Source organism: Kogia breviceps, chromosome 11, assembly GCF_026419965.1.
Source record: "Kogia breviceps isolate mKogBre1 chromosome 11, mKogBre1 haplotype 1, whole genome shotgun sequence".
Taxonomy (NCBI): domain Eukaryota; kingdom Metazoa; phylum Chordata; class Mammalia; order Artiodactyla; family Physeteridae; genus Kogia; species Kogia breviceps.
The window spans coordinates 94,792,279-94,864,367 of NC_081320.1; the positions used below are offsets into that span (position 1 = coordinate 94,792,279).

General features: G+C 42.2%; 1 long non-coding RNA gene across 2 annotated transcripts; it reads right to left on the minus strand.

Annotated features, from left to right (window-relative positions):
• Positions 1-2,227: 2,227 nt before the first annotated feature.
• On the minus strand, positions 2,228-40,777 carry LOC136792184 (uncharacterized). Of its 2 annotated transcripts, none has more exons than XR_010835637.1 (3): positions 40,705-40,777; positions 26,319-26,427; positions 2,228-2,875 (listed from the first exon to the last, which is right to left on the minus strand). It is a non-coding gene; the product is annotated as an uncharacterized lncRNA (long non-coding RNA). The 2 variants fall into 2 exon arrangements; XR_010835636.1 differs by lacking the exon at positions 40,705-40,777 and adding an exon at positions 26,589-26,674.
• Between the last annotated feature and the right edge of the window lie 31,312 nt (positions 40,778-72,089).

A 72,089-nucleotide genomic window follows, 5' to 3' on the forward strand; every position in this document is an offset into this window, starting at 1 on the left:
TGGACTATAAAATCTTGTCACATTTAAAAGAACAAAAATTATTCAGAGAATATTTTTTAGCCAGAGTACAATTAAGGTAGCAATCACTAGGAAGTAATTTGAAAACTCACATATGTTGAGAAATTAAGAAGTATACTGTGAGAACCAATGGGTCAAAGAAGAAACCATAATGCATATTAAAACATTTTGAATAACATGATAATAAAACTATGGCATAGCAAATTAGTGAGATAAAACTAAAGCTAAGTTTAGCAATTTATAGGCTTGAATAAACATATTAGAAAAGAACAAAAGCTGAAAAATAAGTATTTTCTAAACATCTATCTCAGGATGTTAGGAAAAGTATAGCAAATTAAGCCCAAAGAAAGCAAACAATAAAGATATGAGGAGAAGTTTCATGATAAATAAAATAGATATACAATAGAGAATAATAAAGCCAAAACACTAATAAATGGAGAAACCCCAGAAAAAACTGACCAAGGAAACAGGAGACAAAATATCAGGATTAGGAAGAAAAAGTGGGCTATATTACAGATACTACAGAATTTTAAATAGCATATCTGAAGGTAATTGAAAAATTTCAACAATTTAGAAGAATAAACAAACACCTAAACAAATTTCTAATTCTTGCATAGGAAGAAAACATAATTATGAAGAGCTCATAAATTTTAAAGAGATGAAATATACAAAATTAAAAACCTCACAAAGAAAACTCCAAACCCAGATGACTCATCAGCAAATTATAAAATAAATTTTAATAAATAATACTAATCTTAGGCACACACGCACACAGACACACACACACAGTTTATTGTGCAAAGATAAATATATAATCACTTCTTAAAGTTTTTCTTTATTTTTAAATTTATTAAATTTACAACACTTTCTTTCCTCCTTCCCCCCCCCTTCCTTTCTTCCTTGCTTCCTCTGTATAGTGCTATAAGTTTTGCTTATATATAGAATCCTGTGGCCATCACCACAATCAAGATGCAGAAGTTTCATAACCAAAAAAAAAAAAAATTTTCCTCGTGCTTCCTCTTCGTAATCAACCCCTCTTTCACTCCAGCCCTTGGCAATTGATAATCTGTTCTCTGACCGATGGTTGTTGCCTTTTCCAGAACGTCACTTAAGTACCTGAAATCAGCCAGTGTGTGTTCTCTGGGTCTGGCTTTTTCGTTTAGCATCCTGCAATTGGAATTCATTCATGTTGTTGCACGTATTTGTAGTTGGACCCTTTTAATTGCTGAGTCGTAGAGCACTGAACGTGTGTACAACAGTTTTTATCAATTGAGGGCCATTTTGATGGTTTCCAATATTTTAGCAATTATGAATAAAGAAGTGCTTTTAAATGTTAGCTTACAGCTGTTTTGTGAACTTAAATTTTTGTTTCTCTTGTATAAATATTTAAAAGTGGGATTGCTGCTGTGTCATGTGACAAGTGCACATTTATATAAGAAATAAACTGTCTTCCAAAGTGGCTGGACCATTTTGCATTCTCACCAACAGTGTGTGAGAATTTTTGCCAGACTTGGTATTGTTGGTTCTTTTGCTTTTAGATATTCAAATAGGTGTGTAGGGCTTCCTTGGTGGCGCAGTGGTTGGGAGTCTGCCTGCTGATGCAGGGGACACGGGTTCGTGCCCCGGTCCGGGAAGATCCCACATGCCACGGAGCACCTGGGCCCATGAGCCATGGCTGCTGAGCTTGCGTGTCTGGAGCCTGTGCTCCGCAATGGGAGAGGCCATGGCAGTGAGAGGCCCGCGTACCGCAAAAAAAAAACTAACAAAAAACCACACAAATAGGTGTGTAGTGTTATCTCATTGTAATTTTAATTTTTTTCCCAGTGACTAGTGATGTTGAATTTGTTTTCCATTTGTATATTTTCTTTGGCAAAGTGTGTACTCAAATTTTTTGCTCGTTTGTAAAGTTGGGTTTATTTTTTAATGTTGAATTTTGAGAGTGCTTTACATATTCTGAATACAAGTCCTTTGCCAGACTTGTGATTTGTGAATAAGTTCTTCTATTATGGCTTGTTAAAAAAACAAAAAAAACAAAAAAACCCACTAATCTTAGGCAAATTTTTCTACAGAACAATAAAAAGGAAAATTTCCCAGGGGTTCTTACCGTCAAACAGCATTTGTTCCAAGACTGCATTTAAAAATGAATCAATGTAATTTATTACATTAACAGAAAAAAAATGAGAAAATTAATAGGACCATGTCAATAGATAAAAATAATCCTATTTATTAAAATTTGAAATTCATTCCTGAATATCCAAACATATGTTTTGTTAGAGAGAAACTTTGTTAATCTGAGATAACGTTTGAAACCAAAAAGTAGAATGTTTTTAAAAATTACATTGAAGTTGATGTCGGTGCCAACACCAGGCCACATGGGGGCTCCGGAGCGTGGCATGGAGGGGCCGGCCTAGCTGGGGCCCGTGGCCCTATGTCTTCTGGCTGCGATGCTGGTCCTGTGCGCGCTGCAGGGCCGCAGCCGCCAGGTGGTGGGCGCCCGAGGGGCCGGGAGGTGAGCCGGGGCCCCCAGGCGGATGTGGGCATCGTGTCCGCAGCCAGCGTCCCCGTCCCCGAGGCCGCGCTCGGACCATGATCACTCAGCGAAGCTGCGCCAGGACAGCACAGCCGACCTCTTCTTGCGCTCTGAGGACCTGTGCGCGCTGCAGGACTCGGTGCCTCCTCCCGCCGTGTGCGCTTCCCTGTGGGAGGGCCTGCTGGACTTAACACCGACCGCCTCCGCGGGGTGCACTGGGCGCCGCTCCTGAGCACCCTCTGTCCCCGATCTGTATCCAGAGCTTCTTCCAGCCACAGCTTGTAGAGACAGGTTGTGACAGAAATAAACTTTACAGAAGTCGTGTTCCTGCGATAAGAAATAAAGATGTGACCTTCCAGTTGTGTAAAGCTCATAAATGCTGTGTGTGTCAGGTGCGCTAAGGAACGTGGAGCTAAATGGGCTAGTTCTGAGAGAGAGAGACTTAACTATGTTAACAAAGGTCCATCAGAATTTCCTGTGACTGTGACAGTAGAGAGTCCTTCCTCCTCAGAAATCGAAGAGGTCGATGATTCCTCAGGAAGTGTTCAGGAAGAGCCAGAGAAAATCAGTTTGAAACAAGAAGCATTGTCAGTACAAAGTTATCACTTTAAAGCTATAGAGAAGATTATTTTTCAGACGGAAGCCTGATTGCAACACGGCACAGCTTGTGTGAGGGTTCTGTTTTCCCCTCCCATCTGCATTGTATCCCCTTGAATGGTTCCTTAAGCTTAGACCAAGGTGAATGGCGGACATTTGAACTCAAAGAAATAAAAATGAAAACATGTCGTTAGTAATATATTTTCCTTTCCTTAGAACCTTAGTATATTAGATTTAGGGAGAACCTTAGTGATCATAAGATAAAGAAATTGAGTTCTGAATGAATATAGTCAGCTGATTCAGGGCTCTTGTTTTACAGATGAGAAAATTGACAGTTCCAGTTGAACTCTTTTTTTTTAATAAGAGGAGAATATGGCCTCATTTTAAATAAAAGTAAAGTTGAAAAAAAAAATTACATTGAAAAATGTAAAGAGTTCCCTCTGTAATCAGGAATGAGACAAGGTTTCCCATGATCACAAGTTGTATTCAGTATTATAATAAAGACTCCGCCAGTACAATTAGACAGAAAAAAAGGAAAAGTATAAGGTTGGGGTTGAGGAGGGACCATAACTGCATATGATATGTGTAGAAAATCTATAAGAACGCACAGAAAAATTACTAGAAATAATGAATACGTTTAGTATCATCAAGTTCATAGGGAAGTTGATTATTTTCCTCACTATATCAGTTTTATAACCTCATTTTCCTGCTTAAATGTGGTTCTAGGTATTTTACATTAACTTGTTCCACATGTATGTTATAGGCTGAATATTTGTGTCTTCCCCAAATTCTTATGTTGAAACTCTGCCCCTCCATGTGATAGTATTGGGAGGTGGGCCATTTTGGAGGTAGTTAGGGTTAGATGAGGTCATGAGGGTGGGGCCCCACGATGGGGTTAGTGTCCTTATAAGAACAGGAAGAGATGAGAGATCTCTCATTCTGCCATGTGAGGACACAGCTAGAATGTCTGCAAGCCAGGAAGCAGGCCAGCACCTTGATCTTAGACTTCTCAACTTCCAGAACTATGAGAAATAAAAGTATGTGGTTTAAGCCACCCAGTCTGTGTTACAGCAGCCCAAGCTAACTCACGCAGTGAGTTATTGTTATTATGATGACATATTATTATGATCATATGTTATTATGATCTTTGAATAATTTTCTCCTGACGAATGACAGAGGGCCTGTTTCTTATTCCATATTTACTATTCATTTCACCTCCTAGTTGGTTCCCATAGTTCCTGACTCTACTTTATGTGTTTGGTCCATTTTGTATCAAAAAATTGTTTCTGATATTTTCGATCAATCCCTCCCCAAGAAAAATGGCCTTTATTAAAACAGCCTGCAAACCCACAGTTACTAGGGGAGGTGGATGGATAAGCATCTGTTTGGCTTCCTCATTTTTCCCTATGATCACGACTACAATTAATGCAGGAAAACTCTCTCCAGCTAAAGCAAAGGTAATGCAGCAGAAGGAAACCACAGGGGTGTGGGCATTCTACATGGTTCCATTCCTATACCTCTACAACTTACCGGCTAAGAAAATTGGGTGAGCAGCTTAATTTTCTGACACAATTATCTTATCTATAAATTGGGATTTTAAATAAATACACCTCAGGGTTATCCTAAAAATAAAATGAGATATCATGTGTCAAGTCCTAGCATAGTGTTTTGACATTTCCTCTTAGTAAATATAGAATATAAAACAGTAAAGAAAACAGAGTATAAAACCTTCCAATGCTTTAAGATTGAAGAACTTCCAGTTCAGAAGTTGACAGTATACATTTTCTCCAGAACCTTTACACTTAGCTATCTGTGGTCCATTTTTTTTTTTTTTTTTTTTTTAAATCTTCCTCAGCCTTAAGGCATGTGATATTTCATTTAAAAAGGCGAGGGCTTCCCCGGTGGCTCAGTGGTTGAGAGTCCGCCTGCCGATGCAAGGAACACGGGTTCGTGCCCCGGTCCGGGAAGATCCCATGTGCCGCGGAGCGGCTGGGCCCGTGAGCCGTGGCCGCTGAGCCTGCGTGTCCGGAGCCTGTGCTCCGCAACGGGAGAGGCCGCAACAGTGAGAGGCCCGCGTACCGCACAAAAAAAAAAAAAAAAAAGGCGAGATCTTTCCCTTCCACCATTAGCCATGACTTACCAAGTACCCACTGTGTAAGTGGAAGAGCTCTAGGTAAAAAATACTAATAGTCTTAATAACACATACCTTAAGTACAGCACCTTGGATTTCAGTAAGCTTTCATATACATCATGTTATTTGACCTTCACAATATTACTAGGGTATAAGTAGAGCAGAACTCTAGTTAGAAATCATCCCCTATTTTACATATGAGAAAACTGAAGACCAGCAAAGATAAAAAGTCTGTTAGTTCGTAACAGACCATACTATACGCCCCCTACTCTTGGAGATCTCTGGGAAAGTTTTTAGAAAGGGATACAGAGATTATCATATTAAGTGCATTAAGTAAGCCAGAGAAAGACAATTATCATATACTATTACTTACATGTGGGATCTAAAAAAATGATCCAAATGAACTTATTTACAAAACAAAAATAGACTTGCAAACATAGAAAACAAACTTATGAGTACCAAAGGGGATAGCGGGGCTGGAGGAAAGATAAATTAGGAGTTTGGGATTAACATATACACACTATTATATATAAAATAGATAAACAACAAGCAGCTAATGTACAGCACAGGGAACTAACTATATTCAATACCTTGTAGTAGCCTATAATGGAAAAGAATCTGAAAAAGAGTTTATATATATATATATTTATATATATATATATATCTGAATCACTTTGCTGTACACCTGAAACTAACAAAGCATTGTAAATTAACTATACTTCAATTTTAAAAAATAGCTTAAAAAGGGGGCGCCTAGAATATGAATCCAGCCACTGGTGCCATGGTGAGGATGTGAGTTGTGTTGGGAAACGTTCTGACTTAGAAGTCAGGAGAGATTATCATTAAGCCCAAATACCTGCCTTGCTATTTATTATCTGGAGGGGGCCTTGGAAAATGGCCCCACCGCTCTGAGTCTCAGTTTCCTTGTCTGCACAATAAACATAATATGTTTCCTGTGATTATCTAAGCATTCACTGAAAAGTAGTTAAAGCTTTTAGCACAAGTAGCTGGCAAACAGTAGACGTTTACTAAAACTGATTTTGCCTTCTCCACCCTCTGCACATTCAGTGCTTCCAAAGGGCATTAAGAACATTTAACATTTACTCTGAAATAATCCCTTTTTTCTTATATGACCTCAGGGAACAATATTGTCTAAAACTGGGTAAAAAAAGGATGTGTTGAGGAATCAGATCTTCTTTTCAAGTAATTCTGCACTGTTCTGGCAAATTTTAAAGAGGTTTCTTATTTTCACTGATGCCCAGCATGGAGAAATACACCAAACACTCATGCTATGTTTAAAGCCATCGAATTAGATGACTCAGAAGGAACTTAAGGAGCTCACTGGGTCAGGGTTCTGGAATGGACCTGCATAAATTATCTCTGGACCAGTGTCAGAGCTCATCAGGGAGCATTTGTACGATAGGAACAAGAATAAGACAGGGTCAACACTGTACGTTACACAATCTAGATGGTCATAGAGCAGAGGGGACATGAGAGATCACAGTCCAAACCCCTCAAAGTTTAAATAATGAAAACAATGTCGAGGGAGTGGGAGACTTAGCTAAGGTCTAACAGACTGTGTACTCAAGAGTGCAGAGACAGTAGCGTTCCATGAACACTTTGTCAATCTGCCACCCCTTCCACATCTCCAAAAACAACACACCACCCTTCTCTCTCTCAGCTCTCACTTTCTATCAGAGCTTTCCTCTCACCTGCAAGCATGCACTAATATCTCTTCTCCTTGTTCCATACCAAAGCCAAACCAAACCAGAAAGCAACCTTCTCCAAGAGTGCACAGGAGACAGCTTCCCTGCCTTTCTTTCTCTTTACTAACAAACCTCTTGAAAAGGTCAATTGCATTTGTTGATTCTACAGCCTCATTTCCCATTCATTTTTTAGCACACTGAAATGAGATTTCTAGTCCTGCCAGTCTTCACCATTCACCAAGGACCTTCTAAAGACTGCTTTCGTTCCTCATCTTTTCTATTTATGCCTCCCTGAAACCCTTGTTCCTGGTTTCTGAATGCCCTGGCTCTTCCCTCCCCACCCCTCCTGAGACTGTCTCTGAGTCTTATTGGATGGGAACCATTCCTCCATTCCCTAAGTGATGGTATTCTTCTGCTGGTGACCCATCCAAGTCCTGGTCTCTGCAGGACTAGTTGGGTCTGTTAATCTCACCTATAACTTTAGTCATTACCTCAGTAGAATGATTCCCAGATGTATAATTTTACCTAAGATTCCATTTTTCACTCTAGACCCAAACTTTCTCCTACCTATAGGCCCTTCCTGGATTTTTTTTACTAATTTCAACAAATCTAAAATATAGATTCATTCACTTTTTGTTTCTTGTGAAAAATATTCCTATACTGTCTTCTTACCCAGATGCAATCCTTGAAGTCATATTTTTTAAAAATTCATCTTTCTCCTTTGCCCTGAAATCTAATTGGTAGAATTGTCAGTTAAAGCAACACCATTTTCAATTGTATAAAAAATACAGCATACTTAGGGATTAACCTGGCCAAAGATATATAAGACATGTAGACTGAAAACAACAAAACATTGTTGAGAAAAATTAAAGAACACATAAATAAATGGAGTTATATACCTACTCATATATCAGTTGACTATATATTGTTAAGATGCAAATTCTCCACAAATACAATCCCAATCACAATCTTAAAAGCTTGTTTGTGAAAATTGACATCTGATTCTTAAATTCATATAGAAATGCAAATATCCTGGAAAAGCCAAACAACTTTGAAGAAGATCGAAGTTGAAATATCGACACTATCTGGTTTCCATACTTAAAGGTAGAGTCTTAAAAGCAGTGTGATATAGAGATGGACAGAGAGATCAATAGAACAGAGTAGAGACTTTAGAAATAGACCCTCATATATATTGACAGGTTTTGAAAAACATGCAAAGACAATTCAGTAAATAAAGGACAGCCTTTACAACAAATGGTATTGGAAAATTAGATATCCATATTTTAAAAAATGAACTTCTTCGCTCTATAACTTGAACCATATACAAAAGTTCATTCAAAATATTGAATAGACTTAAAATATAAAACTATAAATCATTTTGAATAATATTTACATAGGAATCAATTTTGTGACCTTGAGTTAGGCAGAAATTTCTTAGATGAAAGACAACATACATCTTTACCACATGATCCAGCAATTCCCTCATATGTATTTACCAAGAGAAATGAAGTTTGCCCCTAAGGAGAACACCCCACTCTTCCTATTTGGCTTATTCAGCCCCTCTGGGAAATCACTGGCAAAACCCAAGCCTCCATGGGTCCAGGGAGATCAGATGTGGGTACTTGAGTTCCTACTCCAACCTCAGTGAGCTCAGTGGCCCTTTCCCTCAGGAAACTAGACACTCAGTCTCATTAGACAATGGAGAGTGGGTAGAAGATGGCCTTGAAAACCACAAGATAGACCTTAGCCATCACTAGGGCTGATGTACCCACAGAAAGTCAAGAACCAGGGGTAACAGACTTAAGTGGATATAGGCTGGCTCATACACTGCATCTCACAACCTCCATAATTTTTCCTCTTGCTCATGTTCTATATCAGGTCAAGCACTGACTTCTATTTAAGAGCTAGGGCTTTGGAGACAAACATGACTGAGTTCACATCTCAGCTCTGATGCTTTTTACCTGTACACACTCAGATAAGAAACTTATATCTCAAATTCCTTATCTGATAAAGGAGGATCATTTCTTCTGTAGGGAGTTCTTCTAAAGGTCAAATGAAAGTACTATGAAAAGTGTTTAGCACAGTTCCAAGCACATAGAAATTATTTTCTAAAGAGTAACTGTCACTGTTGCTATTCATCAAAATTGTCTCCATCTAACTGCCATTTTCCCTGTTTATGTCACCATCAACCCTCACCTTTTAATGGGATTTCCTACTGGTAGGTTTTTCTCCCCCGTGTAGTCTTCCCAGTGCATCCTGCTCTATACATTGTTGGACACCGTGTAGTTGCACTACAAGAAGGTACAGACAAGAAAAATGGGGATATAACCTCTATATACTCAGCTGCACTGCCCAAGAAACACATAAACTTTTAACCAGATATGTATCAATAGGTGTGATAAGATTAGAAAAAAAAAGTATTTCAATTATTGTGGCACCAGGCAGAATCAATCAACCCCTGCAATGTTTTCAAGTATTTCCCTTGTCGACTACCACAGGTCAGACAAGATGCTACTTAACATCAGACCCATCCTTACAGCCCCCTGATGTAGATACTACCACCCTATTTTACAGATGATAAAATTAAGCTTCATGGAATTTCAGAAATTTTCCCAAGGTCATAGGACTAAATGACAAGATCAAGATTAAAAACATATACTTGTCAAAGATCTGTCCTTTTCCCCCACTGTACTAGATAATCTCCCTGCCCACTTAAATGTGGTATATTTATATACATTTTTCACCCACAGAATCCCTTGTGAGGCCCTGCTGTCATCCCCAGATAAAGAAATCTTATCCTACAAGAGCAAACAGAGCTGTGACAGGTGTGAGTTCAAGGTAAATCCAATCTAGGGAACCTCGGAGATTACAGATGTGGTCTAATTCTACCTAACGTCCCCTTCTACCCCATAAGAAAACTGTGCAGAGATTCTCAAACTTCTGAATTTCCCCTTTGACATTTTAAATATTCCAGCTGCTCTCCTAACAACCATGTCTCATGAGCACCCAACCATAACCTAGGAAAGTGGGACCAGATGCCCTGCCAAGTGGTTACAGTTTAATAGTAAATAAATGAGTCCCTGGTACTTTTCTTATAGCTGGCTGGGGAGTCCACTCCCACCTGCTGGGTCCACTAACAGCTGAGTAAATACATTGCCAGAAGCTGCAACCAGAGAATTACCATTCCGCACCCACAGCCCAGGATATACTAGGACTGCTGTTGTTTATCCATTAACAGGCGGGAAATTACCAAAGCCCTAACTATTAAATCCCCTACTATGTTGTCTGTAAAAAAGACTGTTCTGTTTATTGAACTGGAGAATCAGAGGCAGGACTATTCATTTAGATACAATTAAATTAAAATCTTTAAGTTATACTCAAAGCCTGTATAAATGCTGCAGCCTCGTAACTAAGCCCGGGTCTTGGACAGCTTGTCCACTGCAGCCCACCTGACGTATCCATCACCAGCAGGTGAGGGTTTAAGCAGCAAGCCATCAGTTCTGTTATGCATTCTTCTTTTTTTTTCCCCAGATATAATCTATTTTATTTTATTCCTTTAAAAATAACAAGAACTTTATCTTTTAAGTTAATTATTATTGGAGTATAGTTGCTTTACAACGTTGTGCTAGGTTCTACTGTACAGCAAAATGAATCAACCATACATATACATATGTCCTCTCCCTTTTGGACCGCCTTCCCATTCAGGTCACCACAGTGCATTAAGTAGCGTTCCCTGCGCTATACAATATGTTCTCATTAGGTATCTATTTTATACATAGTATCAATGATGAATATGTGACAATCCCAGTCTCCCAATTCTGCCTGCCCCCTCTCCTTGGCATCCATACATTTATTCTCATCTGTGTCTCTATTTCTGCTTTGCGGAAGACCTAAACAGACATTTCTCCAAAGAAGACATACAGATGGCCAACAGACACAGGAAAATATGCTCAACATCACTAATTATTAGAGAAATGCAAATCAAACCTACAATGAGGTATCACCTCATACCAGTCAGAATGGCCGTCGTCAAAAAATCGACAAACAATAAATTCTGGAGAAGGTGTGGAGAACAGGGAACCCTCCTGCACTGTTGGTGGGAGTGTAAATTGATACAGTCACTATGGAGAACAGTACAGAGGTTCCTTAAAAAACTAAAAATGCATTTTTCTAATGAACACCTATGGACCAACTCTGTGTTAGGCCATTAGGCCCTGGGCTATTATGCTCAGTGGGAGTATTTGGGTGGAATGCATTGTCCCTGTCCTCATGGTATATCAGGGAAAGCCAATATCTGAAGAAACAGTTTTGATTCTGGGGGACACACATAACAGTAGACATATATTCAGGCCAAAGAAGAAATATCTCTAGCGGGATTAAACAAGGGGTTGCAAACAAGTAATGTGCGAGTACAGTTTCAAGGATGAATTTGAGTGTGTGAGTTGGGGAAGGGTAGATGTCCGATGAGAAATGTCATTCCATGTAGAGAAAGCAGCGTGTAGCAAGGAATGAAGGAGTAAAAGAGCAATAGCATGTTGTAGAAAGTCAAAGGAGTTGGGATTAGCACAAAAATGAGTCTGGGCATAGGCATGGGTGAAAACGTGGCCTCTCCTTCCAGAAATGCCACTTGCTTATCTCAGGGCTAAGTTCAGCCCTTGGCATGGTGTCCACGGGACACAGATGTGAGCATAGCCTAGTCTGTCCTGTCCCCAAGAAAGAGACATTCCCTTTCTACTCTGCACGATCCTTTGTTGTACTTCTATTAAACACCTTCCCTATTCCTGTGTTTTTCACCTAATGCTGTTAACACTGCCATGTCTTCTGTAGATCAGGGGTGAATTTTTCCCTCTATGGTTCTCTAAGGCACGGTTTTCTCTACCACAGCACCTATCTGAATCTGGTCCTTAACTAGAGTGGGAGCTTTTGGAGTATAGAGACCATTCATTCTACATCTACGGAGCTTCCATTCAGGCCAGACTCTCTGGTATGTACTGGCGTCACAGGTAATAAGTGACAGCTAAGTACCAGGAGCTGAGTGGGCAATAGAGACAGCTGCCCAGCCTAGCCCTTCCAGCCGTCAGAGGAAGCATCAGCTTTACTGGTTTTTCTCTTCATCCCAGTACCAATCGTAGGAACTTGGACAACGGTGGTTGCATTGTCGTGGCAATGTTGTGTCTTGGAATGAGTAGTGAACTCTAGAATACTGAGTTCATGTCCATTTCTTTCATAATAATAGCTGGACAAGTCTTGATCCTTTATGTTCCCATCAAAGAAATAAAAATGAAAACTATCCCATATTTGCAAAGCGCTTCCTATTTCTCAATGTGCTTTTCGTGTGCATTGGCTCATCCCTCTTTATAACAAATCCATGTACAGTTGCAGATACTGAGCTTGGGTGGTGAAAGGGCACAGCATGAACATGAAGCTGGGATTTTCTCTGAAATGCAAGTCCCTTTCTCAGGTTCTAAGGCCCCACAAAGCTCTAAAACTCTGCATTCTGTGGCTTGGGACTTCTTATCTTCAGTGAAGTGTTGTCAACCCATCCTCATTACGTGTTGTTCATTCAAACCACATCCGAAAGAACAATGGCCTTGACAGATGTCATTTTTGCTTCGTTCTCAACAGAAATAATGATGATTCTTCCTGCTAACAGCGGGTCCTCTCCCCGACCTCAGTCCACACTTCTGTCCCCAGAAAGCAGAGGTCAGGCAGACGCCTGTTCCCAGGCAGTAGCAGATTTCTCTTTGTTGCCTGGGACTCTTCCACAGCTTTGGAGATACAATAGTATTCTGTCGTATTTGGTGATTACATCTACCCTGTAACAAAACCTTTCCTTTATCATTTTCTCAAAGGTCAAAATCTTGCTCACTTCGTTTTTCTTAATAGCCACATGTCCCTTTGGGTTTGATATGTGTGCTGTGCTGTGTCATACACTGGCAAGGGTGGTGAACTTGGAATCAGAGGATGCCGGTCTGGGTCCTGAACTGATGCCTTGTGACTTGGGACAATCTACTTAGCTTCCTTGAGTCTCGACCATCTGTAAAGTGGGAATAATAATAACATCTGACCTCCCTGCTACTGTGATGATCAAATGCTATTAAAATAGTGCACACTCTTATTATTACTATAGTCTTCTGCACAGCTGAACTATTGAAGCATTGTGCTAATACACCTAGCACAGAATTAAGTTGCCGTGCAATGAACTCAAGCCCATTCTGCAGTGATGAGATATGATTCAGCCTTTCTAGAGCATGGAGGCCTTAGCACAAGATGACTGTGCTAAGACAAATGCAGCCCCAACTTGTGCAGATTTCAGGAAGGAAGGAAAGAAATAAACATTTATGAGTCTCACTGTTTTCCAGATGTGCACTAGACATGTGGCATTTAATTTATTCCGAGCACCAAATGCTAGAGGCGGCATAATTATGCCCGTTTAATAAGTGGTGAAACCTAATGGCAGAGAGGATAAGGATTGGATCCCAGGTCAGTTGGTTAATATTTCATATTTCATTTATATCCATATATGTGTATGCGTGTCTATGATATCTGGCCTTGTGTAAGTATCAAGACTGAAATCTAATCCAAGGCTAGGGACTCAGAACCCAGTGAGGTGAGAGAGCATATAGTTTGCAGTCAAACAGCAATGGTTTTGGAAGCTGACGTGTGTTTGGATCTCATCTGACCCACTTGGTTGGCCTGAGATAATAATGGGGAACTTAGACAAAATTTCTGGATTTACTGAATCTGAGAAACGGCCACGGTCTGCTTCACAGTATCGCCGGCACACACGGCACAGGGTCAGGCACAGAATTTCCTTTCTTCCTAGGCATTAAGCATCCATTCTGAAGTCACACACAAGCTATGTCTCCAGATTAAACATTTGGCACTTATCTTTGCATCCCACTGTAAATTCCTTGAGAGCATGGGCTGTGATTTATTCATCCTGTATCTCCATAAACCCCAGCGCAGTGCTCAAGTCACAATACGTAACTGGGGTAACCTGGCCAGAACAGTGCAACACGAAAACCTGGTTTTAAGTCCAGGTTCTGCTTGGGTGATTTTATGCAAAGGCTTTTTTCTTTTCTCTCTCTCCTGAGACTTGGTTTCTTGTTCTGTCTAATGATTCCTCTATCACAGGCTCATTATGAAGGTTAACTTATAAGTAAGTTAGAGCCCATCGTCAAAGTATGAGAACTCTAAATTGAGATAATGTTGTGAATGATTGAGTAAACCTTGTTTCCACCTAAAATAAGGCGATTACTTTAAATTTCATCTAATGTGATTTCCCCCATTTCATCTCTCCTCCTATCCTTATTCTCTCTATCTTTAGTGACATGATAGTGGTCTAGCTCTGGAAAATACTCAGGGCTATGTGAAACCAGTGATTAATACATTAATTACAGAAAACTGGTAGAATTTGCAGGCCATGCTTTCGAGCTCTGATTACTTGCTGAGTGGGTTCAACTGCTTTCTGCATCGCAGTGTTATCATGTATTTTCATTCAACTTCTTATTTTCTGACACCATTGCTTTCCATAGGGCCTCCTTTCCTCAGTAAATTGTGAGGGGGAAGTCAGGTTATAAAGACAAATGAAGAAGATGTATCTGCATCTAATTGAAGCAGTCCAAATATAATCAAAAGGAGCAGAGGATTTGGAATTATCCTGTCATTTTAAACTGTTAAAACCAAATACTAATGGATTCGATGAATTCCAATGGATCTTGAGAACCTATTGCTTTTAGTAGAGGGATCATGTGTATTTGTACTGAACTCATATACAGGCTCCAGCATCTTAATAAAAGAGTAATCATGACCTATGTGTGTTATGAAGTTGTGTCGAGCTTTTGTCATTTCATACATTTAGACTTGTCATTTATGATAATCAACAATTTAAAGTGATTTATTGAAGAAGGGAAAAAGCAATGATAATTGCTTTTTCTTAGTAAGATATTTGAGGATTGTCATAATATGCGGTACTCTCAATATGATAATCAAATACTTTTATATAACTGACAAACTAATCTTAGCATTGTGTGCAGAGAAGTGGATTAAAGTCAACTCTTTCCAAATGCATAAACATTTACAAAATAGAAATTTGTTTCAGAATTCAAATAAAATACATTTCCTGAAAAATACAAGGGATGTGATCTCACAGAATTAGACAGAATCACAGCGGACCTTTTTTTTCTTGATTGAAGATTGTTCCAGAACACAGGTGGAAATTTTATAATTAGATATGATGCATAATATGTATCTTTAAAGGGGAGGAAACAATTGGAGTGACTTGGGAAGAAAAACCCAGTATTTATTCAATAGCTAGCATTTGTTTGATGCTTGTGTGTACACGGCACTATCTCGGGTGTTTTTAAATATAGTATCTCATTTATTCTTTAAAAAAAGCCCAGTACCAATATTTGACCCCTCTTTACAGCTGAAGACATTGTGGCCTGGTTTTTTACGGCTGTGTACTTAGTGTCTGAGCCAGAATTCGAACTCAGGTCTTCAACATCAGCTCCATTATTCTTTCCTATCTGACATCACAATATGCGTTTGAACAAAGGAATGACATAAAGATTTCCTCAAGAAAAGCACAAAACCTATGACTGTAAGACACATTGTTTTCACTGTAGCAGGCAAAATCTTCCCCCCTTTTCCCCTACGGTGTTTGTCAATCAAGCGGTAGCTGAGTCCAGCAAATGCAATCACACATTTTCCCTGGTTCCACCGAATGTCCTGTGCATCACTGCACTTACTAATAATGTTATACACTCTGTTTGACTTTTTAAATGCATGTCCTCATTTTTCATGTGGTCTGTTTATATAGCCTGCATAGGTTCATGAGTGATTTGAAATATGCCTTTGCCTGAATCCTTTCATAAGCACAATTTTTTCCTTTCCACACTTACTTCTCTGTACAAATCCCATGCTTCCAAGTCCAACAGCTCACCTGCTGCAGACTGAGCATGAGATAAATAAGGTCAGGAGGGGATTTAGGAATCATCTCTTCCACCACCTTTTACGGGAAAAGCTGAAATCCAAACCCATTTGGCATTGACTCAGAGTGAGACTTCCTGAAGCAGTGAAAGGAAAAGGAAAACTATTTAAAGTCACATCTTCTAAAATAGAGCTTAACCCCAGTGACCCTACCTATGTGATAAGCCAGAAACCTAGCATCAAGGGCCATAGAACTTTTTGGAGAAAAAGTCAAGGTATGTCCCTGGCTTACCCGTTTTTTGACGGACTTTGATTTCTTTTTGTCCACATTCATATCAGGTGGTCAAAGAAATCCCACTCGCCGAAATACTTTGTGTCTGTTATAAGCCTCACTTTGCAGAAGGAAATCCAATCATTCATCCAATTGATTGATCAGTAAGTCAAAGGTATTTACTGACAAGTTACGACCATTTGTCAGATACTTCTTATGTACTTGATATTAACTAGGTGATTCTACGTATTTAGTTTTACTTAATCTTAAAAAGTAAAAAAAAAAACCAAGCCATATAAAAATACATGAGAAAAGCTCTCTGGCAGAGGTAGATACATGGACAAAAATAAAAAGCAGTATTCTTGTAGTTCAGATTTGTCACTCCACTTTTGTGCTTTTACAGAATTTGAAAGACAGAAGCATAAAAAATAATTATAAGTCTATGTTCATGGCTACACGATACATAAAAATCTAACTTGGGACATCAATAACATAAAGGAGGTGGGGCTGTAAAGGAGTAGAGTTTTGGATGCAACCGAAGTTAAGCTGTCATCAGTTTAAAACAGATTGTTGTAACTTTAGGAGGTTACATACAATCCCCATAGTGACTGCAAAGAAAGTGTAGAATGTAGACAAAAGGAAACGAGAAGGGAATCAAAATGTGTCACTGCAAGAAATTAACTAAACATAAAGGAATGCAGTAAGGGCAGAAATGAGAGACAAAAAGCTATAAGACACGGAAAACAAATAACAAAATGGCAAGAATAAGTCCTTCCCCGTCTGCACTTACTTACTTTAAATGTAAATGGATGCATCCAAATGGAGTATTAGTTGGCCTTAAAAAGGAAGGAAATTCTGGCACATGCTACAGCATGGATGAACCTTGAGACGTTATGCTTAGTGAAGTGATTGAGTCACAAAAGGCAAACACTGTATAATTCCTCTTATTTGAGGGACCTAGAGTAGTCAAATTCATAGAGACAGAAAGTAGAGGGGTAGTTGCCGGGGACTGGGGAGAGAGGGAAGGGGGATTTACCGTTTAATGGGCACAGAGCTTCAGTTGCGCAAGACGCAAAGAGTTCTGGAGACGGATGGTGGTGGTGGCTGCACGACGGTGTGAAGGTACTTAATGCCACTGAACTGTGCACATAAAATGGTTAGGATGGTCAATTTTATGTATATGTACTTTACCACGATTTTTAAAATAGTAACAAAAAGTAAAGACAGAAAAGCACCGTAGGTATTATGGTTCCCATTTTACAGATGTAGAAACTAAGGGCTGTAGGTGTGTGGTGGTCCCATGGCAAGGCAGGGCCGGAGCTTGGACACACCATCAAGACCTCCATAAATAAGCATCTAAATGACCTCCTAAAAATGAAAGCACACTGGAATTCCACCTACGTGAGAAAGACAGTAATTCTTTCTCAAGGTATTTTGTAGGTGAGAATTTATTATTTAGCAAAATATGAGTTTCAGGACTTGGGAGGTATATAAATATCTCAACAAATTCATTTGTGAAATGAAAGGAAATGTTTGAGCTCTTTTATGGCCTTATGCAAGTTTCCTGATCAGCGATGAATGATGGCATTAGTAAATCCTATGCTTTGTATATCTTGTCAGTGACGTTTTGTCCTGAGATATATCCAAAAAAGGGATTGCATCTAAATAACGTCTCTCTATAGCAAGATACTAGCCAGGAGACCAGTTAAGAATAAAAGTATAATGCCATAGAATCAAAAACCAGAACAACAGAAATGGAGTCTCCTGGAGTCTAAATTGGGAGCCAAGGATTATGCTAAACTCTGGAAATAAACAGACTTTGTGGAACCCACTGTTTATAATTTTTTGATCCTAAATTGATAAAATAAGGGAAACAAAGTCCTCTGTTCTCTAGTGGGAATATAAAAGAAATATCAATTCCCATTTATAGAACACTAGATAATGAATCAAGTACCTTCACAAATATTACCCTAATCCAGATAAAACAGACCCAGGAATATAAAAACACCTAAACTCGCTCTTGAGTAGTACTGGGGAAATTAGCAACTAACGTCAGGTGTTGAAGCCAGCCTGGTACTTAGAAGGAAGTTACTGAAAGCACCTTACCTCACAGGAGTAAGTCCTAGAAGAGGATGTATTAATTCCTGAGGTAGTTTTACCCCCTGTCTAAATTTTATACTGGGTTCATTGACTGATGAAAGCAGTAGCAAAAACAAGTCATGACTCTGAACATGAGAAAGTTTCTAAAGATGCTTCAGCCCATGAGAAAGAGCCAACTGTGAAGTGTCTGAAAACTCCTATGTAGTGGATACCTGTTTTTCTTGATTCCTCAAAATCTATTGCACATTTTTGGTGGTGAAACCTGATTTCTACTTGCAAAATTTTTCTTCACCACTGGATAAAATCAGAGACAGAGAGATCTGGCGCAGCCAGGAGGTAAGCCCATGCTAGATCTCGCTTCCTAGAACTTGAAGAGAGAGAGAGTACCCAAAAGATAAGACATGGAGGTTCAAGTGTTCCAGCCGTGGCACCCACAGGGGCAACCCTGTCCAGCAGGTCCTGTTCTGAGGCCTGTTCCTGCCTTTCCAGCCTGGTTTTCACTTTCCCTCCCATCCTATGAGTTCCACCCCAGCCTTCTAATAAACTCTCTGTTCGTTTATATCAGTTGGAGTAGGTTTCTGGTGCTTACAACCAAAGGGTTTTAACTGATATATGAGGGCTTTTTTTTTTTTTTTTGCTTCTCATTTATTCTTTCATTGAGTCATTGATCCATTCATACATTTGTTCATTCAATAATCATTTATTTACCAAATATTTTGTGCAGGCCCTAGAATTAAATCAGACATGATAACTGCTCTCAAGATTATAGTCCATTGGAAGGAAATAAGATTACACTCCACTGTTTCTCCATGCTTTGTTCATGTTGCTTTGTTCTTCTGGAATGGCCTCTGTGCCTCTCCATTTCCTCCTACTCATATTTGTCATTAAAGCCTCAGCTCCTCCCAGAAGTCTTTGATGCCCTACAGGCTGGATTAAGTGACCATCTCTAGACTTGACACCACCATGTATTATTGTAGGCTCCTTCACTAGAGAATAACCTTCTTGAGGGCAAGCACTCACCACTTTTACCTCTGCATCTTCAATGCCCAGCACAATGCAAGGCCCTCACTGGGAGTTCTTTCATGGTCTCTGAAGAAATGGAGTGTGATGAGTGGTGAATAGACTTACATGCAAGATGTTAGTGGGAGAATAGAGACAGGAGAGACCAAATAGACTTCCAAACAGAGGGTCTAGTAAAGCTTCAGAGAAGAGATGTCACTCAAGTCACATTTTAAAGGATAATTGCAAGTTTTCAGATAATAAAGGACTAAAGTTATTGAATGAGCAGAGGGAGACCATAAAGAAACATGAAATAATGGGAATGCATAGAAGGGGAAGGCTGAGTACTCAGGGTGTCTGGAATACAGATTTTTAGTGTCATGAGGGTAATGAATCAGAAGAAGGACTTTGTCATGTTGAAAGAATTTAGTCTTTACTCATATTCAGTGAGAGGCAGTATGACTGTATTAGTTTGCTAGAGCTGCCATAACAAAATACCACAGACTGAGTGGCTTAAGCAGTAGGTTTATTTTCTCACAGTTTGGGAGGCTGCAGGTCTAAGATCAAGGTGTCAGCGAGTTCTCTCTCTCATTTTTTTTTTAGAAGAGGGAACATGTTCTTTATTTTACCTACTTACTTTTTGGCCACACCACGCAGCATGTGAGATCTTACTTCTCCAACTAGGGATTGAACCCATGGCCCCTGCCCTGGGAGTGCAGAGTCTTAACCACTGGACCACCAGGAAAGTCCCAGGTTTGGTTTCTTGCATGGCCTCTCTCCTTGGCTTGCAGATGGCTGCCTTCTTGCTGTGTCCTCACGTGGTCTTTCTTCATGTCTGTATGCAAATTTCCTCTTTTTATAAGGACACCAGTCAGATTCGATTCAGGCCCACTTTAATGGTTTCGTTTTAACTTAATTACTTCTTTAAAGGCTTTATCTCTAAGTAGAGTCACATTCTGAAGTACTGGGGCCTAGGACTTCAACATGTGAATTTTAGGGTGACACAATTCAGCCCATAAAAAGAATGTAGTAGTCAAGAGCAGAGACTCTGCAGTTGACTTCCTAGGTTCAGATCCTTGATTTTTTATTTAGTAGCTGTACAATTTTGGACAAGTGACTTAAACACTCTTTTCCTCAGTTTTCCATCTTCAAAATAGTATTAATAATTACCTTTTGGGTTGTTATGAATAAGAATAGTGCTTGGCAAAACAATAAATTAAAGGGAAAATATTCACTGGGGAGAGACATAATCAAGGATCACTCTGAAGTCAGGGTGAGGGACGGGTTGGAAATAGAAAAACTGGAGGCAGGGAGGTCAGTAGAACATACAGAATTTTGTAACCTAGTCATTATTTCAGTGAAAGGGGAGGAAAGAGTGAAGATACATAAAGATGTTGGCATCAGCTGGGATAGGAAAATCCATAGGGAAAGCATATTTAGAGTGGAGGGAGAGGAGCTCAGAGACATTGTGAGTTTGAGCTGCTTGAGATTCACCCAAGAATCAAGTCTAGCAGATAGTGACACATACAGTTCTAAAGCTTGGGGTAAAATCTGGGCCCTTAAACAACAGGGTCAAGAGTCATAAGAGAAAAAATGGCAGCTGTATTCATAAACTATGGTGAAATTGTCCACAGGAACCAATCCATATGACTTTGAGACTAGCGCCATAATTTTCCAACAGGATCACTAGGGAACGTAAGACTAAACCCCACATCCTTGCAAAAGGTCATCCTACTGACCAGGATTAAGGTCTTAATGGCAGAGAGGTCTGCCAGGCTTCAGTTTCCAAGAATGAGTGTCAGGGAAGACAGGATGGAATAGAGGACCCTGAATTCCATCTTGTTTTCAATCTAACCTATTGAGAGGGTTTTTTTGTTTGTTTATTTATTTATTTATTTATTTATTTATTTATTTATTTATTTATTTATTTATTTATGGCTGCATTGGGTCTTCATTGCTGCGTCTGGGCTTTCTCTAGTTGAGGCAAGCAGGGGTTACTCTTCGTTGCAGTGCGCGGGCTTCCTATTGCGGTGGCTTCTCTCGTTGCGGAGCATGGGCTCTAGGCGCACTGGCTTCAGTAGTTGTGGCGCATGGGCTTAATTGCTCCATGGAATGTGGGGTCTTCCCAGACCAGGGTTTGTACCCATGTCCCTTCCATTGGCAGGCGGATGCTTAACCACTGCACCACCAGGGAAGTCTGCCTATTGTGTTCTGACTGAGTAAAATTTAGAGATCAAAAGTATCATTGATTTAGTTCATAATTGTCTCCTCAGCCCAGGATATAAAGAACGTAATCAAATGTAATCTCCTTCCTCAGAAATCACCACGTCAACTACGTATACAAATGTGACTTTGCACGTAGTCAGGTCATTCTGAGCCAATGTTCTCTTCTGAAAAATTACAATAAAATCTTAGTAGCTTTGCCCTTCCTCTGGTATCAGAGTGATGATATCTAACATGACAATGGTTTATAGTTCCCCAAAGTTTATACTGGAGGGTGTTTTTGTTGTATCATTGTTATTAGTAAGCATTGACAAAGCCATGGTCAGTGGTATTTCAGTAGAAAGGGCTCCAGTGGACCCTAACTTTGTCTGCAGTATAGCCTTTGAATATCAATGTGGGCATTTGTCAATGCCCAAAGCAGCCATCTGGTGACCACAAAGTGACTAGGCACAGAGAAAGTGACTTCATTGCAAACCATGTGAGAAATCATTTGAGGAAGACATCCTCTCACCCCAAGCACCCTGTGATGAAGGATGTTTATTTCAGTGCAGTCCAGTCATGGGACCCAGTAACTGGGCAGGAAGTGGTGGCCAGTCTTACAGATGGTTGACCAGTCTCCAAACCATCTGCCAATAAGCACCAAGGCCCTACCTCCTTAGTCAAGCAGGAAACATCCAAGGCAGCTGGAGAGGGGAGAAGTGGCCTGGTTTAGTGAAAAGACCACCAGACTGAGAATCAGGACACCTGCTCTCCCCGTCCGTGCTCCACCACAAATGAATTATCTGGATAAATGGTGAAAAGCCATTTTTCTTCTCTGGGCTTCCAGTTCCTCCTCTGCTGAAAGAGGGATTTGAACCAGATTCTTTCTCAGGGAAAGGAACTTCCCCTAAATAACATCTAACACTTCTCTGTATATTACTGATAGTTGCTGCACAACTGGCAAGGTAAGTGTGATCACGCTTCTCAGTAGATGGAGGTAAAATCTTTCAGTTTTACCTTTCCTCTCTTCTCCACCTCTGCCCCATGTCTATGGCTCCACTGAGGGCCGGCTCCATGAGTGTCCAACTTCAGACGGGTTCTGTGCTTGGTTTAACGCTCTACTGTCAGATCTCAAAATGCACAGTAATTTTTGAAGAAAGACCTCACATTCTCATTTGTCATTGGGCCGCACAAATTATGTAGCTGATGCTGCCTTGATTCTGTGATCCCTGGCAACTGAGACTCTGGGTCGTGGGTGCTCAGGAGCAAACAAAGGTGTTTTCTACAGGGTGTAGTTCTCACTCCACAGAACCCCAGTGATGTGGATAAGATGAAGGTGACAGAGGTGAGCTCATTAAATTGAGTCAAGTACTTCCAGGGGAAGATGCAGGGTCAATAGTTATAGAAAAAGGAAAGAAACACTCCTGATCTGGGAGGAGCTAGGAACTGGCTCCTTTTCTCCATGTATTCTGACATTGTGGGAGAAAATTCTCTTTGTTATTGAGTCAGGAAGTTGGGAAATGTGTATGTGTTCAGAGTGGGGTAAGGTGCTAATTTCCTTCCAACTTTTTACGTCTCTGAGCCCTCAAGCTAGGGATCGCTTGAGGAGCAGGTGGGAAAGGAAGACAAAGGTTAGACTCAAAGGATCACAATAAACCCTACGGTCCTAACTGCTACCAGAGTCCTTCCGGTGTGAATGTCGGATGAGGAGTCCAGGGTTTCCATGTGGTACCCTAACCCCATGCTGCTCTCTATCAGGGCCTCTTGCCTGCCTACCCCTGTAGCAAGTCTCCCACTAGACTTGCTCTCCACTGCTGAGAGCATCAGAGCTATAGCAGTCCACGAATACTGCCTGGGATCTCCAGAGGGCTCCATGCCTCCCAGGCTTAGTGAGGAGAGCCTGGAGTGGTGGCCTGGGAAATGCACCAAAGAAAATACGTGGGTGTCCCAAGGGAGAAGGAAATGGGCGTCCAGAGTCTTGGTTGAGAGATCTAGGCTCTGCCATGCATCTTAGCAAACTGGTCCTTTTGTCCTCATCTATAAATGATGAGGTTGGACAGCAGAGGCAATGTCGTTTAAGAGGTGAAATGTACCCCACTGTGGAGTTAAGTAGTCCTGGGTTCAAATCCTGACTTAACCACATCTGTAACTGTGAGATCCTGGGTGAGTTACTTCACTTCTCAAAGCTTTGTTTTCCTAATTAACACTTGAAAACAGACTTAATAATGTCTCTTTCACAGAGTTGCTATGTGACATGAATAGGCTAATAAGAGGATGACAGGAGGGTCCCACTCTTGCACATGTAAGCATTCAATCTTTGAAAATGATTACTACGTATAGAAGCTTTGAGACTTTCCCAGGGACCTGTGACTACGTGATGAAATGGTGTTTGTTCTGGTGTCTGAGACACGGTCAGCAGGAGCGGAGAGGGAGGACTGTAGCAGATCCCGTGCACATTTGGAGACGTGGCAATATGGTGAGCAGAGACTTCCACGGTATGTGGGGGAGAACAGAGTGCTCACGGGAAAAGGAGACCCCCAACCCCTTCAGCGCAGATCCTGTCCTTGGTCCTCATCCTCCTGTTGGCCAGGAGTGCGTGGGCGTGGATCACAGAGTTTGGAACCTCTCAGGTCCAATCTGGGCTCCATCTAGACAGGCAGCTGGAGACTGGCAGCACAGCATGCCAATCACTTTGGGGAGGAGGAGGTACCTCAGCAAAAAATGTTTTCTTCCTGCCTCCACTGACTGCTGGCTTCCAGAAGAGTCTGGTGTAGCTGAGGGCTAGCCTAGGAGCCTCGGCCAAAATCGATAAACCAAGGGAGCTGTCTGGCTAGCGGCGATTTCTCTGTCTTGCCCATCAGCCTCCTAGGGAACAGGCAGCTCTGCCTAGGCTGTGTCAGGTCAGATGGCCATGGTGACACATCATCCTAAGGGCTCCCAAAGCAGCGTCCTACCCTTCTCAACTGATCTTCTTCTAACCACCAGTCCATTCGAATCTCAGGCATCGGGAAACTGTCACTTCACCTCATTTAGACTTGCCCATCTATAATCTCAGTAGGTACAAGGAAGACTCTATGACCTGCCCCCTGCGTTCGTATCTCATCACACTTCCCTCTGTTTCCCACCTCATCTTTATATGTTGGTAACACCAAATTTCACTTAAGCTCTTTCCTCTTCCTAGGAAATAATGTTCCTCATCTTCCTGGCACCAATTGGACTGAATTCTTCATTTCCCCCCAGGCTGGGCTAGGTGCTACTTCTTCATTGCTGCCATGACTACCTGTGTGTACCTCTACCCTGGTACTTGTCAAAATACATAATCACTCTCTCCCACTAGACTTGAGACCAAAGAGGATTCCTCATAATCCTATTACTTAATGCATAGTCAGATCTCGGGGTATATATATTTAAAAGAAAAAAGTGAAACAAAACAAAACTTCTACAAGTTCAATTCAATCTACCTTGATCCGTCCTAAACCCCTTCTCCTGCCACACGTTCTCCACAAAGTAGCCATGTTCATGTTTGTACAACACAAAGCTAGTGGGGTCCCTTTCATGTTCAAAAGTTTTCAATAGCTTCACATAACCCTTAGGATAAAAATGCTATATCCTTATCATGCCCTACAAAATCCTACTGGATCTAACTTCTGCCTATTTCACTCTCAAAAACACTTGTCCATATTTTTGGTTTCTGAATCAGTTTGGTTTGCTGTATAATAAATCAGCCTAATCTAGTGGCTTAATACATAATCAGTTATTATTGTTCAAATGATTATTGTTTTAAGACACTGGTCTTCTCTGGACTTACTGATGCGTCTGTCACCAGGTAGGGGTCAGGTAGGCAGCTCTGCTGATCTTGGCTGAGCTTGCTCACACGTTAAAGAGCTGGCTTGCCATAGGCTAGTCTAGAATGGCCCCAGAGGGACACCTTGGCTCTCCTCCACGTGGGCTCTTGTTCTCTAGCAGACTCACCTTCTCTTGTTTATAGGGTGGTAGCAGGGTTCCAGAAGACTTTTCTTGAGTCTTAGGCTCATCATTGCCTTAAAAACACTCCCACCTCATTCTGTTGACCAAAGTGGGTCACAAGGCCAGTCCATATTCAAAGAGTGGAGACAGAGGTCCCACTGTTTGAGAGGAAAAGCTGTCAGGTCACACTGCAAAGGTCATAGACTCAGGAAAGGGTAAAAAACCACAGCCACTTTTGCAATCAATTTACCAGAGACCATGATTCAATAATTAGAATCAAGCATTTGTATTTTTAGTAAGTATTCAGATGATTCTGGCAAGTCACTCCAGGATCATCCTTTGAGAGCACTACTTATCCTCAAGTTACACCACCTTTCTTCTGTCACCTGAACATATCCTGCTCTTTCCAGAGACCTAGAAAGATCTCCATAAATATGTGTTGACTGAATAAACAATTGATGATATTAGAAGTCAGGAGGGTTGAGAGCAAATCGGGATCAGAGATTCAGGAAAAACAAAACCAGAAAGATAAAATCAAAGATGTTGGAGGCCCCTTTTCTACTTGAGGTCCAAGGCTAGACGTGGATGCCTGGAAGCGAGCGCAGTCAGGAGGCTCTGGAGAGAACCCAGGAGAGAACAAGACAGGCAGGATTCAGATCTCAGCTCAAACTCGCCTCATCCTCCTGTCCCTTGGGACTTCAATGATGTTGAAAGAACATATGTCAGCCCCACAGCTGACACATCTGCTTCAAAGGCAACAGAGCCATATGGCTCTGTTTGCTCCTGTGCCCCATCCTCTCCCGAGCTGATCACCATTCCACGTGGACCTCGTGCAAGTGATTAAAAAAAGGATTCTGCTCTTACCGTGCTGTCAGAGAAGAGCGATGCGTCTTGTCACAGGGAAGATCCAGCATGTTCCAGGGCCGCTAGGGGGAATCTCTAGCCCCAAGTCCCACCTGAAGCCTGGTTTCTCCTAGCAACAATAAAGAAATGCAGGAGCAAATCGCTTCCAAAATCCCTCAATCCCCAAATCACTCTGTACATCCAGAGAACAAACATCTGCCAACATCTGCCCACAGCACCTCATTCTTCCAACATTGAGACTTGAAAGACTAGGACACATTTGCTTTTTACCATTCTATTATGAAGGGAAATCTTAGTTTTCTATCACACTCACTCAGCTGGAATACTTTTCACATGTTTCTCCTTTTCAAACTCTCTCTCATCCCCCCAAATAGCCACATCAATGATGCACGTTTTCTTAAATAAGCTCCTGTCTCCTTAGGTTCTCATTAGCTGCCTGGAAAGCTGAGTCATGCAGGATTCACACATCATTATTCTGGGTCATAACTCCAGGCAGGGTGCTCCCCCCTCCTCCCCATGCTCAAGTTACCCTCTGTCAGTCACCCTGACCCCACGGGCTTTCTCATGCATCCTTGAGAAGCTGAGTTGTCAGAGGAACCAGAGTGCCACATCCAGAGGCAGGACTAGGTGATGGCTGATCTCCCCCAAGCAAAGAAATTGGACCAGATGAGAGTGATTCCCTCTTAGCTTTCAGTCAGTTACCTTCGTCTCCTGGATTTGAGAGCAGGAAACATCCATTGGTCAGGTCCCACCATCCTTATTTGAAAGAAATTATTTTGACGGCTGGTCTCACTTGGAAATGGGGATAGTAGTAGTTAGTACACTGAATTCTTGAGAGGGTCAGATGCCTAGGAAGCATCCAGCATGGAGTCTGCTCAGTAAAGCGTTGGTTGAATGTGATTCTAGGTTGAGATGGAAAACGGATGATGACAGGAAGAGTGAGGCTGTCCCGTGTATGCCCCGAAGCATGCCTGTAGCAGATACTTCCAGAAGTTAAGGAAATGCACCTGGCCTGGAAACTCCTGAAATGAAACTTTTAGTTGAATGATGAAGCAATTCAACCGTTGAGTTCACTTGTGCCTTAGGAAAAAGAGAGTAATAGAACTCAAGATGATGAGAGAATCAATGTAAGTCTAAAGGAATGAGGTGAACAGAATTACTGCAATGGACTCTGTGCATTCTGGTAACAGAGATTGTTTGCTACAGTTGTAAGAACTTAATAATTATAAATGAACACATTGGTAAAATAACCTACATAAAAACCTTGGCAAGAAATTTTGGACACGGAGTGCCCTTGACATTAAACTCAGATGTAAGAAGCATGTGTGACATATTAGAAAGACATTGGATGGGGAAACAGCAGACCTGGGTTCCAGTTCTAAATTGCTGCATTATCTTTTTATCCAGGGTTTTATTCACCTTCTTTGTAAATTGAGGGGTTGAAATGGGGGTCCGTAAAGATCTTTTCCAGTGTGACTTTCTCCGATCCTTTGTGGGTGATTCCAGTGAGTAGAAGGCTGAGGTCTCATGAGCTGGAATCACCATAGGACCACAGATACCAGGAACTTTATGTAAGGAGACACATTCCAATGCAGTTGGAGGCTCTTTCAATGGGTGAGTTTGGACTGACCAGGCAAGAGTGTTGCCATTCCCTCTACTTGGAACCCAACTTCCTTCTCCATCTGCTCCTCTGCCCTCTTACTACAACTCCTTTCTCTGATCTCCACTTAGACGTCCAACCTTTCCACTGGGAAGCTTCTCTGCCCCTCTAAGTCCGGGTCGACTGCCTTTCTCCCTTACCTGTCCCCATCATGCCCTCTACTGCCTTTTTCATCATATTTCTACTGGATCATGGCTTCTTTTCTCTCTGCATTCCCCTCTCAGCTGCAAGCACAGTAAGGTCAGAGACGTTGTCTATGTTTCCCCAGCTTCCAGCACAATGCCTAGCACACATTCTGTCCTCAGTGTGTGTGTCTGTGTGTGTGTCTGTGTCTGTGCACATGTGTTAAATGCAAACCAAGACCTTGGTTCAAGTACTGGCTCTGTCACTAACCTGGGCTCACCAACTGCCCATTTCCCCATCTTTTCTGTCCTCTCTATCCCCATTGCCAATTCTCAAGTTCAGGTTCTCATAATTGTTTACCTAGATTGTTTCTAGAAACTTCCTTTCAGCCTGTACTCCCTTCTTCCAATGCTGCCCTTTGCTTGCTTTCAGATAATTTTCATTAAAACAATGTTATCTCCAATTTAAAGAAAACCTTAGGATTGATATAAAAAGTTCCAACTCCTTAGTCTAGCTTTCAAGGCTATTTACCATCTAATCTCAAAGTACCTTTCCAGCCACTTCTCCCGTGAACTCTGACTCACCAGCATCAGACTATTTGCCATTTCCTGAGTGCCCCATCAGCTGTCACATCTCTGGGCTTTTAGTGCAAGTCATTGCTGCCTAAGAGGCCTCTCTCACTCCCTTTACTACCTCGAGAAATTCTCTAGGATCAGAGAGATCTTGTTCCTCCTCTTCTCCCGGCAATTACCACATTTTTATAAAGGTGACATTAATGTGTGCTTTCTTCATTCAGCTGTAACTTCCTTAAGAAGTGACAAAATGTCTTTTCAGCTTTGTTGTTCCTGTGGGACAGGATGGAATGCCTACATGGCACCACATAGAAATTGGTCAATGAAAGTTTGTAGGAGGAATAAATATCTACGTGTAAGGGTCTAAATTGCTAATTTTATTTTGAAGTGCTCTCTCTCTCTCTCTCTCTCTCTCTCTCACTCTGTCTCTCTCTCTCTATCTATCATCTATCTATGTATCTATCTATCTATATGTTTGTATGTATTTCTAATCAAGGATATCCAGACACATTTACAATCCCACTTTCCCATATCAGGTGAGATTTACAAACAAACTGTAGCTTAGAAGTAAGTTTCTCATGAACTTAAATTGAAAGTCTGAATAAATATTCAATACACAAAACTACTTGAATAATTGTTCTCAACTTTGGCTGCCCAGTAGGTTTCCTGGGGAATCTTTAAACCCTTGATACCCAGACTGCATTTTGATTTTCAAATTTGATTACCCCCTACCCAGTAAATCAAAATCTCTAGTGGTGGAACCTGGGTATCATTATTTTTAAAGCTCCCCAGGAAACTAGTGCAAGCAAAGTGGAAAACCAGGGCCTGAACAGAAGGCAGAAAGGAACCAGTGGAGAAACTGGCTTCTGTGACTAAAGCAGCTTGGAAAGAGCCCAGGTTGTTCAGTTGAATCATATTTCTTGGTTCCAAAAGCATTAGATGAGGTCATGGGGTGGGTTTATAGTCCAATAGGACCTGTGTCTTTTTAAGAGGAGGAAGAGACATCAAGGATGCTCACATAGGGCAAAAGGCATGTGAGGACACAGTGAGAAGATGGTTGTCTGCTAGCCAAGGAGACAGTCTTCAGAGAAACCAAACCTATCAACACCTTGACCTTAGACTTCCAACTTCCCAAACTGTGAGAACTTCATTTCCGCTGTTTAAACCATCCAGCCTGCCATATTTGTTATGGCAGCCTCAGCAGACCAACATGCTCCATCATCCATGGCATCAAGAGGTTTGCTCAGGTAAGCCAACTCTGCAGTGTGATCATGAAGTTGTTCAGACAGAATCTGAAATTAACCACTTGACTTCTCTCCTCTTGGCTGTTCCTCAAAGTGGAGTCAAATTGGTCAAGTTTTCTGGGGTTGGGGTTTTATGGACCATGTTGCAGTAAAGCTAGCCCCATCTGAAATTGGTGGAAGAGGCACGAGGCTGGTAAGAGGCAGCTAGTTCGTGCAAGTGGGCTCAGCTTACCTGGTTACCATTGTATTTGCTCCCTGTTTACCCCAAATGGCTGGACTCCATGAGCTACCCCTGCATGATGTCACACTTCTGTGCTGAGAAGCCCAATTAGGAAACTCTTTGCCTCAGCATTTTCCGTCTTATCCCCTGATCCATTAACAGCATCCTCTTGACTCTGGAGGGCAGACCATTCTGTAACTCAATCCACTCCAGAGCACTTAATACATTTTTGTTCAGTGTGATGGACAGTGTGATGCCGTCAAAGAGCTTTACAATCACACTGCCCTGCTACCGAACCCTACCTCTCTCGCTTAGGAGTTGTGAGAACTTGGGGCCACTGTTCTGAGCCTCAGTTTACTCATGTGCAAAATGAGAATGAAAGTAACTTTATGTGGTTGATATGAGGGTTAATGAAAAATTTATTTCAGGGTGTAGAATGATGTCTAGCATATTGGAGCTGACTAATATTCCCCTTTTCCTGTGATCTCTTGAATTTCAATATAATCTAGTTTTAGTTTATCATTTAATGTTGAGCACCAGCCAGCAAGAAGAGGTGGCCAGTGTTTTGGAGCTGAAACGTTCCTTATGTTTCATAGTCCAATCCCTCCACTTTACAAGGAAACCATTTTCCCAAGATTACCTAGCAAGTTGTGCTCAAGCTGAAACAAGATCCCAGTCCCCCTGACTCCAGTTCACCACTCTTTCCAGAACACCTTCTGCCTGGTAGAGCATGCAGTCACTGAATTTTCCTTCAGGTGGTAAAACCACATTGATTTAATTCCTTCCTTCCTGGACAATCTCTAGTTTACCCACTGGATTATCAGCTTCACTCTGCCTCATTCTTCAACATTCCCCAAACAGACCATTGCATTGCCCTCTGCTTGTCCCTGAGTAGATGTGTCTATTAAGTCTGCCTCCTATGTCTCAGGGGTCAAAATGTGAGCATTGAAGGTGGCTGTCCCTAAGCAGGAGGCTGTGCTATTAGCAGGAGCCATAGCTAACTGTTTTCAGAGACCTTCATTATTAACAAAGTTTTGATTCCATGACTCTGAATGAATGCAGTAGAAAAGAATTCCCCATACCATACATGAAAGTCATTGTGTTAAACAGGAAGAAACTGAACTTGGAAAAAACTTCATGTTTTAATATTTACCTACAGCTCAAAATGACGGAGTGGTATATGAGAACCCCAAGATCCAGTTCTAGCCCTTTCAGCATCACCTCTGCTGTTATTCTCATCTGTTTCCCCAAACTGCTAACATATATATGTACATGCCATAGGAGAGAGATCATTGCTCCTGCAAACTCCACACCCTTGCACATGCTTTTCTCTTTGCCTGAAATGCCCTTCTCATGTTTTCTACCTGGAACACTGTCACTCATCGTCTCAGTCTGTTTGGGCTGCTATAACAAAATACCACAGACTGGGTGGCTTATAACCAAGCAAAATGGATTTTTCAAAGTACTGGAGGCTGAGAAGTCCAAGACGAAGGTGGTGGTTTCTGAGGGACCACTTTCTGGTTAAAAGTCAGCACCTTCTCACTGTGTCCTCACATGAAGGAAGGGGCTGGGCACTCTCTGGAACCTCTTTCATAAGGGCACGAATCCTGTTCCTGAGGGCTCCACCCGCATGACCTAAATACCTCCTAAAGTTCCCACCTACTAATACCATCACCTTTGCGGGTTAGGATGCAACACATAAATTTGGAAGGGACACATTCAGAGCATAGCATTCATCTATCAAAAGTTACTTAGAATATCAGCTTTTCAAGAGGGTCCTGATTCCCTACCTCTTTCCTTCTGTGCTAATTCCATACTTTGTGATTTTCTTTAAATATCATACTTGTCTCACAAAAGTGTAATTTTGGCTCTTGGCACTGGGCTGTTATTTCCCAAAGTTGCTGTGGGAAATCATCCTGGGGGATAAAGTAGGAGGGTGGTTACTGGTCATTAAAAATTTGAGAAAGCCATGTTAAAGTTAAGCTAGTTACCTTACTGGAAGACTTTTCAAAGACTTTAATATGGTCACCTTGTATTGTGTATTTCCCTGAAGAATGACAGAGAATTCAACATTTTCTAAAACTCTGAGACACGGTACACTGTTTCGATGATTCACCTCCAGAGACTAATGTTCTGTAAACACACCCAGGGAAATTTTGCACTAACCTGTAAGTCCACTGAGAGAAGAGGCTGAGTTGAATGTATTTATCTCTTTCGGGAGCCCAGCACTGAACCTGACGCTGAGAGAAATTTAATAAACATCTATGTATTGAGGTGACAAAAGAGAATTACATTAGATGGCTAATTCTTTATCCCAATGCCAAGGGGAGAATCTGGAAGTGGGTAGCAGGCAGAAAACTCTTCCCTCTTTCCAAGAATTGACTAATTCTCATCAGTACCAGACAAGATGCTCAAGCAACATTTACTCTCTGCTGCCACCCCCTCACTCTGACTCACAGCAGGTTCCCAGAGCCTCCCCCAGGAGAAAAAAAAAATGTGACATGTTTTGGCTGGAACTCAATGGCCAAGAATCTTGTCCCCTGCCATAGTTTTGGGGGGGAGAGCTGTGAATTTGACAATAGTTCTTGTTTTTTGTTCTCGCCCAGACTGTCTGGGGTGGGAAGAACCTGGCCCCAGCAGAAGGAAGTGGGACTTTTGCAAATAGTTTATAGCATGGATCCTGTTCGGAGCCTGGCAGCTTTCACTTCACCATCTCTCAAAGTAACCCGAAGCAGATATGCTAAGAGACTCCAGCATTTTCGAATCGTACTCTTGGCTCAGAGGGCCAGCTGGAAGCCCTTGAACATGTCTGCAGGGTTAAAATTGGCAAACTTCCCTCTCAGAAGATGCTGAGTTCCCTGTTTCATTTGGCCAGGCTGCTGGGGATACTGGCTAAAGTGGAAGCTGCTCTGGATCGACTAGTCTAGTGGCTCCGGGTTTTGGCAAAGTCTCTGGAAGGATTTCTGAAATATTCTGGTTTCGGCAGAGGCCAAATTATTTTTCTGAAGTTTGTGCCCCCTTAATATCAAAATTCATGTACATTTCATAGGCAATTCAATCCATATGTTTGCAGGCTATTTATCCTTAATGTATTCAAATGCCATCTTGCAAGAGAAATTTGATTTCAAGAAAATATTTTGAGTTTTCGATAAACTCCCTTTCCTTGAGTCAAAATCAGTCTTTTTGTTAATTTCCCCAAATCTCCTATGCAAAGGGCTCAGATTTGATTTTAAGTTCTTGGCCCTGATATTTCCAGAACAAATGCTTTAAGCTCAGCTGTATTCTAAACTCTTCTTCCTTCTTGCTCTCCATATACGCCACAGAATCACCAGAATCAAGAGGAACCAAATGGATGTTGAAATGATGCTGGTGCTGAAGCAATGTGATTGTGGTCAATGTTTTGCTTGGTTTCCTCCTGATTCAGAAAAATAACATTTCTCTTTATTTTTAGACTTCTTCATCAACATGACATTGTTCCTTGAAAGCAAACAAAAGTTAAGTTTGTATTTAGAATTGGTATGACATTTCAATGTTCCAGAGGTTTCTGAGTTCATGGATTTCAATTTCAATAATCTGCAGTTACCACCATGAATCTACCATGTGTCTGTCACTTAGGAAGCCATATGTGCATGAGATATGACCACTGGTGTGAACACACACGGTCAAGTTGTGGACTTTCTGCAAAGCAGTCAGAAATGCCTGACCAGTGATGGGGGGACAGATCAGATCCAGATCTAGACTGAGTTACAGAGAGCAAGATTCCGTTTCTTATCCGAAAGTTGAGATAAATGATAGTGGGGTTTAAATGAAAGAATGTATAGTTTTGTGATCATTTTTTTTTCCAAACAAGAATTCTCAGAATAATGTGACCAAAGTGATATACTGAAATAAATAATGTCTAATGTGGAGGCAAACCGCTACTACAAAAATTTACTTACACTTTCTGTTTTCTGGAAGAAAAGGAGTTAACTTATGTTAACCATGGGAGTACTAGGGAGTGTGGAAGTAGTTGAAATTTTGGAGCTTGAAGAGACCATAGAGGTTATACAGGTTGGTCACCATTCCTTCTTTGTACACATGGAGAAACAATCCAAAGAAGACAAAAGGCTTGTGCAAAACTACAGAGCAAATGAGAGAGAGACCCAGGCCTAGAACCCAGGTCTCCTGACTCAGAGGCCAGAGTTCCTTCAGTGTCACAAACTATATTCACCACAATCTCCGTTACCTTCTTCATCTCCAGATTTGGACAGTGGCCATTGTTTTCCATAGGGCTAACCAGAAGTCATCCAGGAGCCTGTGGGTAAAGTGAGATCTACTTGTGAAGTTCTTTAGAAACAGCGAAGCCATGAACAGGTGTAGACATCAGTGTTTTCCTAGATCTTACCCATCAACTCAATGCAGTAGGTAATTCTTTCCATGGGAATTTTACCTACAAAGATTGGTTTTTTACTCAGTTATCCAGAAAATGAATAACAATAAATCCTCAAGGAGGTTTTAATGAAGCATCACTGCCTTCTCTTCAGGATGACTGTTTTTCAAATCAGCGTGGTGACTCTCCTGGGTTTGGGGCAGTATACCAAGGTTTATGCAGAGCCAAGCCCAAACATGGTACCTCATCTGGAAAAGCCAATTCTACTGGAAATTTGGGGGGAAACATTCTTTTCTCAAAGAAATAGAGACAGCTCTAGAGGCAAATACAACATTGCCTGAATTTAAATGAAACATGAAACTTGCAATTTTGCTTTTAAATGATAGCTTACATTTATTGAGCCCTTATACACAGGAACTGTGCTAAGAGCTTAATATACATTAACCCAGAGCAACTCTATGAGGAAGATAAAATCAGTGAAGCAGGCAAGAATCATAACTGAGAGAGGCAAAAGAAACTGCCCAAGCCACACAGCTCCTAAAGGTATCAGGATCCAAACACAAGAACACCAGCCTCCAGAGCCCATAAATTTCACCCCTATGTTATAGCATCTCTCATTCTGATATTTCCTGGGAAGGGGAGTTTTAGCCTTGTCACCATAAAGCAAGGGAGAGATCCTTCACTCTCTTCTGCTGGCTTTGACTACTCAGTGGAAAATTTTAAGAAGCCTTGGATTCTAGCTTCCCCTGTGGCTGCTGGTGATGGTTATATAACATGCTCATCAGTAAAAAGAAGAAAAAAAAAAAGCGCTGAATTGCAAATAGTCTACTAACCTGGAAGGAATGTCTGAATGACTCCCACACCACACTGGTGCTAACTCAGTTAGGAGAGTTTTGTGGGTTTGCTGTGATTTTATTGAAATAAAGGGTTTGGCTATCATTGTTAGTAACTTGAGTGTGTCTTTTGATCCATGTAGAAATCGCTCAGCTAAATGACATTTACATGTTATTCTTAACTGCCTGTGGAAGCAGATAATCCTTTCCCCAGAAGGATGTCAGCAGCCTCCATAATTTGTGAAGGAAGAGCATCCGGGAAAGAACAGGGTGTCATGCCTGCCTGGAGGGAAGATGTCTGGGTTGGTGATTCACATACTTTTATAGCTTCGATTTTCACGGTCTTTGTGTTGAAAAAGCAATTTGAATGTATGTGAGCTTTATGATTTGCGTGTATTCTCGGGGATGCACTTGAGTCAATTTTCGCCCACATAGACTCTAGGGATGTGATCCAGGGGATGGATGTCGGATTTGCTTCAGTGTCAGAGGGCGGCCATGTGACTGAGCAGGGTGGAAACGCCCATTCCAATATGCTAGCCCCAAACTGTGCCAAGAATGAACAGACCAGGAAAAAATATTGTGTCATAAGCCCAGACCTTGAATTTTGACCAAAGGTCTCACCGAATGGTGTAAGGCTGAGTCTGAGGGCCAGAGCGTTCTGTGCAGGATGTGAAAGTTCACTGTGGAAGAATTCCAAAATTTATGACTCGTCTGAAGTCAGAGGAAAAGTACCATGCAGCCTCCGATTTGCTTAGTACTGGGGGATCCGTTTGCAAAAACAGAGGGAGGGATTCAGACTTTAAGAGCAGAGAATCTGACACAGGTGTCCAAGGACGGCGGTGACGGCCACCGCAAAGGAGCAGTCACAGTGGTCAGAGAAGCCCGGGGGTTTTCAGAGCATCCGTCTTTACGTGTTGACTGTGTTGACTTGGGTTCACTCGCTCTCCAGCACTCCTTCCTTACCCGGCATCTGACATCCAGTCGGTAACTGGCAACCCTGCCTTTTTCATTCCTCAGACCCAATCTCTCCTCACTCCCCACCTGCACTCTTCAGAGGGGGAGGGGGATCATCATTTCTTCCTGGATCATTGGAATCATCTCCCCAGAGAGTCCCCTGTCTCCTTGCTACAAGTCTTGCCCACCAGGCCATCTGATACCAGGCTTCCACAGCCATCATTCTCCTCTGCATTTTGGTTGTGTCTTTTCCCTGCTGATAAAGCATCCTGTGGCTTTGCATTGCAATGGGGTAATGTCCAGATCCCTGAGTGGGGCAGGCATAGCCCCCCTCCCCCATCCGTAATCCTTGCCCCGCTACCCTTCCCACCATCACCTCCACACACCCTACACTTTGTTCCACCAACACTCCAGGCTTTCTCACCGTTCTGTGCCTCTGCTACCAGCGTTCCCTTTGCCTGGAACATGGTCTGACATCTTACCCATATGCTACTCCCTCACTGCCAGGTTAAGACATCCATATCCTCTAAGTCCCATCTATTATCACTGCCCCCCGCTGAAGTCTCTCCTGGTTGTCCCATGGCCTTGATGCATTCTTTGCTGTCAACCCAGACGATCCTGCTATACCACAGGATGGGACCAATCTTTGTACAGCATAACGTTTACCCGACTGCTTCTCCTTCCAGACCACGAGACCCTCGAGGGCCAAGACCATATCTTATTTGTCACTGTGTCCACAACGCAGCCCAGCCCCAAGGAAGTTCTCAGCCAATCTTCATTCACTAAATGGAATTGAGTTTGCTTGATGTAAAATTGAGGGGCAGTGGAGATTTAAATGAATTCTTTCTCTTCCAAACCACATGCCTGGATTATGCAGAAGGTGAAGGGATCCATTCTTTGGTGGCCAGTGACATTTCAGCTTCCAAGGGGCAAGGCGGGGGTGTCACTGCTCAGCCTTTCCATCCTGTCCCTTCTAGATGAAAGCTCCGCAAGCAGGCACTTGGTGCAGCCAGACACCAACTCCCCTGATATCTAGAAAAGCATCTGGACTCTTTGGGAACAGTCTGCCATTTGGGACAATTTGTATGGCTACACAAGCACAAGTCTACTTCACTTCAAAAGTCCAGGTTAAAACAACAACAACAGCAAAAAGCCAGATTTTTGTTAGTCTTCCTTGCCCTTTGGCTCTCCAAAATTTGTTTATTTGTACTCCAATGCATATCTAAGGCTGAGGGTTTGAAAGAAGGAAAAAGCAGGATTATCTTCTCCTTGTCCCTCTGCTGTGTGGATAAGCAGATATTTAGAGGAGAGGTTCATTTTTCCAAATTCTCAGAACAGCAGATTCCAACTTCAGGACACTATAACTGGGCAAAGGGAAAGTCCTATCTACAAACTCACTTCTGTTAGTGGGGCTTATCCAAGGTAGACAGGGACCCCTATTTGCCTGAAGATCTGCTCAGCATTCTGCGAGAAGGATGCGGTAGCTTTGAGCCCGCTGGTTGGGAGCAAAAGAACAAAAGACTTCTGGAGAGAGCACCTGAGCAAACAAGCAAGAACTCTGAGGTTAGTCACAACTTTCAGCTTTGTACACATGTGAAGAAACAGGTACTTCATTGGGTGGTCCACAGGAACATCTTCTAAGGCAGCCCTGAAAGAACATGGGCTGAGTTCCTTATTTCCAGAGGATGGGAAAAGAGAGAAATGGTTAATGTTATGGACCAGATGCTTTCTTCATCCCAAAATTCATATGTTGAAGCCCTAACCCCCAACGCAATGGTATTTGGGATGGAGCCTTTGAGAGGTATTTGGGGTTCAATTAGGTCGTCAGAGTGGGACCCTCGTGATGGAATTAGTGTCCTGATAAGAAGAGGAAGAGAGGGACTTCCCTGGCGATCCAGCGGTTAAGACTTCACCTTCCAATGCAGGGGGTGCGAGTTTGATCCCTGGTCAGGGAGCTAAGATCCCATATGCCTCGCGGCCAAAAAAACCAAAACATAAAACAGAAGCAATATCATAACAAATTTACTAAAGGCTTTTAAAATGGTCCACGTCCAAAAAAAAAAGAAAAAAAAGAAGAGGAAGAGGGAAGGACCCCCTTATCTGTCTCCACCTGCACACACAGAGGAAAAGCCAGGTGAGACACAGCAGAAAGGTGGCTGTCTGTAAGCCAGGAAGCAGGTCCCACCAAGAACTGGCACCTTGAGTCAGCCGGCACCTTGATCTTGGACTTTCCAGCCTCCAGAACTGTGAGAAATAAATGTGTCCTTTAAGTCGCCCAGTCGATGGTATTTTGTTAATAGCCCAAGCTGACTGAGACAGCTAGGCTAACCTTTGGTACAGAATAAAGTACTGTAAACTTCAAGGCATATCACGACTTGGTGGAAAAAGCGTGGAGAGTATCTGTAAACCGACAAGAGATGGCTCCACTCTCACCAGCCACGCGACCCTGAGAGACTCACTCATCGTCTCCGCACTACAGATTCCTCTCTGTAAAGTGGGAGTAACACCCACCCTACTGGGACGTTGTGCTTGTTAAGTGTGGTAGATCGGATGATGTCATGAAGAGATACGTCATCAGGAAGAGAGAAGGGAAAGTAGAGGCAGCTGCTATTGCTTAAATCTGCAGGCAGGGAAGTGAAAGACCCAGGAGGTACCAGCCCGATCAGGGAAAATTCAAAAGCGATTGGAATCCCTATGGCTGTCCTGTGTAGGGTCCTTGAGCCCAAGGACAATTTCATAGGTGTTTCCCGTACCCCCTCCCCCAGCCGGATGAAGTAAGAGTTGTGTGGCTTTCCTTTGGGGAAGGAATGCAAGCCCTGTCCCCCACGACACTGGGGAGGATGGTGAAGTCAGTGCAGCTACAAGGCCTCAATGGCTCCTTGTTTTGCCTTTTATTGAGAGGAATGTAAAATTTAGACTGGATGTTTTCGTTAGGGAAAAGAAACTTGAAGACTATATAATGCAAATGGAGATTCCATACATCTCCACTTCCTCCCTTCAGGAAGCTGGAGCAAACCGGGCTCCTGGAGCACAGGACGAAACAAAGAATTCCGGCATCCTGTCGCTCTGACTTGTGCAATTCCAATTTGAATCACGCTGCAAATGTAAAATGACTTCATTTTCCTGTGCCAGATCCCCTGAGGATTTCAGACTTGTTTACGCCTCTCTGAAATGAAGCTCGGCCTAGCCTGAGTAAAGGAAAACACTTCCATAGGCAGAAAGCTGCTGGAACCGAAGCCAGAGCTATTCATTCTCTTCTGACAAAACTCATCCTCTCAGAACAAGGGGACTTCAGTCCCTCGTGTCCCAGCCTTGGCAGCGCCGTGAGAGCTGGTTGCATGTTGGGCTTTAGAAACCAGTGCTCCGGCAGGAAATCTGGGAACCCTTGGTTCTCATTCTACCCAGAACCGTGCTCCTAGCACAGCCCTAAACCCAGCTCCACTCCTCTACGTCGCTGGTCAACGAGGTCAGAAGAAATATCCCCCACACCACTCACACACCCGGGGCTGTTAAATCTCTTTAGCGGTAAATGGTATCGCTTTTTGGTTTACTGGATATTTGTCTCATCCTTGAAGAGCAAATAGTACCAAATAGAGCAAATCGTTACCAATAGGGATATTCATGGATTAGATATTTATTGATCTCTAACCATAGGGGACAACAGGCACCAAAGATACAGAGAAAAAAAACCAAACGTGATCCCTGACCTCCGGTTCCAAGTCTGAGAGGCCTCATGGTACAGGGGAACCAAGCCCCGCTTCTCCTACATGCTGCTTCCCCATCTACGGAATGACGTTCACGCAGACCTTGGGGGGGTTACCTAAGGAAAGGGCTGCTGCGGACCCACACAGATGGCACTCACCTCTTCGTACTGGCCCTATCCCTGTTTGGTTACATGTTTCTGTATCCCCTGCCTTCCCTTTCAGCCCCTTGAGGAATTAACTGAAGACCCTGAACTTGAGACCCAGGAGTTCTCAGCGGGAGTGGGAGGTATTAGGCGGCTTACACTCCTCAGTGCTAATTAAGCAAACTTGGCCAACGAGGCAGGGTGATACAGTGAGAATCCCAAAGCAGAAATAAAGACCCTGTAGAAGTGGGTGTCCTTTACAAAGAAAGAATTGTTTTGAAACACGTAAACTAAGCCATTGAATTGCCCCACCCCAAGAACCTTTGAATGTAAATAGACTCATGTTAATTTTCTACACACAAGGCTTCCGGCAATCGCACAGAAAAAAACAGAAGGTGAATTTACAGCTATCAGAAGAGCAGCTCAGAAAAGAACTGACCCCAAGTCTTCGGAGATGGAATCGGAGGAGGTTTTGGAAGCAGCCAGGAGGAAGTAGTTAATCAGATTCACGGTAAAGTCAAGTCCCCTTTATCTCTAGCTCCTTCCACATCCACCTGTACTCACCACGGTGCGACTTTGAGGACCGGTGAACTCCACTTGCCTCTAATCATGCAGTTAGCTGAGATGTATTTCTCCAACTCAGACCTGTGCAAGAAATTTAAATGGAAAAGAAATGTGTTTGCAAATGACAGTGCTTCCTCCTCCGGCTGTTCCCAGGCCCATTCTGGCCGTAAGCTGCTCTGAGGCAGACAAAGCAGGGAGGCTGTTATTGTAAATATGTGCTGAGCATTTTCTGGAGTGTGTGCGGTGGGGTGTGAGGGGGGCGGGAGTTGGGGAGGGGGAGTGGGGGAAGAGGTGGGGGACTGTAGTGGAACCGGAGCAGGCCTGGGACCCAGATGCTCTGGACCCCAACCTCAAATGTGCACTTACTCTCTGGGGGACCTGGCCCCAGAGCACGGAGGTGTACTGGTTCCCACTGCATGCCAGTCTTACAGTAGTTTTGTAATTAGGGATTCGTAACTTCCTCTTGGAGATAAGAACACACAGGATCAGAGAGGTTAAGTAACTCTCTCAAAGTCACACAGAAGTGTCTGACTCCAGTGCCAAGCTCCTTCTACTGCAGACCCCTCATAAGGCCATGTCTTCTCTCAATCCCTAGGCTTCCCCAACAGAACGAGGGTAAGAGAGGACACGCCACCTCTGCTGTCTCTCCCAGCCTTAAAAGAAGCTAACTGTGAGGTTTTTCAATAATTCACACTAATATTTCTTTAGAAAGATGCAGAAGGGACATAAAATGCTGATCAAGTGTTATCAAAACACAAAGAATTAGTGTCAAATATATCCAAAGGGAAGAAGTTAGTAACTGAGAATTTTCACTTGAGACATTACAGATACAAACAGTGTAGTTCATAGTCTTTATTTGTCTAAGAGTGGACTAAGCATGAGAGCCTAGGGAAGGCAGAAACTAATGAAAGAAAAACGAAGTCATGGAACTTTGCTCTCAGGTCTATGTTCTGAAACAATCCCATTGCCCTGAAATACAGGGGGGGAAAATATGCATATATTAGGTATTTGAGCAACTATTAAACCTAAACAGTGTTAATTAAGAGAAACAGAAGCACAGGAATTCCCTGGTGGTCCAGTGGTTAGGACTCTGCGCTTTCACTGATGAGGGCCCAAGGACCTGGGTTCGATCCCTGGTCGGGGAACTAAGATCCCACAAACCATGTGGCCAAAAAAAAAAGAAAAAAGTTAAAAAAGAGAGAAGGAGAAGCATCTAGAAAGACTATCACTGCCTTTATTTAATCTGACATTTTACAGTTTATCAATAAAGTTCATGTCCAAAATCTCATGGGATAACCATAATAGCCTCTTAAGATATAAAAGGCGATGATTATTATCTTCAACAGATATAGAAAAGGATGCTCATTAAATTTGAGTGAGTTTTCCAAGTTCAAATGGCTTACTTAGTTAACTCTAAAACTGAGGCATGTTGTTTCATTCTATTCTCTAATCTGTCCCCTGGTGTGTATTATTATATATGACAAATAGTTGGCACTTGGTAAGCTGTTCAATGAATGCAATTCAAATTAGAAAATCTATCCTCATAAGGATGCTAAAATTTTTCTTGTCTTTATCCAATAAGCATCTCTCTGCCTGTTTCACTGGAATTGAAAGTTGAGGTTTCCTGGGAAGGCTGTCTTTACCTGAAATTATGCCATTAGAAATATTTAAGAAGTACTCTGTTTTCAACGCCCATAGAAGAGAGACTATGGTTGCCAACAGATGTGTTCAATAATGTTGCGGTAAATAAATTGGATAAGTCACTATAATTCAACAAGCATTTAATGAGCAACTGCTATGTGCTAAGCCTTTGTCAAGCCACAAGGAATGTCAAGGGAATGAAGCACAGTTGCTGTCATAGAGAGTTCACAGTCTAGGGGTGCAAAACAGGCAATTATAAGACAGCACGAGGTATGATACTGCTAGATTGGTCATAAGGCCTTACAGAGCTAAGTAAGGAAGCAGAGAAGGGAATCCTAAGACTACCTGGGGGAGACAAGGAGGTGTCAATGAGAAGTCTTTTTTCTTAACTTTTTATTTTATATTGGAGTACAGCTGATTAACAACGTTGTGTTAGGGACTTCCCTGGTGGCGCGGTGGTTAAGAATCCTCCTGCCAATGCAGGGGACACGGGTTCGAGCCCTGGTCCAGGAAGATCCCACATGCCGCGGAGCAGCTAAGCCCGTGTGCCACAACTGCTGAGCCTACGCTCTAGAGCCTGTGAGCCACAACTACTGAAGCCCACATGCCTAGAGCCCATGCCCCGCAACAAGAAGCCACCGCAATGAGAAGCCCACGCACTACAACGTAGAGTGGCCCCATCTCTCCAAGACTAGAGAAAGCCTGTGCACAGCAACAAAAGACCCAACACAGTCGAAAATAAATAAATAAATAAATAAAACTTATAATAAATAAATAAACAATATTGTGTTCGTTTCAGGTGTACATCAAAGTGATTCAGTTATAATATACACGTATCTATTGTTTTTCCAATTCTTTTCCCATTTAGGTAGTTACATGACACTGAGCAGAGGTCCTTGTTGGTTATCCATTTTAAATATGGCAGTGTGTACATGTCAATCCCAAACTCCCTAACTATCCCTCCCCTCCACCCATCCCTGCTGGTAGCCATAAGTTCATTCTCTAAGTCTGTGAGTCAGTTTCTGTTTTGTAAATAAGTTCATTTGTATCATTTAGATTCTGCATATAAGCGATATCTTACAATATTTCTATTTCTCTATCTGACTTACTTCAGTCAGCATGATAATCTCTAGGTCCATTCATGTTGCTGCAAATAGCATTATTTCATTCTTTTTTATGGCTGAGTAATATTCTGCCAGTGGCTAGTCTTGGTGTCAATATTAGAATGCTCTGTAGGACTCTGCCTTATTTAAAGTTTAAAGGGTCTTTGAGATCAAATTGGATCAAATCTCATATAATTAAAAGGTAAGTCAAACCAGAGAGGGGAACTGACATGCACAAGATCACATGGGGTTACTGTCAGTGGTAGAACACAGGCTTCCTGGGGCTAATACCAATTTTATTTCTCAGGCCCTGTAAGTATAAAGAAGGCTGTGAATGAATGATGTCTCCATTTCACCTTAGGTGGACAGTCCCCCCGACCTCACAAAGACCAGGTGAGGTATGTATGCACCTCATTATTCAGGATGGAGGAAACCCACCCAACCACACAGTGATGGGTCCAGGACTTGCACCTAGACCTGCATGTCTCCAAGCTAACTCCTGCAGAGGTCAGTGAACAAATCCACCAGCTTGTAAATTGGAAGCTGGAGGTCACAGAAGAATCCCAGCTCTTCATTCTTTTTTTTTTTACAAAAGGATGAAAGGACATCCTAATTATGGACACATTATGCTGAGCTTAGAGTTGCTATCTTCTAGAAGTTGTGAGGTCATGCACCATCCCACACAGAATTGACCAGGCACTTGGACATGATTTGGCCTGGTTTATAGGCCATAGGACTTGAAGGAGGTGGCCATTCACAGATCCTATGGAGAATAATGGAAATGATTGTTATGCCCTAGTCAGCCAGAGCCATTAGCAGCCCTTGGTCAACGATGATTTCATCACAGTCCTGTCTAAAAGAAGAGGATGTATGTGCTGACCTCTCCTGACTTCTCCATTCTCGAGCCCATGGGATTGTCTTTATTGGGTTGAGGTGCTGAGAACTGAGATATGCATCTCATCTGGGGTGATTTGTTTTGTAAATTTTTCAAGATTCATGGAGCAGATTGTTAGAACAGATTTTTTTTATTTTCCTTTTTGTTATGTTTTAATACTATAGTGTATGTAATGGCATAGAAAGAACGGTTTGAAATCTGCTATATTCTTCCTTGTTTTAAACCGCCTCTCATTTACACATGTCTACATATGGCACTTGAGACATTGACATAAGTAAGGACGCAGCATGAAATCTCAAGAAAGGGGGAGATCTCTCTTTGCAATGTGGCCAAATATCTCCACCAGGGCTTTCCTATTGCCCAGGAAAATGGATGACTGTGATCTGATGCTGATCCTTGTGCCTCTAATTCATGGCAAAAATTAAAGTTCTGCTTCACAGAAGATGAATGTTCAGTAAGTCATGCTTTCCTGCTACCATCCATGTTTATTCATTGTAATTTTATGTCATGGAAATCACCAAGGATGTTGGATGTGGTTATTAATTTATGTTTAGGCTCTTGACCTTGAGTCTCTCAGTCAATTCAACTGGAAAGATTTAAAAAAACTTTTTTCTGAACATGTGCTAGGTGAAAACATGTTGTACAAGAACTGTGGATAAATCTCTGACCTACAGAAGCTCACAGACTGGTGGACCCCAGAAGCCCAGAAGGGTGAAAAACTAAGCATATGTAAGATGCAGCAAACTAAAAGCCCATGGAATCATAAACGTTTCATACGAATGTGACTAGTTAGGCTCCCCAGGTAGAAGAACAGAGTAAAGGCAGAGTATGCCTTCAATCTCAGACTGACAATCAGTCCCCACTCTGAAGAAATTTGAATAAAATCGTAGATCAAGGAAAAGGAGCCAGTGCCATCTGCTGAAGACCAGTGTCCCAGCTCTCCTCTTTCCCTCCAAGGCAGCTGAAGAACCGAGCAAAGACTCAAGCCGTCATATCCAACCCGCCAGCCCATGTTTGATTCAACTACACTGTTATTGGCTATTATCCATCCTAGCTGCAACAGCCTCTATTCAGAGAGAATTAAGAGAGAAAACAAAACAATATGAAAGCAATGCAAAAATTGTGTCAAAAGATGAAATGAAATAAAAAAAGTGACACAGATTATGAGTACTCTGGAAACATGTACCCCCCCCCCCCAGGAATGGAGCCAATTTTAGATTTAGTGCTTTTTATTTTCAAGGAAATTAAAAGAATATAAATGTTAAGAAGATCAGAGCAAAGAGAAGATGATGAAATGAATGATGCATGGTGACAGCAATGATAAAGAAAATAAGGACCCCAAAATAGAATACCATTGCAGAATTTTTAAAGGGGCATTAGAAACATCAAAAACAGAACTGATGTGACACTACAGAAAACTAAGACAGAGACACAGAGAATAGAAGGAGAAAAATTCCATAAGACAAGAAAAGGATAAAGAATAAAAAAAGAATAGATATGGGTAATAAGCAATGGAGCCAACACTTTGGGATAATTAATATTGCTAACATAGTAAAAAGAATGTCTTAAACCCAAAAATTCAAATACATAAATGAAAGATTTCTGGAAATGAAGACCTGGATCCGAAATCCTAAAGGGTGTGGTATGTTCAAAGAAGAATTTGTGAGAATGACTCACATTGTGTTATATTTTGATGATAGTACTGAATCTTGGGGATAAAAGAATGATACTGACAAGTGTCCTGGCAAAGACATTTACCCACAAAACTGCAAAAAAATGGATGGACTCAGAATTTACCAACAGTTGCATGAGATGATAGAAAACAATAACCCAACTGCCCATGAACTTTTGAATAAAATGAATATGACCCTTGGATTCTGCATATAGCCATATTCTCCGAAACATAAGGATAAAGAAAAAACATTCACAATATACTCTTCCTGAAAAAAATCTATTTTAAGATGAAGTCCATCCAGTGAAGGAATCTTATTTTTCAAGATAACAGATGCGGCAATTTGCACATAGATTACACAGAGGGTGAAAGAATCACTTGTGAACATTTAATCATTAGAAAGGAATTATGTCTAAAATTTCTAAGTCTCTTGATACATATTAGCTAAATTATTTTTATTCAGATTTTTCTAATTATGTTCCCACCAGCACTGCAAAATCTCTGCTCTGACTCAAATACAATTTTTTGCTAATATGCCCATGTGAAAAACCTTTCTTTTTTTTTTTTTTTTTTTGTGCGGTACGCGGGCCTCTCACTGCTGTGGCCTCTCCCGTTGCGGAGCACAGGCTCCGGACGCGCAGGCTCAGCGGCCACGGCTCACGGGCCCAGCCGCTCCGCGGCACGTGGGATCTTCCCGGACCGGGGCACGAACCCGCGTCCCCCGCATTGGCAGGCGGACTCTCAACCACTGCGCCACCAGGCAAGCCCCCAACCTTTCTTATTTGGGGTTGTATTTTTGTTCTTATTAATCTGAAGGTAAGATTTGCCTTCAATGTGTTTATTAGCCACCTTTCTATTTTCTAAGGGATCATCTTATTCATCCCCTGCCTCTGGATAGGACTAGTCTACACCATCAAGCCTAGATAGGAGAGAAGAAAGGAGTGCCTCTCCAGACTTCAGGTTTCTCACAGCAGACACAACAGGGTACCTGTGGGCTTATTCATATGTTCACTGTGATACTCTCTCCCCAAACAGGGGAGCTAGGCTGGGCCAGCCCCCACTGGCTATGGCAATTTTCCTCACCACCCACAGACCATAGGTGGGTGATTCCCAAATCAAGTACAACACACAAGAGAAGCATGTCTACACAGCACAGCCAACTCAAAGGGCTCCCAGGAGGGTTGGGAAAAGAGAGAAAGACACAGTGGATGTGAATTGGCATCCACATTTATTGGGGGTGAGTTGTTTGCCTGCAGCAGAGTCTGTATGTGTCATCAGAATACTCTACATACAGCCATATTCTCAGATATATAAAGATAAAGGGAAAATATCACCAACATCCTGTATGGACACTGTGGAAATATTTTCAGGGGAAGGTGGGTGGTCACCTCCCTTGATTACTCACTCCAATATTTGAAATGCTTGTGTATTTCCAGGAGGGCTGGATCAGGAGAAGGCATCTAGCAGCCCATCTGGCACTCAGTGAAAGTTGCTTTCAGACCCAAACAGCTGTTTTGATTTTGTGACACAGTCTATGAAGGAGATGCTGCATCTGGCACTGACCACAAATTCTTGTCTCATGGTCAGAGTCAAGGCCATGCCAATATTGAAAATATGAAAAGCATCCTTAAATCGTTTTCATTTCCTTGTGTAATAATGACATGCAGGCAAAAGGGACTCCTAGCACTTTATGTCAGGTAGATGAATTAGTTTCATCCAACAATTTCTAGCTTCTTTGAAAGTCTACTTGGCTAAGCTAGAAGGATCCCGGAGAGTAAGTCCAACCTGTAAAGAATGTGGCTACCAGGGGGGAAGGTGGGGGGGAGGGCTAGGTTAGGGAGTTTGGGATTGACGTGTACGCACTGCTATATTTAAAACAGATAACCAGCGAGGACTTCTGTAGAGCACAGGGAACTCTCTCAGCTCAAGATTATGTAACAACCTAAATGGGAAAATGTATAATTGAATCACTTTGCTGTACACCTGAAATTATCACCACGTTGTTAATCAACTACACTCCAGCGTAAAATAACACGTTTTGTAAAAAGGTCCTATTTACAGGTGAGGAGACCCAGGACCAGAGTGGGTAGAATGGTGTCCACTGTCACACAGGCAGTTGATGACAGTGCTAGGCCTACAGCTGTCACTTCTGATCACTGATGGAGCAGCCTTCTATTAGCTGGTCATTTTGTGATGTTCCAGCAGAGCAATAAGACGATTTCATTCTCTGTGTGTTCTTTTTAACATAATTTCGCAAGGTCAAGCGTGAGGACAAGGTCGATTGGTATTTGTGTCCTCAGTACCCGGCACAGGCCTGGGTGCAGAGTGGGTGCTCAGTGAGGGTTTGAGGCCTTGAGAGAACTGTACGAGTAGCGGGGAGTCCTCCGGCAGCGCCGGGCTCAACTATGACCATGCTCTCCTCTTCCTGGTACACACCCCTTCCCTGCACACTCCCTCTGTCTCTACGGCACCCACAGCGCCACAAAACCACAGAGCAACAAGCAGTGGCGTGGGGGAGGGTGTGACTATGGAAGAGCAGACACATCAAGAGGTTCCGGGTCTGTTTGCTTTTGTCTGGCGAAACTTGACAGCAGTTTAAATCTGTTTGTCTTGAAAACCCTCAAAGATAAGACCGGCGGTTCGAAGGAGGGGAATTAGTCATAGGCAAACATGTTTTCCCCATATTGCCCCAAGAAAAATACACCACCACCCTTCAAACTTCTCCAGTTTGGCGTTGCCCACTTTATGGAACGTTAGGTCAGAACCCTGGGGTTCTGATTTCATCAGAAATTCTGCCGCGAGAAATCACTGGGCTGCTCGGACCTCACCTGACCTTGGAGGACCCTTGAATGTCCTTGCATTTCCTTCATATGCATGTGAAAATTGCAAATATTCCCCCCCCACCACCACTTTCAGGATTGAAATGTTGCAGGAAAGAAGTGTTTGATTGACTACATTTACATCACGTTGTTTTTTACAGCTCTGTTCGGTCTGCTATATAAATGGAAGTTCTTGACTGCATATATATTAAAATAACAATGATAACATAAGCAGCAGCCTTTTTTTTCTCATCTGATGAATATTTACTGCACACCTATTATGTGCAGGCTCTGGGGATGCAGTGATAAATTAGACACAGCACCCGCGCCTCATGGAACAGGCACGAGTGAGGCAATCCAAGCTATGACAGAGGTGACCCAGCATGTCACATGCTTTGAGAAGGAAAATGTAACTCAGGCTGGGTGTCAGAAGGCTTCTCAGAAAATGTGGAGTCTGAATCATGTCCAAAAGGATGAAAGGTTTCAGTTAAGTGAACAGAAAATGCAGGAGCATCTCAGTTAGATTATTTCAATAGGGATCATTTAAAATCTTATAATCAGAGCATTTTTTTTTTAATTTTTTTATTTTTATTTTTTTGCGGGCCTCTCACTGTTGTGGCCTCTCCCGTTGCGGAGCACAGGCTCCGGACGCGCAGGCGCAGCGGCCACGGCTCACGGGCTTAGTTGCTCCGCGGCACGTGGGATCCTCCCGGACCGGGGCACGAACCCGTGTCCCCTGCATCGGCAGGCGGACTCTCAACCACTGCGCCACCAGGGAAGCCCAATCAGAGCATTTTAGATCTGGAACCCAGCATTTTATCTCTCAGGATGCTAAGGATGTTCCCAAGAGCTTACCTTCCCTCCTTTTGAATATACTAGATTCAACTTGTTCATAGTTTTAAAGTTTCTTATTCAGAAGCCTGCAATTCTGCCAAATGGGGGTGGCGTATCGGTGACAGGACATGAACAGAAGGCAGGCATCCCGTCCTGAATCTCACACGTATGGAGAAAAGGACGGCAGCCATGCCACCCCTAATAACTCCACTCTGTCCCTCATGATAACTCCATGCTGGAAATGGGCTGGGACCCTGATAAGATGCAGCCGCTGTGACGTCCACCCCAGCCTACTGTGCTCACTGCCCTCTCTGGCCACCATGACGTGCATATCGCTCCCTGAAGCTGGGCAGGGAGCATCCTGCCCGACTGCACAAGACAGCCTGCTGTCACTAGTGAACGCAGCCATCGTGTCAAATGGACTCATCGCTTTGGTCTTGGTTATCGAGTTTGCGTCCTAGTGACATCATTCGTTTCACAAATTTTCATTAGATTTTACTACGTGGTGGGCTAATCACGGGGGGTGCCATGATGATCGTGGCCATAAATGTGGTCCCTGCAACAGGCTGAAACCCAAGTAGTGGCCACTCCATCAGAACCCCAGGAAAAAGGAAGGCCCAGGCCTACCTGGGAATCATGTCACAACCTTCCAGTTGCCCAGGGAGATAAAATCGCATCCAGAGGACCTCTGGACGCTCCCTCTTCCTGGTTGCCAATACTCGACTGGTTGCCAGCATCTACTGATTAAACATGTCCAGTATTTCTTGAGTCCCCTGCTCCATCTCCATCACCACCACCCCGGTGAAGACCTTCATTGCCTGTCCCCCGGCCCGCTGTTGCAACCTCCCCGACCCAGGCACCCAGACACAGCCCATCCAAAAAGTCGCCAACACATTACTCTTTTCTCCAGCACAGCTGTGATTAAGGTAACCTCCCGCTCAAACGACTGCAGCCGTCCGTTTGCTTAGCAAACAAAACACCACCCAAGGCCCTCCACGCACTGTCTACGATCTTGCCCTTCGGCCTCATAGCCCCCAGCAGCCTTACACACCTCCTTCTGCCAAACCCTTTTCTCTCTCTTCTTTGTGTATAGTCTCTCCCTAATTCCTTCAGCGGGGATGCAATTCACCATCTACTTAAATCACCACCTTCTCTGCAAAACTTTCCATCACTCCCTCCTTTGACTACTGAAGGGAATGTAGTTGATCACTTTCTGCCTTGCACTATGATCGTCTATGCATCTCTATCTTATTTTTATTATTAGACCCTGGGTCTTCCAAGAGTAGGATTTGTATTACTTTTCGCTCTCCAGCGGCCTAAGCCTTTATTTGACCTAATTTGTAATTCGGTGAAAGGAAATGAATAAATGAGTGAATCTCTGGTTGTAATTGTTAGATAAAAATAAGTCCATCACAAACGTCACCCTAGAGTCCCTGGAAGTGGGTGGTCAGGTTAGACCCTCTTCTAGCTGGGAAAGTGTCCCGGAACAGGGAAATGGCGATTTAATTAGGAAGTGCCTAATTGTTTCTGCCATGGAAGATTTTGCACATGGATATAAAGCATGTGATAACGAAGAGCTAGAATAAGAGATACAGACACCACTCTCCAAGAAAACCATGAGGCTAGGAGCATAGAATGTGTATATTGCATTCCCGTGTTACCCTTGATACCTGGGAAGAGCTTCCATAAAGCACAGTGTAGACTGTAAACACGACCCCACCACTGACTGTTAGATGCGGAAACAACTGATGATAATAAAAAGAGCTAACGTTTAATGATCGCTCTTTGTGTGCTTCTGTGTGATTTACATTACTACTTAGTATCTAATTTCTGTGTGATTTACATTACTACTTAGTATCTAATTTCAGCCCTAAAACAGTGCCATAAAATCGGAAACAGAGAACTCAGTAATTTTCCGAAGATTTTGCTGGTCTTTGCAGTGAATGTAACAATATCCCTTCCCAGATTAGAATTAGAGAAATTTGCTCTTGCCTTTGGAACCATCACCACCTCCTCTAGAGGTCATCAATCCACACTGAATGGCCCCATAGAGAGGAGAGAGGGATTCTGAAACTCAAGTATACTCGTTCTTGGGCCCTACTTCAACCTGAGCATCTCTATTTTTATTTGTTTTATAATTTGGACTTCTGGCTAAAACGTCATTAGAAGACAATGTTCACTACTTTAAAAAATAGTTTGGATAGACATCCACTGTATTAATGGATGTCTTACCTTTGTCAAGCAACATTGAAAAATATACTGTGTGTTGATAATGCTTAGCACAGAGCTCAGAACACACAAAAGTGCTCAGTAAAGGTCATCTGTAGATATTGTCATCATTGTTTCATCCACCATGACATGCACGGCTCTTGTTTGTGTCTCCTGCGACCTGAAGATGACTGTCTTCATTTAGCAAATGGGAAAAGCAAGGCATGGAGGTGTTAGTGCTCTATTTGTAAGGTCACAAAGCCGGGAAGGAGAGGAATGAAGTGTGATGGTTAATTTTATGTGTCAACTTTGACTGGGCCACGGGAGCCCAAATATTTGGTTAAGCATTATTTCTGAGTGTGTCTGAGGGTGTTTCTGGATGAGATGAACATCTGAATGGAGAGTGAAGAGAATCACCCTCTCCAGCATGTGTGGGCTCATCCAATCCATTGAAGGCCTGAATAGAGCAGAAAAGGGAAGGGGGAATTCCTTCGCTCAGACTCTCCACAAGCAGGGTCCTCAGTCTTCTCCTGACTCTGGATTCAGACTCCTAAACTGAAACTTGTACCATTAGCATCCCCGGTTCTCGGGCCTTTGGACTCAGACCTGAAACTATAGCATGAGCTGTCTTGAGCCCTCAGTTTGCTGTGAGTGCAGATCTTGGATGATCTTGGATTTCTTGGTCTTCACCTATATGTATATGTATTCTATTTCTCTGGAAAATCCTGACTAATACAGCAGGTTTTCCATTGCATGTAGGATCAAGACCATGTTTTTCTTGGGTAACTCAAATCTCACCTCAGCCTCGACTGACTACATATATTTGCATCATTTCCCCCAACTCTTAGCTCTTTCCTTGATTGAAGGCAGTCAACCTGCTGTTTACAGGGGCCCTTTCTTTAGGTATGGTGGTTATGTAAATAACAAGTAAATTTCTCCACCTCCCCCCAAACCTCTAATATGGAACTTGTATGAGTTACCAACTCCCCTCTTTTCTCTTCAAGATTATCTTGAATCTCTTTGTAAATACTATTGGGCTCTGATCCCTAAACCCCATTCTGTACAACATACAACAATAGTTTTTAAGCTATTCACTCTGAAAAAAGACCCTGTAAATAAAACGTAGAAATTTACTATCTAATGTCTCTTTTCTGTGTTTTTTTTAAAGCCATATGCATTATAGATTTCGCGCTAAAAAACTCCAGTGTAATAATGACTACCATTCAATCAACAAATATCTACTGAGCATCAGACAGGCAATCAGGAATTGAAGGTACAGTAATAAATGAGATTCAGGCCTTGGCCTTAAGATTTCTTTGAGAAGAGAGACTTAAACAACAAAAAAAGATTACATTAAAATGACATGAGTGCAGTTCTCCGCAAAGATCAAATGCATACCTCTATTTTTATAGTTGAATAATCTGTTTACATTGTTACATTACACTGCTGACCCTGGAGCATTCTGATTAAAAAGAGACTTTACTATGAAGATCTGAATGCAATTCTTCCAATTATTTCCTTTTGACTTTATTAGGGTTTTGTTCTTGTTGCTGTTCATTTATTACATGAAAGGACAAATAAGGTAAGAAAAAAATCAACCTACAATTCCACATTTAGATTACATTCTTTATTTGCTAATCCCTTTCTTTGATCGTGTGGTCTGGACGGGAAGGACAGTTGCTTTGGAGCTGGGCAGCACAGGTACTCTTCTGTTTTTAACGATACAGAAAGAGTCAAAGACAGGCTGGGAAGTTCTAAACAAAGTTCTACTCCAAATTTCAATCCTAATTCTCCCTCCAAACCAGATTGAGATTCAGAAGAATTTAGACGAAAATGGTACCTGAGAGTTCATCTCTTCCTGTCCCTCCTTTTACAAATAAAGGTGACTGGTGCTCAGAGAAGGGGACAGCAATAGGGGACAGAAGGTGATACAGCAGTGTTGGCCTGGGAATGCTGGAGAGGCAAAGTCATGTCTTCCTTTCTCATGTCCTCTGTCCAAAGAAAAACAATAAAAATGATAGGGAGAATTTAGGAGTCATGAGTATATATATTCCAAAAGCAGTCATACTAAAATATTTTGAGTGCTTCACTTGAAGGATGAAAACTGATGGATGAAGTCAACTAAATCATGAACAAAATGGATTATGCAAATTTGAACTTACTCCTTCTTATTTTTATGTCTCCTGACCAGAGTACACTTATTCCAGATCTAGATATTCAGCTGCCTACTTGTCAGTTCCATGTGTAGGCTTCACACACAGGTCCCAATCTTAATCATTATTGCCATATCCCACCACCAGAGGACCAGATCTCTCTCAGGGGATGGAAACGTTATTTGGCCAATGGTCAAGCCAGAACTCTACAAGTCCTCCTGGCCCCTTTCTCCACATTCTCACTCATCAGTCCAGTGCACCCCCTATACTGACCTGTCTGGGTTCAAAGTGAGACTTCTGAGATCATATTGTGAGTTAGAATCAGACAAAGAGTTCACAGCTGTGTTGCTGTATCTCAGGACAGACTGCCTGCTACCAGTTCACAACACTGCTTTTCACTTGTGACAACTTCTCCTGTCAAGCAATTCTACTGTGCACCTAACCGAGGTCCATCCCGTGGCGTTTAGAGTCATTTGGTCTTGTCATTTCTTAATTTAGTGAAGCAGGGATATGGGAGACTAAAAGTGAAAATTCTAGTCCATGAGGTTACAGAAGAAAGTAATATGAGTACTTAGCTGTTCAAAGGTTCATAAACCTTGGGGGACCCGCTCATAAATAACTGTGATCTGAGAGTTTTCCTGAGTGAGTTAGGAGCCAAATGATGGGAAGTACTGAGGACAAAATGGGGAAAATATTCATTTTACTGAGTTCTGGGGTGGATTTCAGAGAAGAAGAAACATAAGGTTTTAACCTTAAAGTGCTGTAAGAATTTCAAAATTTGTCTTGAGCATGAAAATAGTATTAGGGGAAAATAACACCCAGGACAGGTTTAAACAATCAGTAATTTTTGCCTAATCCTATGCTGCTTCTGAGAAGTCCTTTCCTCTTTCTCATCTTGCTTTGTTAAGACATCTCAGGTGTCATGTCTTCTAGAAGGCTGGACAAGTTTGCCCACTGCTATGCAGGTTAAGTTCCCTTCCTTTATGCTTCCATTTCAACCAATATTTACCTTGGTTATCACACTCTTGGTTGCTACCTGATTACCAGTCCATCTCCCCCAGTGCACTGTGAGTTCTTTGGCAACAAAAATCAAGTCTTATCCTTGGGTCACAAATGTCAAGCACAAGTTTTGATTCCAAATAGGAGAAAGTCTGTTTTTACTAACTACATGAATGCATGAAGAAATAAAGAAGTAAATGCTATAGCTAGATACAAACTTCTTTGGGTTGAGGACAGCAAAGAAGAGAGGAACTTTGCAAAAGCAGTAAGAAAGCAAGGGTAGAAAATTAGGTTCAGAAGGACAAAATGCTTAATTATATATCATAAATATTTATTATATCTATTTATATATAAATGGTTATTATATATTTATTATAAATATTGTATTTACAGGTCTTATATATAATGTATATAATATATATATATAATTTAGATCAATGGATAATCTTAAAAGATACTAAGGAAAAAAACTCAGAGACCAGGTGCCAGATGGAATCAGAATCCAGAGATAAGGACTAAAGCATCAGCTTCCTTGGGGATATCTGTGATCCTCCAGGAAAGAGCACATCCATCTTAAGCAGGCTCAAGGGAACAGAAAGCAATGCCTAGGGCCTGCACAAGGAAAGTAGCTGGATGGGAAACTCCTGCATGAAGCCAGGATAACAAAGACCTATATCCGTAATTTAAAAAAAAAAAAAAAGGTAGAGTAGAAAACTATCCCTCAGAAAGAAAGTGCAAAGAAACCTGTCTACTCACCTTTAGTTTTGGATACTGTGAGGAGGAAGGGGGATACTTCCAGGAAGTTACTAACCATCAGGTAGACCTCAGGTATCTTTGGGGTCTGAAACACCTGTGTATTCTAAAAAGGTCTAGACCAAGAATTTTATATGATTATTTTAGGTAGTCTTCTAGGTGCCCCACAGAGGTAAAAGCAGATGTTTCCTGAAGTAATTTGGGAACTCAAGTCAGGCTTCAAATAATTTGAATAGATAATATTTCAGGGAAAACTAAAACCACAGGGACAAAACATGCACACACAAGGGAACTGGACACCATGATGAGAGTCAGCCAAAGCAGCAAACAGTGCATTAAATTCTGCAAAGAATTTAGACACTAAAATTCACATGAGTATGAATATTTACATTTACAGCATTAATATTACATTACATATGGTGAAATAAAAGAAGAAATCCAAAGGAGGATTAAGAGCTTATAAAAAATGATCAGGTAGATTTGAAAAATAACCAACTAAATGTTCTAGAAATCAAGAGTATAAAAATTCAAAGTGAGTTTGCCATTGGATTAAACAAGCCAGAGACTGACCTATCTGAATTATCCAACACGCAGTCAATTTAATTAGACTAATTAATGAGAAAATGTAGACTATTTAATTTCCAAAACAGTAGAAAAGATGGGATGAGAAAAAAATCCCTAATCTAGAAATAATGTTTAATCTAGCCAAAAGAAGGAAAGAAATAAAACAGAAAATAAACAGAATTTACAAAATGACTTGAAACCTATAGCAATAACATGTAAATATAAAAATTATTAGAGAATAATAATAAAACACAAATATATTCCCAACGAATCCTACCTGCGACACAAATATATAGAAATATTTCTAGGTAGAAAATATATCTTTTAAAATAATAAAGCAAGAAAACTAGGCTGAGTCCAGACTGTGGAGGCCGCTGAAGTCGTTCGTGCTGAGCCTGAATTCTGAAATTCTTCTGCTCGGTAATTTTCCCCCAAAGAGAAATGTTCTTACAGCTCAGAGCCCTGTGTGCCTAGTGGTCTGTTTTTCTTCACGGACAGCTTAGTGCGAGGCCTCAGGTTCTTTTACCACTATTACAGTTGACCTCACACTATCTTGAAATGCATTAGATGCTTCATTTCCTCTCTGCAGAAATGTCACAGACTCCCTCCTTCCTTGCCCCCCCACCCCCGGCTTCCTTGCCTCTGCGTACAGATATCTGTAGCCATGGCTTCTTTTACTATCTGTCTCCCGGGAGACAAAACACTGTTTGTGTTGATCAACTGTTTTACCAAGACCCCAAATTTTCCAGCACAGTGCTGAGATCTCGCTTTAGAGTCAGTCCCCAGAGACTGCCCGAGTCCCAGCTCTGTCTAAGGGCGTGGCCTTAGACCCCAAGATCAATGCTCTGATTTTGCCTCTGCCTTTTATTATACTTGAACTTCCTGAATTGCCGATTTCTGGGGAAACAACAAATATCAGTGGCTTTGTCTCATCAACCCCCCTCAAAAGCCCTATGAAGTATAGCATTCTTTTTATTCTCTATTGTCCAGGTTAGACACTGAGATTTAGTGAGGTAAGCCATTTTTCTAAGCTTACACAGAAAGGGAATGATAGAGCTGAGATCGGAACCTGGACGTCCGCAGACAAGTCTGATGTCGCTGCTCTTGCACTGAGATACTCTGTCTGCCCACATTGACGTTGGGAAAACCAAATAAAATGCATTCAGATATTATGCTGAACTCATCAAGCACTAGACAAATATCCGTGACTACTTGTCAGCATCCCCAAATCGTGTTCGTTACTGATATGAATTCTGCCTGGGCAACATTAACCTACAAACGAATATAGATGCCCTGACGCCAGGGGGGAGTTGCAGTAAGCCCTTCCTTCCCCCAACACTGGCATCCTCCGAAGGCTGACATCAACAAGACAGCTAGTCCGTTGTCTAGGGCTCCATTCAAATGCAGGGAACCAGGGAGGGAGCCACCCTTTAAACATCTTCAGTCATTTCAATGTCCCAGGGTTGCCTATTGAGATGTTTGCCAACAATAGTTTGATGGGGGAGAGCAAGGAAAACCTACGTTCTTGAGGCATTTGTTGGGGGTACTGCCAACAGAGATGGGAAAAGAGAAGACTGTGGGTCTTGGAAGCCTGAGATGGGCTCACTTCCCTCAGATGAGCATGGTACCCCTCTCTGCAGCTGCATGAGTAGGGCGTCTTGCCCCCTTCTTCTCCAGCAGAACCCCTTCGACGGTTTAATTCATTAATTATCTTACCCAGACTTGGTGAGCTTTATCTCCTGAGTGTTAGAAATAAAAGTACAGTCAGATCAGTTGATTTGAAAGAGAAAAGAAGATTGATTTGATTGTTATAGGATTGCTTCACAAATAGTAATATTTACCAGACGTGTATACTTAAGCCAGACATTATCTCGTGTAATCATTTCTTCATTTAAGCTTCACAACAACCTTCCACTAGATAGATGCTATTGTTACCTCCCTTTTGTAGAGGAGGAAACAAAAGCTCAGAAAAGTGAAACAACTGTCCCAAGGTCAAGGCTCAAACCTAAGGTTGCCTAATCCAGGACCACCTATGGTCTTTACTGTTGTGCTATAATGTCAAGCATAAGCTGGTGGTTTTCCAGAGACAAATCCTCCTCCAGGTAGGTAGTGGTTTCCTAGGTTCTCCAATGACTCCTCTGTCAGCACTATGAGGGCACAAAGGAGTCAGCGCTTGCCTTGCCAGCCTGGGAGGACTTGTCCAAGATTGGTCTCTATGAGCTGGACACCTTCCAGGCCCTCTGCAGAGTGACTCTGAGCTGTTTGTTTATTTTTCTATGAGGAATGACACTGAAATTGTCTAGAAACCTGAATCATGTCATAAATGAAAGAAAGCCTAATGTGGGCTGTAGGTACAAACTTTTAGATGGTTTACAAACGGAGAATAAATAGCAAAAGTGAAGAAAGGGGGATATAGAAAAAAGTACCTTCCTTAATTGGCAGAGAAACACAGCAGATGAGCTACAGGAAATGCTGCAAGGTGAAGTTAAATGCTCGAGAGGGAGCATCTCAGGAGAGATCTTTATCATAGGGAACTTGCTTCCTTTCATTCTGGGTTCTGAAAACTAAAATAAGTAGCCTTGGTTCCAAAAGACCTATTTCCTTAAAGGGCAAAGAGCAAATATATTAAAGTGTTTTCCGTGCTTTTGGCAAGTGATCTAAAGGGAAAATTCTGCTCCTTTGGGGTTGATATGCACATACACATCCACTGGCATCAGAAAAATCGCTCAACTGAGTCAAGAGTCTGATTTGACTTCTCGGAGCGTCAGTTTCCTAACTTAAAATTAATGTAATGCCTTCATGTGGTTGTTATGAAGAGGAAATGAGGTAATATATAGTAAAGAAAAACTGTAAAGAATGCTTGCTATAAAAAGGATTGGTTGCCACAAAATCCCTCTCCCTCCCTTTGGCACAAGAATTGAATACAGATAAAGTCCAGAACAAGTTTGGCAGTTAGCTATTGATATGATTTAACTATTTTAAAGACGTCTTAAATATTGATATGATTTAATTTTTGTTAAGACTATGTCTTAAGCATTTTGGATTGTCAGCCTGATGTGCAGATATCTGCCCGAGTAATCCTAGGCAAATACCTTTTGTTGAAAGATTTCTGGTTGGTCTTTTGGAAGCAAGGAACCTGAGTCAGAGAAGGGGTGAATTCCTCCTTATCCTTCTTCCTCAGGGGAAAAAAAAAAAAAAGTATTATCTGGAAGCCTGGGTCTCCTGAAGGAGGTGGTAAAAACCATAATTCGGGCACCACATCCAGGGTCAAATACATAAGCTGTGGTGCCCAGTGCAAAATGCTATCTCAGGGTCTGTAGTACAAAGAGCGGCATGGAAGAACAGGTGAAGGTACTAAAATTTAAAACTTTTCTTGAAAAATATTTTATTACCTATAAGCCATAATAAAGATAATAGTGATAGATGACTAATGACATAAACTTACAAACTGCAGAAAATATTTTAGTGTCACAATTTTATATAAGACAATACATAATACTTTATTCATGTGATGTCTTCATTGACCAAAACAGTTTTATGTCTTGCTTTTCTGAAAATTCATTTCTTAGGTCATCAAAATTTACACTTTTAGTTACTTTATTTACAGTCTATATCAATGAAAGTATCATCAGTCACTCTTGGCAAAGGCAAAATCACAGACTTTGCTTGACAATTTTTATTTTTCAGAAGGATCTTTACGCTGATGCAACAGTTACTAGAGCTATTAAAAGGATTTTATAGGTTGTGACAATACTGATAAGTTATTTCAAAATATAAATTATAGTATATCTAGAGCTAATGATTCTTACACAATTTTTCTAAAAAGATTTAACTCTTCACGCAGTCAGTTTTCACTAATCATCAGAAAAATGCAAACTAAAAACACAATGAGATATCACCTCAGGTGTTAGGATGGCAGTTATCAAAAAGACAGAAGATAACAAATGTTGACAAGGATGTGGAGAAAAATAAACTTTTGGTGGGAATGTAAATTGGTACAACAATTATGGAAAACAGTATGGCAGTTCCTCAAAAAATTAAAAATAGAGCTACCATATGATCTAGCAATCCTACTTCTCAGACTATATCCAAAAGATATATCGCAAAAGGATATCTGCATTCCCATATTTAATGCAGCATTATTCACAGTAGCCAAGCTATGGCAACAACCTAAATGGCCATCGATAGATGACTGAAGAAAATATTAAATATATATATATATGATGCATATATATAAGTGATATATATATGATGTGTATATATATGTGATGTGTGTATATATGTGATATATAAATATATACACACACAATGGAATGTTATTGAGCCTTAAAAAGAAGAAAATCTTGTCATTTGCAACAGCGTGGAGGAATCTAGAGGACCTTATGCAAAGTGAAGTAATTCAAGCACAGAAAGACAAGACTGTATGATTTCACTTGAACATGGAATCCAAAGTAGCCAAACTCAGAGAAGCAGAGAGGAGAATGGCAGTTGCCAGGGGCAGTGTGGGGAAAGAGGAAATGAAGAGACACTGGTCGAAGGGTGCAAAGTTACAGTTTTGCAAAGTGAATAGATTCTGGAGACTTAATGCGTACCATGGGGATGATAATTAACATCATTGTCCTGCATACTTGAAATTTGCTAAGGGGCCAGATCCTAAATTATGTCTACACACACACACACACACACACACACACACACACACACACACATACACAATGGGAACTATGTGGAGGTGATGGATAATTTATTGAGTTTGTAGTGTTCCTTTCATAATGTATACTTATTTCAAAACATCAAGTTCTATAGCTCAAGTATATATAGTTTTTATATATCAAAGATATCTCAATAAAGTTGTCAAATAAAAATGAGATAAGATATTTAGGTTTAAACGATATAGGAGTATTACTTCTATGTGGAGAGATTATTTATTTCACAAAAGTATTGTTGGTCATTTCAATGACGTTATAAAATGGGAGAGTCAACAAGAAGATGGCCAGCAACTCGTCCCAGTTTGCCCAAAGACCATTCAGGTCTAGTCCTGCACCCTGAGAAACTTCTCAGCTCTGGGCAAACTGGGTTATCTGGTAAGCTTAGTAAACAGTGTAAGGGCTCTACCTTGACAGCTCTTTTGATGTATCTCAAAGACATTTTTCTAGTGCAATTTTGTTATAATAAAGCACAATTCTGTTGGGCTTTTTTAAATGAATTTAATTTAAAATATAAGATCAGGGGCTTCCCTGGTGGCGCAGTGGTTGAGAGTCCGCCTGCCGATGCAGGGGACGCGGGTTCGTGCCCCGGTCCGGGAAGATCCCACATGCCGCGGAGCGGCTGGGCCCGTGAGCCGTGGCCGCTGAGCCTGCGCGTCCGGACCCTGTGCTCCGTAATGCGAGAGGTCACAACAGTGAGAGGCCCGCGTACCGCAAAAAATAAAAAAATAATAAGATCATACAATGGCTTTTGGATGTTTCTTCTGACATTTCCTACAGCTTATGGGGATCATTCAAGAAACTGAAAATGGCTTGATGATTTGTATATGACTTAAAACATCTGTCCGTGCCTTGTATCACTATATCTCTAATTATAATGAAAATCAGTTCTAAAATTGTCTTGCTTATCAATACTTAGTTCATCTGAAGCATACTATAACAATAGTGTTCTTTTACATCAAATATAATAATTATTAAAATTAGTTTCTATTTCCAGCCTGTGGGTATTTGCTCTGCTATGTTGCTACTGTTTTCAAAACTGGAGATTCTGAAGTCTTTAAAGAATTCTAACAACTGCCTTGTAGGTTCTATTGCAGTGTCGATGTATACACTTTTTTAATTGAAATGAAATTCACATAACATATAATTATCTGAAACTGTACAATTCAGTGGCATTTGGTGTATTCACCACATTGTAAAACCACCACTTGCCTTTGGTTTCAAAACTTTTTGGTCACCCGAGAAGGACCCCCCATACCCATTAAGCATTCATTCTCTGCTCCCCATCCCCTACCCTGGAAACCATCTATCTGCTCTCTATCTCTGTGAATTTACCTGTTCTGGATATTTCACATAAAAGAAGTCACACAATACATGACATTTTGCGTCTGGCTTCTTTCACTTAGCGTAACGTTTCCGAATTTCATCCAAGTTATAGCGTGTATCAGCACTTCATTCTCTTTTAGGGCTGAGTAATTGTATGTGTGGACCACCATTTGTCTATCCGTTCACCCACTGATGGACATTTGGGTGGCGTCCACCTTTTCACTATTGTGAATAATGCTGCTGTGCACATTCCTAAAAAAAGTACTTATTTGAGTACCTGTTTCCAGTTCTTCTGAGTACGTATCTAGTGGTAGTATTGCTGGTTCATACAGTAATTCCTCGTTTCATGTTTTGAGGAACCACTGAACTGTTTTCCACAGTGGCTGCGCTGCACCATGTTACTTTTCCCCAGCAAGTTACAAGTGTTCCTATTTCTCTGCATCCTTGTCAACACTTACTTTCCATTGGGGTTTTGTTTTTTATTTTTAAATGGCTATCCCAGTGGGTATGAAGTGTTCCTCATTGTGGCTTCCGTTTGCATTTCCTTAATGACAATGCTGCTGAACATCTTTTCATGTTCTTGTTGAACATTCGTGTGTCTTCTTTGGAGAAACGTCTACTCAAGTCTGAACCCCTGGTGAATAAGACTTTCTATTTTCAGCAGTGGTGGAACAGGCGATTTGAACCAACTCTCCCACCAACTTTGAAAACATGAAAACACCCCCAAATGATGAGATGATAATGTGCATAAAGACTCAATATAGTAAAGATGTAAAGAAATCCCCACACTTAAACCAGAATTATCTACACATTTGATTCAATCCAGCAAAACTCCCATTCTTTTTTTTTTCCTTGAAATCAAGAAATGTATTCTCAAATCAATTTTTAGATGATCTGTTCTAATACCTAAAGCTGATTAAGTTACTTTCCTGTGTCAGACCTCTCACTGTCTCTCCATTTCTTTCAAGGTATAGTACAAAGTAAAGTGGTTCTCCTGGCCTGGCTCTGCCTCCTTCTTCAACCTCAACTCACCTTTCTGTCACCGGAAAGTGGCAGGCTTTTGTAGATGCTGTTCTTTCTGGAGCGTCTTCATTTCCTGAAACCTCCGAACTTGTCTCTCAAGGACTCAGCTCAGGTGTCGCTTCCACACAAGGCGGTTTTAGGAGCTTGTCCTCTGAGTGTTCCCACCATTTGTACGTAATTCCACCGGGGCACCTACTTCCTCTCTGTCCCATCAGCATCGGCTAAGTATTCCATCCCTACATTTGACAGTGGGCTGTCTCCACCTGCCCAGCCGGCACCGTGCTTTCACATAGCAGATGCTAAATTACCAAAAGGGTCAACGAACGAATGAGGGAATGCGACAAAAGGACATTGATTTGTCTTTACGCCCTCTGGACACAGAAATGAAGACGAGTGATTTTCTGCCACCACGCTAACAGTCTCACCCCTTTTATGAATTTTAGCTGTGGCTAAATTCACACCTAGACGTCTGTCTTCCATCCATTCATCCATCCAACAAATATTTGTTAACCTGCTTTGTTCCACACGTGTTACTAGATTGAACCATGCGAAATTGCTGATATTCGACAATTTTTAACCATTTTCGTATGGTTCAACTTCCCATAACCACTGTAGGGGGAAACTGTCTCTCTGGTCATAGCCTAGAGGGAAATAAAAAAGTTCTGATACATAATGAGTACTCCTAAAATGATTCTCTTTGAAAACTTATATCAAATGAAATGGCAACAGCTCTCGAATCAGTAAAATGTTTGCCTTGCGTTCATCTGTAATCAATTAGTTTGTAAATGGTAGTTATTGAAAAGCCAGTTTTATCCAAGGCAGATAATGGAAATCAACAATATCTATAAACCAATGGAGAAAACATCTGCTCAGTCTTGCCTGCTGAAAAAGAGAATGGGAGTATATTTTAAAACTAAAATACTCTGAGTTTAATACTTTATGGACGACATAATGAGTACTGACAACATGACAGATGTTTTCTGTTGACTAAGAGCAGACCCTGTCTCTGCTTAATGAATCTGCAGTTCAAGTTCTACAGACATTGCAGAGAGATGATAAAAATACACCGGAGGGAAGGTGGATGCCTGTGATGAGGCAATCCCAAATGGCTTCTATCACAAATGGGTCTGCAGGAACCTCAGGGATGGTTTCTGTATAAAGACAACAGAAATGAACTTAAAAATGTGTTTCTTTTGTTAAAATCATACCATAATAGCTCTCTGAATTTCCTTCCAGCCTACTGCCTCGTGGACACAGCTGGAAGCCTTAGAAACAGGTCTGTGTGCCCTCTTTTTAATCCCCTTCATTCCCCACCTGAGTGCTATGAAAACTGAATTAGGGCTTTAAAAAGGCTGTTTTTCTTCCAGCCTAAGTAGGAGGTGAAGCAAGCCAGATAACTGTATGTATTTAAGGACCTGGGAGGAATTAGGGGAACAGAGCTTCCACGGGTACAGACTGAGGTGGAACCAACACCAGTCGGGCACATACAAACACTCAATCAACTATTTTAGGACTGAAATATCAGAATTAGAAAGTCCTGAGTTTACATCACAGTGTCGTAATAAAAGCAAATTGTGGGGCTTCCCTGGTGGTGCAGTGGTTAAGAATCCGCCTGCCAATGCAGGGGACACGGGTTCGAGCCCTGGTCCGGGAAGATCCCACATGCCGCGGAGCAACTAAGCCCGTGTGCCACAACTACTGAAGCCTGCGTGCCTAGAGCCTGGGCTCCACAAGGAGAGAAGCCACCGCAATGAGAAGCCTGTGCACCGTAACCAAGAGCAGACCCCGCTTGCCACAACTAGAGAAAGCCCGTGCGCAGCAAAGAAGACCCAACGCAGACAAAAATAAATGGAAAAAAAAAGCAAATTGTGTAGAATCAGAGTCCTAAGTTCAAATTCTTGCCTTGTTGCTCCATCATTTTATGGCCTGTATCTCACTGGGCTTTAGCTTCTTTATTGAAAAAGGTGGAGAATAATGCCTACCACAAATGGTGGTGAATAGTAAATCAGATAATTGTCTTTGAAACGTTCAAGCACGATACACACCATGCAGTAATTGAATGAATTCGCAGTGTCAATAAATGTGAGCTGAATTCAAATTTACCCAAACTAAATGCACATCCCCCTGGAATAACTATTCCTCTGCTCAGCAGCTTTTTTTTTGTATGCTCACTCCTTGAAATTCAGTGAGTGAGTGAATAGGAGTGACAATTACAAAGAGGAAAATTCATCTGACTTGGATCTGAATTGTTTCATGAGTGTAAAGGGTCTATTAGTCCCACACTACAATCTTTTGTGGGCAAAAGGATTGCCTGGTGATCTAAAAGTGCCTAAAATTACTCCTCAATTACATCCATATTATTAGGCTCTTCTCATGAAACTCTTCAAGATCACATACAGTAATTGAAGCGTACACGATCCTAACACCTGGCGCATGTGTAATACGAACATTTAACTCTCACTTGCCTTACTCTTTTCTTCCATCACATAAAGTTCCGCTCTTGACCTAGATGAGCAAGTAACAAAACCTCCCTAAGGGGCTTCCCTGGTGGCGCAGTGGTTGAGAATCCGCCTGCCGATGCAGGGGACACGGGTTCGTGCCCCGGTCCGGGAAGATCCCACGTGCCGCGGAGCGGCTGGGCCCGTGAGCCATGGCCGCTGGGCCTGCGCGTCCGGAGCCTGTGCTCCGCAATGGGAGAGGCCACAACAGTGAGAGGCCCGCGTACCGCAAAAAAAAAAAAACCTCCCTAAGCCCCACTTTTTTTCATCTTCAAGTAGGTATAATGATAGAATGATAAGGAATAACTAGGATAAAATACATAAAATCCTTCAAGTGTTTGGGACAAGTTCAATGCTCAATAAATGGTAGCTACTGTCATTGTGATGTTGAAGGTAAGTAAGTCTAGACACAAATTCTTACTTCTTAATTATTACCTCTGTGACGCTGGGTAAATCAAAATTGCTGAGCCCTCGTTTCCCCATCTGTAAAATGGGATTAATGATACTAACTCTATAACATTTTTATAAAGACTATAGAACATGGAGAAAGCCCCTTGCCTTCACGGACTTCATGGATCTTTTTTTTTCTTCTGGAGTCCCCTGTGTCAGGTGCTCTGAGTTAATCACCCTCAGGACATCCTTGAGAGGGTGACTCAGCAAAGGGAACTCCTTGAGAAGACCCCAAGGTCACAAACCGAGTTCAGATAAGGATAAAACATTTTCCACAACAGCAGAGTCCCGGATTTCTTCCTCCTTTATCTCATGAGCACATCTGTGTTAAAAGGGGTCAGCTCACACTTGGGTCTGCCGCTGAGCTATTCCTCAAGCTACCAAGGTTTGGCTCAGGGCTATAAAATAATATTAAGTTCTGACAGTTAAGAAGCGTGCCTGGAAAAATAACCAGAGCAGGAAGGAGAGAAAAAGCATTAGAACGGTGCAGATGGATTTTGCAGCTGGGTAGAGGAACATTAGCATTAGACACAGGAAAATGTTGACTACGGAGCCCAAGTTTCCCTTCACACAAAGGTTAGCATCATTTCAGTGTGAATAAAATCATGTTTAAAGTATGATGTTGCTTATGCCGTTTATCGCTTCTCCATCCCGAAAGGTTTTCAGCTTGGCAGCATTTTCCCCTCTGCTAATCCAACTCTTCTTGGAAAATGTCATTTTGCTTGAATTTTCATAGCTTTGCCCCTCACTCAGGCACCTGGGATTTCCGGATCAAAGCCACTGATCCAGAGAAAGTAGGAAATAGTGGGTAGAGGAGAAGCAGTTCATTTCTGTAGGTGGCCAAGTGGGTTAATTTCAAAGAAATGTCAACTAGTTTCTTGACTGCCTGTTTCCCTTGGTTTGCTTTTTCTACGTAGGCAAGCAAGTCTGTCTCTGGCATCATCTTTTGGCTTATCAAGGTCTGTAGGTGCCTCACTCAGAAAAGGGTTTGGCTTATAGCTGCCCTTTTGCAGGGAATGAGAGAGATAGGGTGGGGCAAGGGAGGGGGTCGGCTGTCTCATCAACATGTGTATCATCCCCTTAGAAAAGCCTGTGAGCTAAACTGTGGAAGGGACTTACCCTTTGCTGAGCTTCCGCTCTCTGCCCAGCTCTCCACAGGCTGGACAGGTTAAATAAATTGCTTAAAGATAGAGAGTGATAGAAGTGAAGAAACGCACGGAACAAGCCAATTCCACATATCATTCTCTTTTTCTTGTACCATATAGTCAGGACCTCATGGGACAAATTGGGTGGGTTGGGGGGTGTGGGTGCAGCATTCTGGTGGAAGGACCTTAATTTAAAACGCAGGACAATCCAGTATATTTCTTCTACCCATCTCATTGTGTCTTGTGGACTTAGGGCTTACGAGTAGACTCTGCAAAACCTTCCTATGATCAACAATATAATTGTGTGTTTGGGAGGAAATACTCACTTTTATGCAAGTTGTTTATTTTGAGACTCGTGGACAGGCTCTTTCATTAACGCTATACAGTTTGCTTAAGGCATTTAGGAAACTGGGACAGAGGGACTTTTACTGCAGAACTCTCAGAGAGCCTCTTGCAATTGGTGATGTTTTGTAAGGCATTAAGCAGAAGAAGAGAAGTCACATGAAGAGTAAGAGAAAGTCTTCAATATGAGAAAGGAGAGTGTTATTATTCACATGCAAGGAAAATAGCCAAAACTCATCCAGAGCTGCCCAATGGGTGGGGAAGAGGATAGAGGGGAACTTGGAGCCCTGCTATTGGAGCACCCACGTGACTGTCCTTTATCTGATGTTCCCGCTGGATCTCTTTCCTCCATTCTAGCTCATTTCTCCCCCACCTTCTCACACTTACCAGAAGGGACTTTCTAACACACACACCTGACAGTATCACTCTTCTCATACTTTAAGTGGGCTTTCATAATGTCCAGGGCCAGAAGGATCTTTACAAAGCTGATTGCATCCTCCCACCCCAGTCTTTGTTATAAATTATTGTAAATCACTTCTAAAATAAACTTAATGAAAATTAAATAAGCATCTGAAGTAGAAAGATTATATTGAAGTGAAGTGCATCTTTAGTGAGCTGTGTGATGTTGGAAAAGTTACTTCACCTCTATGGGCCTCCTTCGCCTCCTTGGAAAAGTGAGGCAGCAGATTACAGAAACCATGTCTAAAAATTAAATATCATATAGCTCTTGTTTTTGAAAAATGCGCTATGATTAAGTCTTGAAACTACATCCCTTTCCTCAAGATTCACCCTCTACCTCTATCGTTTAAAATCTCAAAAAATCTATTATTGTTCTGTGAGTTACATATTTGGGAGTACATTCTGAATTAAAATACTTCTCAGGCCTCTTTCACTTCCTATTTTTCTGGGAAGTCTAATAGAAAGCATGCTGAGTAAGTGGTTTCATTAGCTATCAGCAGAAAGGTCTATAAAACAGAAATCTATTTTTGGTTTACATGTTCCTCGGGCTTAATATGAAATTCTCAAAAGAGAGAGAAAGAAAAAAAAAATCAGCTAACATAAATCCCGTAAAGTAGTGTCATTTCCATGTGTTTTTTTTTTTTTTTTTCAGTTGAGGAAACCGAAGCTTAGAGGCTAAATAACTCCATCAGTGTGATGCACAGTTGGTAAAATAATGTACTGAGAACTCTAGCTGGAGAGAAACACTATGTGCCCCACCCAGGACTCCAGAATCCCATTACTGGCATCTATAAAATACCAAATGTTCCCGAAGCCTCTCCACATCCTCATTCTCTTGAAAGAAGATTCCTGAGGGTACATCCAGAGGGACACCAATTTCAGTGACAGCCCATGCCACTCAAAACAAAATTTGCCGAAAGGCAAGAGTGCTCAAAAGTAGATTAAACTCACTCAGATTGATCAGCAAACAGCTAGAAATTATGATAGAGACCTCAGGGGGGAAAAAAAGCATTCAGCCTGCAAGTTTCTGTTCTCATTAAGTAGTTGATTCCAAAAGTACAAACCTCTCCCCAAAGTGAATAAAACCTTGTGTTAATAAACGTACTAAGCATTTTCATTACGTTAAAACATAGAAGAGGAAGAAAATAATGTGTTTTCCAGGTATGTTCACTTTTAAATATTATCTCATTTCTATAAGATATAGAATTATATAGGTACATGTCAGAATTAAAGGACATTTATTCTGTGACAGGCTAAATACGAGAGAAAGAGAAGACCATCCTCCCCGACCTCAAGTGGGACATGATGGGTCAGCTGTGTGAATCGGATTTTGTAAGGCATAATGCTGGCAAGAAGGCAGATGCAGGTTCTGTGTTAGCCAGAGGAAGATGATCTAACACAGGAGTTAGGTTGTAGTATTTGAGCTTAACGTTGAAACATGAATACATTCAGCAGTAAGAAAAGTTGATGAAGCAAATCCAGGGTAAACAGAAGAGCACTGGTAAAGGCGCTGCAATGTGAAATACCCTGTAGATGCTGTCCATGATCCCAGACTCTGGCTCCACCATCGGCCACATCTGCTGGCTCCTGTGGGCTTGGCCCTAAAGCCCCATGTGGCCTCCATCTTGATGGGACCACAAAGGAGACATGGGGCCTCCCATCCTCAATCGAAGGCTTATCCCAGAGGCTGGCCACGTGGCCTGCTCCCTCACTCCTTCCTATGGATCCAATACTCTGTGTTTGACCTTGAATATTTAACCTTCCCAATATGAGAGTCTTTCTCCCTGACAATAAAAATATACACCCGGCCCTCTTCCTTTTCTCTGGACCTCATCCTCATCCTCCAGGAACCTCCGAACAGACCCCCCCCTAAGACGTGAGCAACTGTGTTGGAAATGCCCCAAGGTGACATGCCTTCTAGAATCCCCTCCCACTGGGTGCAGGTAAAACCTTTGCATTGTTTCTAACAAATAGTCTATGGCAAAGGTGATGGGATATCACTCCCATGAATGCATTGCATTATATAAGACTCCTCCCAGGGCTGGAGAAATCTTCTCCCGCTGGCTCTTAAGAGTCAAACAGCCATGCTGTGAAATACCCTGGGAGAGGGCCACGTGGCAGGGAATCGCAGTGACTTCCAAGATAACAGGTTTCCAGCCGACAGCCAGTAAGAAGCTGATGGTCTCAGTCCTGAAGCTGTAAGTAAGTGAATTCTTCCAACTATCTGAATGAGTGTGGAAGTGGATTCTTCCCTAGTTGAATGTCCAGATGAGGATATAGCCCAGATGGTATCTTAATCTCAACCTTTGGAGACTGAGCAAAAGACCCAGTTTAGCTATCCTTGGAATCCTGATGTACAAAATATGAGATAGTAACTGTGTGCTGTTTTAAGCCATGAAGTTCATGGTGACTTGGAACTCAGCAATTAAAAAAAAATCCTGGCGGCTGGCGGCAAGTGGCGCCCGAGCAGGGACCGGACGAGAGGGACATCTGAATCTCGGAATACATCTTCTGCAAATCGAAATTAACAAATGGAAGGAAGCAAAGTATACTGCTTATGGCTTGGAAGTTAGAATCTCTGTTCTTCCTTGAAATTCTCTTTACAACAGAAGAATTAGCAATTTATGTTGGAAAAGAAGTATGTGGGAGACGGCTTAAAGATGGCGGAAGAGTAAGACGCGGAGATCTCCTTCCTCCTCACAGAGACATCAGAAATACATCTACACGTGGAGCTTCTCCTGTAGAGCACCCACCGAACGCTGGCAGAGGACCTCGGACCTCCAAAAAGGCAAGAAACTCCCCACATATCTGGGTAGGGCAAAAGAAAAAAGAATAAACAGGGACAAAAGAATAGGGACGGGACCTACGCCAGTGGGAGGGAGCCGAGAAGGAGGAAAGACTCCCACACACTAGAGGCCCCTTCGAGGGCGGAGACTGCGGGCGCCGGAGGGGGAAGCTCCGGAGCCGCGGAGGACAGCTCAGCCACAGGGGTGCGGAGGGCAAAGCGGAGAGATTCCCGCAGAGGATCGGTGCCGACCGGCGCTCACCAGCCCGAGAGGCTTGTCTGCTCGCCCGCCGGGGCGGGCGGGGCCGGGAGCTGAGGCTCGGGCTTCAGTCGGATCCCGGGGAAAGGGCTGGAGTTGGCAGAGTGAAGACAGCTTGAAGGGGGCTAGTGCGCCACGGCTGGCCGGGAGGGAGTTCGGGAGAAGTCTGGAGCTGCCGAAGAGGCAAGAGACCTTTTCCTCCCTCTTTGCTGCCTGGGCGCGAGGAGAGGGGATTAAGTGCGCCGCTTAAAGGAGCCCTAGAACCGGGCGCGGAGCTGCCGAAGAGACAAGAGACTTTTTCTTGCCTCTTTGCTTCCTCGGGTGTGAGGTGAGGGGATTAAGAGCACCGCGTAGAGGAGCTCCAGAAACGGGCGCGAGCCGCGGCTGTCGGCACGGACAGTAGAGATGGGTGTCGGACGCTAAGGTTGCTGCTGCCACCACCAAGAGGCCTGTGTGTGAGCACAGGTCACTCTCCACACCGGCCCTCCCGGGAGCCCGTGCGGCCCGCCACGGCCGGGGTCCCGGGATCCAGGGACAGCTTCCCCGGGAGAACGCACGGCGCGCCTCGGGCCTGTGCAGCGTCACGTCGGCCTCTGACGTCGCGGACTCGCCCCGCCCCCGTGCCACTCCCTCCCCCCAGCCTGAGTGAGCTGGAGCCCCCGAATCAACTGCTCCTTTAACATCGTCCTGTCTGAGCGAAGGGCAGTCGCCCTCGGACAACCTACACGCAGAGGCGGGACCAAGTCCAAAG